General features: G+C 59.8%; 3 protein-coding genes across 3 annotated transcripts in view; all 3 read left to right on the plus strand.

The window, feature by feature from the left end:
* The first annotated feature begins 6,368 nt into the window (after positions 1-6,368).
* Positions 6,369-21,389, plus strand: LOC103298677 (1-acylglycerol-3-phosphate O-acyltransferase PNPLA3). Its single transcript, XM_028130971.2, has 10 exons — positions 6,369-6,555; positions 8,758-8,990; positions 9,628-9,693; positions 10,507-10,716; positions 13,168-13,228; positions 14,737-14,952; positions 15,760-15,892; positions 16,737-16,841; positions 17,045-17,114; positions 21,342-21,389. Exons 1-10 carry the CDS (start codon positions 6,369-6,371, stop codon positions 21,387-21,389), a joined length of 1,329 nt encoding a protein of 442 aa, XP_027986772.2.
* Positions 21,390-24,091: 2,702 nt separating this feature from the next.
* SAMM50 (SAMM50 sorting and assembly machinery component) lies at positions 24,092-45,628 on the plus strand. The gene is made up of 15 exons (XM_008155402.3): positions 24,092-24,277; positions 28,302-28,412; positions 29,529-29,630; positions 32,033-32,120; positions 34,426-34,532; positions 34,973-35,103; positions 35,294-35,381; positions 35,521-35,649; positions 36,139-36,210; positions 37,049-37,135; positions 37,292-37,362; positions 38,767-38,834; positions 42,702-42,848; positions 43,504-43,645; positions 45,479-45,628. The coding sequence occupies exons 1-15, from the start codon at positions 24,257-24,259 to the stop codon at positions 45,522-45,524; spliced, it is 1,410 nt and encodes a 469-aa protein (XP_008153624.1). The 5' UTR covers positions 24,092-24,256; the 3' UTR covers positions 45,525-45,628.
* A 20,347-nt stretch (positions 45,629-65,975) lies between these two features.
* PARVB (parvin beta) overlaps positions 65,976-68,341 on the plus strand; it is a 68,665-nt gene continuing 66,299 nt past the window's right edge. Inside the window, exon 1 of the mRNA XM_054719621.1 lies at positions 65,976-66,152. Coding sequence (XP_054575596.1) covers positions 66,038-66,152 — 115 coding nt within the window. The 5' untranslated portion in view covers positions 65,976-66,037. The remainder of the gene's footprint in view (positions 66,153-68,341) is intronic.

Below are 68,341 nucleotides of genomic sequence, written 5' to 3' on the forward strand. Positions count from 1 at the left end.
CTCTCCAGCCAACGAACGGAGCCACACAGGCCAGGGCCGAACGGTTTACTTCGGAATAATTTCAGGTGTGATGACAAGTTGCAAAGGTAGTTTTCATAGACCCTGCACCCAGCTGCCCTGATGTTCATGTCTTACAGAACCCCGTTCCTGCATCCCGACTGGGGATGGAACCTACAACCCTCTGGGGTCCAGGAGCAATGCTGAGCCACCAGGCCAGGCCTCCCCAGCAACACCTTTACTGACCAATCAGAGTGGCTCCATTCTGACCAATCCGGACAGTTCCCTTTGGATCAATCAGACTGCGAGGATTTGTATGAGGACGGACCAATCAGGTACTGAAGGCAGGGGCACCTGCCAATCAGCTGCCTCTGGCTCTGGAAGCGCATTTCCCCTTTCCTCCCAGCTTGCATCTCCCCAGCTTGCATCTCCCCAGCTGGAGCAGAACACTGAAGCTGTCTCCCTGGCACAGAACAGAGCCGAGGAAGCAGCTGGCGCAGGGCAAAGCCACCAGCACAGAGCGGAGCGGAGCGGAGCAGCAGGGCGCAGAGGGGAGCCCACAGCCTTGGGGGGACCTGCCCCAGACGGCCTGCCCCAGGGCTGCCCCACAGCAGGGCTGTATCACCGCTGAGCTGTTTTCAAGGAATCAAGTTGCCATCTTCACCCTAAATTGGAGATTCCTGTTGGCCTTGAATTGGCACCAACGATCATTGGTTGACCTGGGTCTGTCCCTAGAGGCGGAGACCAGACAGAAATCCCATCCCAGCGGCCTCATTACCCTCTCTCCTTACAGGAGGGCCGCGATCTCTGTCCTGGGGTCTGGATGACCGAGCCCCTCCCAGCTGCGCCCTGCCGCCTGGGCAGTCTTCTGCGTCCAGGGCAGCCTTTTCTTTCAGGAGTCAGGCGGGGTCCTCGCAGTGAGCCCCCAGGAAGCTGCCCCGGCTGCTGAGGGCCTCCCCGCTCGGAGGTGCCCTCGGTCCCGGCCCTGGGAGCAGGGCTAGGAGTTGCTCTTTGGCAGCTGGCAGGGTCCTTGAGTTGGGCCTGTGTTCTTAACGCTGGTTGCCCCCTCCTTACTCTCTCTTCAAGGAGAACCTGCTTCCTTGATTACAAGGGCCTCCAGGCCACTTTAAATAGATACAAGAATTTTTTTTAAAGTAAAATTATGTGTATCTATGTCCTGACTCACAATTTTGAGACACAAATCCCAGTCCTTTCAGTACACCTTAAACTATTCCTTCAGAGAGAAAAGGAGAGGAAGAGAGAGAGAAACATCAATGCTGAGAGACAATTACTGACCGGCTGCCTCCTGTATACCCCCTACTGGGGATTGAGCCTGCAACCCAGGCATGTGCCGTGACCAGGAATGGAACTGGGACCTTCTGGTTCATAGGTTGGTGCTCAACCACTGAGCCACACTGGCCGGGCCTAAACTGTTCCAATATTTTAAATTGGATTTCCAGGTGGGGGCATTAGAAGCACTGGGGGTGCCTTCCCCAAACTACGTGGCTGCCTGGTGGGCCCCTCTGCTCCAGGGCTTCCCCAGACTCAGCACTGACCTCCCTACCCCATGGAGCCATCCCTTCCATGTGCCTGACCCCTGTCCTCCCTCCTCCTGTGCCCCCAAGCTCGCCCACTCGTGGGGCCCCCCTATGCCCAGTGGCCCTCCCTGCCCAAGGACATCTGTCTCCTCAAGCTCCTGCACCAGGCTCAGCCTGCTCCACGCTAAGAAATGTGTGTGTCTGTGGCTGTGGTTGAAGTTGAAGGAACTGCCTTGTTAGCCAGAGCTGGGGAGAGGGCGCCACTCTAGCATTCACTCACTCATTCACTCACTCACTCATTCACTCACTCCTTCACGCACTCATTCACTCACTCACTCACTCATTCACTCATTCACTCACTCATTCAATAAACACCGTTAGGGCCCCACTGCGGGGATGCAGTCCGGGCAGGAGAGAGAGCCCACCATGTCGGGCAGGCGAGACAATGGTCACTAGGAACATGGCCTCTGCATGTGGCCAGGAATGTCCGTCTGACTCCTCCATGGCTTGTCCATCTGACCTTCAAAGTTACACAAGTGCACGCTCTCCCAGCACGGCCAATGGGAGCAATGCTGTTTCCCAGGACGGCCGCAGGGAGCGTACCCTGACAGAGGACTTCCGGGTCCTGTTGGGGGACAGGACAAGCCTGGGAGGGGCCTCATCTCTGAGGGCCAGTGCCCACAGGTGGGTTCCGGGGACCCGGATGGAGCAGGAGAGGTGTTTATCTGGAGAGGCAGGAGGGAGTCACGTGAGTGGATGGACATGTGGGATGTACTGAAGGCGAGGAGAACGGTCTCTTCCCTGTACTCTCTTTGTTGTTGCTGATCCTCAGCTGAGGGTAATTTTTCTGTTGATTTTCAGAGAGTGTAGAAGGGAGGGAAGGCTGGGGAGAGAGAGACAGAGAGAGAGAGAGAAACATCTATGTGAGAGCGACACATCAACTGGTTGCCTCCTGGAGGTACCCCCTGGGGCAGGGAGAGAACCTGCAACCTAGGTACGTGCCCTTCACCAGGAATCGAACCCGTGACCCTTTGGTGCATGGGATTACACTCTAACCAGAGCACACCGCCAGGGCCCCTCTATGCCTTTATTTTTTATTTTTACTTTTTAAATCTTTATTGTTGAAAGTATTACATGTCTCCCTTTTCCCCCATTGACCCCTCTAGTCCTCCTTCATCCTCCATCCCTCTACTTTTTAAAATTCTTGACTAATTGACCCCTTGAAGTTCTTGACCCCTGAAGCAAAAGACAGATTTCTTTTTTTAAAAATATATATTTTATTGATTTTTTACAGAGAGAAGGGAGAGGAATAGAGAGTTAGAAACATCGATCAGCTGCCTCCTGCACACCCCCCAATGGGGATGTGCCTGCAACCAAGGTACATGCCCTTGACCGGAATCGAACCTGGAACCCTTCAGTCCACAGGCCGACGCTCTATCCACTGAGCCAAACCAGTTAGGGCAAGACAGATTTCTGAAAAAAAGCATAGAAATTATCTATAATAATAAAAGCATAATATGCTCATTAGACCTTCCGGACGAAGCCGGGGCTACAAAGGAAGCCTGGGTCCCTGTAGAGGGCCCCCTGAGAAGGCACATGGGCATTTCTTTAATTATTGTCAGCTGCACTCAGGGTGACAGGCAGAGCCACGCCCTGGGAACATGCTTCCCCAAAAAGGCGGAGGAGTGTGACTTTGATATGTAAATCCAGTCAAGCACCAGGAATGCTCGGGCCTACTCAAGAATGCAAATAAGCTCCTTTGATCCTAAGTTTTGGTGATACTTCCTGGTATTTGGGGATATAAAATAAACACACTGTGTGGGCTCTGGATCCCTGTCCCTCCATCAGAAGAGAGCAGCGTCCCACCCGGCTCCCAGCTTTGCTTCTATGTCTGTGTCTTCTTTCTTTGTTTCCTTTATTTCTCAATCCCTAGCTGCCTCCACTCAGAACCGGTTCATCTCTCTTTCCGTGCTGGACTCGGGAAAGGGAGATCCCCGCCATATCTGGCCCCCGCCATAGGTCCCGGGTGTCTGCCGGCAGTTGGAGGGAAGCCCGGGTCCCGGGTGCCGGAGGGAACCTGGTGCCGGCAGCCGGGGAAGGAAGGCCTACTCTTGCACGAATTTCATGCATCGGGCCTCTAGTTTGGTATAAGCCTGACCTGACGCAGGAGCCTGCATAAGGAAATGACTCAGTGGGTGCTCTTATGCTGGTTGGGTGAAGGGTGGAAAGTTCTAGAAAGGTGTGACGGGACAGTGGCAATGAGGTCAGTGTGGGGACCTGGAGGAAGCATGACAAAACCTGTCCACTCTGATGCCTCTCTGTGGCTCTGCGTCTGGAGGCAAGTATGGCCTCGGGCCTGCAGAGGGCAGCACCTCTCGCATCAGGGCCCATGACCTGCCCAGCGACTTGGCAGAGAGTCCTGCCCACCCTGCCCTTTCTCAAGTCCTTCAGCTTCAAATACCCAAATGCCACGGGGCCGTCTTTGGGGTGGTGTGTCCTGAACCCCGTCAATACATGCAGTGGACTGAGAGGCAGCTGAACCAGGAAGGAGAGTCCCACACAGGCTACCACCTGGTGACCCTTGAGGACATTATGCTCAGTGACATCAGCCAGTCCCAGGAGGACACATCCCGTGGGGTTCCACTTCTCTGCGGCCCCTGCAGGCGAGGAATTCAGAGACAGAAAGTAAATGCTGGGCAGGCGGGAGGGGACTTAGTGATTCATGGGGCAGAGTTTCTGTTCTGCAAGATGAAACAAATTCGCAATGGTGATGTGTGCACAACCTTGTGAATGCACTTATGCCCCAGTACTGTGCCTTTAAAAGAGGCTACCATGGCACACTTTGTGTGAGTTACAGCCAGGGCAGGAAGCTGGGCTGGGGAGGGGGCTGCAGGGGTGAGGTGAGGCTGGCACAGGGCTGCCTCTGGGGCGGGAAGGCTGGGCAAGGAGTGTGGCTGTGGAAGGGCCAGCAGCCGGCCTGGGGCACTGAGGGGGGACAGTGACTGAACAAGACACCCGGCAGGGGGACAGAGAAGCCGAGGCCTCCCACAGGTGTGGGGTTTGGTTACTGGGTGGAGGTGCCTGCCCTCATTTTGCGGGACTGCAGGGAGGAAGTGGGTGGGTCCCCTGGAGCCCGTGGGCCCCGCTGAGCCAGCACAGCCTGAGCGGGCGCCTGTCTGCATGCACCGTCCCATCCAGGGACCCGAGCCCGGTCCGCGCTCCCGCCTGCTGCCCTCTGTTAACGAAAAAAACCTGTAAAGAATTTAGTGAGTTTATTTGAGCCAAAATGTCGACATATGCCGGGAAGCAGAACCTCAATGAATTGAGATAATGCTCCGAAGAAATGGTGGGTTCCATCTGTATTTATACATTGCCATCAGAGGGACATAAGTGGGCTACATGAAATTCATTGGTGACGGATTAAGGAGGTGGGATAAAGTCAAACGGTGGGAAACCCCTGGGATTGGATAAAAAGTAAAATGATGGACACATACTTAGGTGGGTGCAGGAACAATTAACATGATAATGAAGGAATTTGAAGTATCTGTCCTGGCGTCCACCACATTTGGTTGTGCCCCAGGGGCTCCAGCAAAAGAAGGAAGTTACAAGTTACCCAGACATCTCACAGACATCTCACAGATATGTTATCTTAGAGGCAATAAGGCAAATGGGCTCAGTAAAGATCTAAGTTGACCTTTGTCAGGGAAGATATCGGCCTAGGACATGACTGCCCACTATAACCTGTTTGTAGTTAAATATTTAATTTTCAAACCATCCTTTGTGGTTATTTCAGGTCTCTGAGTTTGCAAGACGGCCACGCAGGCCTCCCCTGAGCTTGTCAGGTTAGCATGTGGCTCCTTTCCTTCACACCTCTGAGAAGGCCCGGAGTCACCGGTTGTTCTATAAAGTCATCGCTCCCGCTTCATTATGGTTGTGAGTGGGCGCCCCTTGGGGAAACCCAGGTCCTGCAGGCATCGGGATGCCACAGTTCGGTCAACCCGTCCCTGCATAAACTTAAAAGCGAAACTTTGAAATGGAAACTTCGCTCCCTGTCCTTACATGAGACTCTCCACCACTTGCCATGCGTTGAGACATCACACACAACTGCAGGAAACCAGAGCAAAGCCATTGCACAGGCCACGCAGACGCCGGGCCAGCTGAAGGCCTGGGAAAAGGGGAATGACCACGTGCCGTGCCGGGAAGATACTCAAGACCTCGGTGGGCAACTGCTGCTTCCTCCCTGGCCTCGGCGTGAAGAGGAACTGCAGGGGGCGCTGTCACTTTCCAGGTCACCCCTGTCATTTGGAGTAGGGAAAACGCCCCACCTCCCTCAGGCGCAGGTCGGCCCCGCCCAGGCCCCGCCCCACAGCCCATCTGTCCCTCCCAGGCCCCGCCCCTCAGCCCGTCTCCCCCTCCTAGGCTCCGCCCCTCAGCCCGGCTGCTCCTTCTAGGCCCCGCCCCACAGCCCATCTGCCCCTCCTAGGCTCCGCCCCCCAGCCCATCTGCCCCTCCTAGGCCCCGCCCCCCAGCCCGTCTGCCCCTCCTAGGCCCCGCCCCCAGCCCGTCTGCCCCTCCTAGGCCCCGCCCCTAAGTCCCTCCCCAAATCCTACCAGCCCAGGGGGTGCATTGACTGACGGGTAGGATCACCTGTCTGCCCGCTGGCTCCTTCACTTAGCCCGAGGGGGCGGGGCCAGGCGCGCTGACGTCACGCAGGGAACACCCGGGAGGCGGCTGGAAGGCCGCGCGCGGAGCGAGTTGGTGTAGTTAAAGACTGAGTGAATGGCGGACCGTGGACCTCAGACCCCGCTCCCCGGGCCCCGCCCCGCCGCCGCTATGTGCGATTCCGAGCGCGGCTGGAGCCTGTCCTTCGCGGGCTGCGGCTTCCTGGGCTTCTACCACCTCGGGGCGACCCGCTGCCTGAGCGAGCGCGCCCCGCACCTCCTCCGCGACGCGCGCATGTTCTTCGGGAGCTCAGCGGGGGCGCTGCACGGCGTCACCTTACTCGCCCGCATTCCCATTGGTACGTCCGGGGCTGCACGGGCTCCTTGCCAGGAGGGGGCGCCCCCAGGCCTGGGCTGCGGGCGACTCCTAAGGTTGCGGGGTGCCGGGTGGATCCGAGTTTGGACAGGGACACTGCAGGTACATCCGGGCGCCTCCGCAGACAGATGCCCCCTCCACTGCGTCCTCTCGCCTCGCGGGTGGGCCCTGTCGCCAAGTCTGGGAGGGGGGCGCGCGTTGGGAGCGGCTCTTCTGAGCGTGGGAATCCCGAGCGCCTCCCCTCCTCACCCCTTCATGAGCCGGGCTTGAAGGAAGCCCTGTTCCCCAGGCCTGAGCTGGGTCTTCCGGGGAATGCGACCCAGGAGGCAGAGGTGGAGCTGGTCCCAGTGGCCCCGCCGTCTCTGTTGGGTCTCGCTGAGCTGAGTGCCCACGGGTTGCTCTCGGTCTTACCAACCACATGTGGGCTGTGGCCTGTGCCCCATGGTGGGCACCTGCTTTTGTTTGGGAACTGAAGGGACTGGAGACACCACCACCAACCATCTCTTCTCCCTCCTGCGCCTTTGTGCGCCCGCCCTGGAGAGTGGGGGGCGTTGGATGGTCTCAGGCAGCCAGCAACTCTTTGGAGTCCTGGAGACGGCTGGTTTGGCGTTGAGGAGGTTGAGGTGGGGGGAGGGGGGTGTGAAGGAGGGTTTGAAAGTTATCTCCTCTCCTTTCCAGTGATTCAGGCCCTCCCTGGGGGCTGGCGTGGGCCCTGGACCTCCCCACACCATGCTCACCCTCCGCACCCCACTCAGTGCCCTTTGAGTTTTGTCTGAATTAACGTCTGTGCATGTGGAAGCCCGTGGGGGTGGGGGTGGGGATGTGGGCTTGTGCCTAAAGGACTGGGGTGCAGCCTCCTCAGCTTGGGGTTCCCAGTCAGGGGGAAGAGCTGGGAGCAAGGGGTAGTGTGGAGCTGCTGGCACCCAAAGGTCCCCAGAAGGAAGATCATGCGCCTTCTCAGCCCGTTCACCTGGGTTCCTTAGGGACTCACTCTTGGCTGCAACCAGGGGCTGCTGGGTGGGACCCAGCCCGCAGGGCTGCCTTTGCTCTGGGGACCGGGAAGCCCTGCCCGGAGGCAGCCCTGCCCCTGGAGGGACCTGGGCTGAGTGGAGGCGGGTTAGGAGCCGCCCTGGCTGCCTTCTCCTTGCAGGGGGAGAGGAGCAAAGGGCAGGGTGTGACCTCCAGGATGGCCAGCCTCCCCCCCAGGCTATAGCCGTGCTAAAGCCAGTCCTTGTACCCCAAGGTGACCTGTAGCCAGCCACGTGGTTGAACGTTGAACTGGGGCAGTGACCCCAGGACCCGGATGAAGCACAGAGCAGTGCCAGGGTTCGGGAGAGGCAGGACAGGCCGAGCCTGGGGCTGTGCCCGCAGCCCGGGGGAGGCAGGGACCCCCACGTCCCTGGAACGTGGGCTGGAGGTTTGGCAGGAGCTGTACCCCAGGTTCTTGCTTTGACCTCCTGCCTCGTGGGCAGAGCTTCTGAGAGCGCATCCTACCCAGGCCGACCCGGCAGGGGAGCCTGGCCACCCTGCCCGCTGGGTGCACATGGGCCCCTTCCGCCTGGGCTCAGGGGGCCACGCAGGTAGGGAGACACTGCCCCGCACTGAAAACGCACAGTCTCAGACTGAGAGGCAGTGAGGTGACTTCCCGAGGCTGCTGAGACTTGGAGGCAGGTGAGAGGTGGAGGCAGGTGGGAAGTGGAGGCAGGTGAGAGCTGGAGGCAGGTGGGAAGTGGAGGCAAGTGGGAGGTGGAGGCAGGGGAGAGGTGGAGGCAGGGGGGAGGTGGAGGCAGGTGGGAAGTAGAGGCAGATGGGAGGGGGAGGCTGGTGAGAGGTGGAGGCAGGTGGGAGGTGGAGGCTGGTGGGAGGTAGAGGCTGGTGGGAGGTGGAGGCAGGGGGAGGTGGAGGCAGGTGAGAGGTGGAAGCAGGGGGAGGTGGAGGCAGGCTTCCTGGCCTGGTGCCGGCCTGGTGTTCTCTGCCCCCTGGAGCGTCAGGCCTCCCTGGCTCTGGCTCTCTTTTTCATTAAGTCTGAGATCCCCTAAATACATCTCAATCTGACGACCCCATTTTAAGGGCTCTGCAGCCACGCGAGAACACAGCTCCCTCCGCCCGGTTCCTGGTCTTGCCACAAACCGGTCCCTCTCCACGGTGGCACCTCCACCCCTTTGTGCGCTTGTCTGCCCCACAGACCGGTCTCTGCAGGTGCTCACAGACCTTGTCCAGTCCGCCAGGAGCCGGACCCTGGGCGTCCTCCACCCGTCCTTCAGCATCGCCAGGTTCTTCCACGAGGCCCTCCACAGACACCTCCCGGCCAACGTCCACCAGCTCATCTCGGGCAGAATGTGCATCTCGCTCACCCGAGTGTCCGACTGGCAAAACGTCCTGGTGTCCGACTTCCAGTCCAAAGACGAAGTTGTGGACGTAAGCAGGGCCCGTCTGGGTGCTGGCGAGTGAGGGGCTGTTTCATTTTGGGCGTCACGCGGAGGGGCTGGCCCATAGAGCCAGCAGCATCTTAGCAGCCAGAACCATCTTTGAACCTTGTTTCTGGAAGTTTCTTCTAGACAGCCAGCACCTGTCCCCTCTGTAAGGTGTTCCTCTGTAAGTCAGTGTTGGGTGCTGCTTAATGCTCTCCAGCGGGTGCTACGCCATTGTGGTCCCTGGACCCGCGTGGGCATCACCTGGGAGCCCGTGAGAACTGCAGTCTGAGGCCCCTCCTCCAAGCTGCTGCCTCAGAATCCCGGGCTGGGGTCCAGGGCCAGCGCGTCAACCAGCTTGAGTCTGATCTAGTCCTTCCCAGTCAGTCATCGCATCCACAGCTCCGGGTCTGGTTTGCAATGGCCCTTGAGACTCTCGAGGCAGCAGGGACATGTACTTGAGGCTGAAATACACTTGTGTAGGTTGGGTCATTGTTCATTCAACCCATTAAATAAAGTGCCTACTGTGTGCAAAGAGCGCTTTCAGACTAGCTCTTCTCACACAGAGAGAAGGCTCAGGGAGGCTGAGGGGAAGGAGGAGCTGACTGCTTTGCCTGTGGTTTCACTCCCTTTTATTTTCACAGGCCTTGATCTGCTCCTCCTTCATCCCTTTCTTCTGTGGCTTAATCCCTCCGACCTTCAGAGGCGTGGTAAGTCTGCTTTTAAACTGTGTTTGCATAGCTTCTGCCTGCACAATGCTGCACTCAGGCATCCAAACACAGGGCCTTCTGTCTCTCAGCTTTGAGACAGTGATTCCATAGCTGCCGCGTCTCCACCCTGCCCACCCCCAGCCCAACTAAGCTCACCAAGAATCCATTTTCTGGCTTTTGGGAAAGTGAGCTGGTTCGTGTCATCTTCACCAGAGCACCGAGGACAGGTGCCCTGTGGCCTAGTTAAAGAATAGGATAGTTAAGACTCAGCAACTCCCCTAAGTACAGCTTCATTCTCAGGGTGGAGAGTCTCTGTCCTCTCTGGGACTGACTGTCCTTTGAGCCCGGGGCTTGGGGCAGAGCTGTGACCGAGCTGTGGTTGAGTTCCATAACAGACCCTCTCTGCAGACACAGACGGCTCCTGGTGAACCCTGCGCGGGCGGAGTCCGGGTGGAGTGTGTGCTCTGCAGGCCCTGGGCTGCGCGCTGGGCTGGGCGGCGGCGGCAGGGCAGCTCCCTTTAGGGCAGCCGTTCCCCACGGAGATGATGGTCCCCACCCAGGACAGCTGTCCTGTCTGCGGACAGTTGAGGATGTCACGTCGGGGTAGGGCTCCTGGCATTGGTTTGACCCGTGCAGACTGTCCAGCTTGTACCAAATCTGCCTGCCCAGCCCAAAGTGTTGAAAGAGGCTCCCCAAACCCGGTCCTCCCCTGGGTCAGCTGTGGTTCTGAGAAGCCTCTGCCCATAATCTGAGTACCAGGGAAACTCCTGCCCAGAGCCTCTGACAGGACGTGTTTCCTCTCTCCCTTACAAGCGGTACGTGGATGGAGGGTTTACTGACAGTGTACCCTGCTTTGATGACAAAGCGACCATCACCGTGTCCCCGTTCCTTGGGGAGCATGACATCTGTCCTAAGGTCAAGTCCACGAACTTCCTGTATGTGGACGTGTCCAAGCTCAGCCTCCGCTTCTGCTTAGAGAACGTCCACCTGATAAGCCAAGTAGTGTTCCCCCCGGATGTCAAGGTGAGTGGGGCTGTCTGTTCAGCTCTGTGCTCCGTTTTGCCTGGGGACCCACTAGTGTGGCTCACTACACAGACAAACCAAAGCAGACCCCTCTGTGGATAGGTGCCCGACTCTGATTGTGGGAATCATCTGGCGACATTTTAAGTGTGCTGCCCGAGGTGCAGCAGATCTACCTAATACGTAGTCACAAACCCAAACGGGCACCCAAAATGGAGAGAGAAAAAAACAACCCCCAATGAAAGAACAAGAGGATTCTCCAATAGCAGAGATAAATGAAATGGAGATAAGAAACTCATTTGATATAGAGTTCAGAATAATGATGGTAAAGATGCTCAACAGCATGAGAAAAGATATAGTAAGTATGAAAAAAGAACAGTCAGAAATAAAGATTGACATAGCACTAATAAAGGACACATTGGAAGGAATACACAGCAGGTTAGGGGAAGCTGAGGATGAGATCAGTGAATTAGAAGACAGGGTAGAAAAAAAAATCACTCAATCAGAGAACCAAAAAGAAAAAAACAATTAAAAAATAAGAGGACAGTTTAAGGGAGCTGTGTGACAACATGAAACATAACAATGTTCGCATAATAGTTGTACCAGAAGGGGAAGAAAGTGAGAAAGGGATATAAAATGTGTTTGAAGAAATAATGGCAGAAAACTTCCCTATCCTGGGTGAAGGAAAAAGTCCCACAAGTTCAGGAGGCACAGAGAGACCCAAGCAAGAACCCAAAAAGGCCCTGGCCTGGACACATCATAATTAAAATGCCAAAAATTAGAGAGAAAGAATCTTAAAGGCAGCAAGAGTAAAGCAATTTGTTACCCACAAAGTAGCTCCCATAAGGCTGTCAACTGATTCCTCATCAGAAACTCTACAGGCCAGAAGGGAATGGCAGAAGTACTCAAGGTAAAGAAAAGCAAGTATCTGAAACCAAGATTACTATATCTAGCAAGGCTATCATTCAAAGTAGATGGTGAAATAAACAGCTTCCCAGACAAAAAAAAAAAAAGCCTAAAACAGTTTATCACTACCAAGCCAGCATTGCAAAAAATGCTCAAGGGACTGTGGTAATGAGAAGAAATAGAGAAACCTAGGCATACAGGATTAAAGTGTCAATAAATAAGTACTTGTCAATAATAACCTTAAATGTAAATGGATTAAATGCTCCAATCAAAAGGTGTAGGGTAGCTGAATAGATACAAAAGATGACCCAACTGTATGCTGTCTATAAGAGACCCACCTGAGAACAAAAGACTCACATAAGATGAGAGTGAAGGTTTTGGAAAAATTTCCCATGCAAATAGAAAAAAAAAAAAAAAAAAAAAGCAAGAAAGAAAGAAAAAAGAAAAGAAAAAGCTGGGGTGGCAATACTCCTATCTGACAAAATAGACTTCAAAATGTAAGCCATCATAAGAGACAACAAAGGTCACGACATAATACTAAGAGATATAACCCTGGTAAATATGTATGTCCCCAATATAGGAGCACCTAAGTATATAAAAAAGCTTCTAAAGGACTTTAAGGGAGAGATCGACAACAATGCAGTTACAGTAGAGGACTTTAACACCTTGCTGATTTCACTGGATAGATCATCCAGACAAAAAATTAAGAAGGAACCAGTGACTCCAAAGGACACACTGGATCAGATGGATTTAATTGACATTTATAGAACACTAGAGGCCCAGTGCAAGAATTCATGCACCAGTGGGGTCCCTCGTCCTGGCCTGCGGGATCAGGCTGAAACCAGTTTTCCGACATCCCCCAAAGGGTCCAGATTGCAAGAGAGTGCAGACCAGGCCATGGGACCCCACCGGGGCATGATCGGGGCTGAGGAGGGACGCGGGAGGTTGGCCAGCTAAGGAGGGACTGCGGGAGGGCTCCAGGGCATGTGTTGCTCAGGACTAATTGGCCAGACCCCAGCAGCAAGCTAATCTACCGGTCAGAGCGTCTGCCCCCTGGTGGTCAGTGCACGTCATAGCTACTGGTCTGTGGGTCGACTGTCTACCCCATGATGGTCAGTGCACGTCATAGCGAGTGGTTGAGTGGCCTTAGCCTATCCTTAGCACATTATGCTTTGATTGGTTGAACAGCCAACCAGACGACTGGACACTTAGCATATTAGGCTTTTATTCTATGGGATTTCACCCCAAAGCTGCAGTATATACATTCTTCTCAAGTGCACATGGGTCATTCTCAAAGATAGACCACATGTTAGGACACAAAACAAGTCTCTACATGTTCAAGAAGATTGAAATCATATCAAGCATCTTCTCAGATCACCGTGTTAGGAAAGTAGAAACCAACTACTGTAAAAACAGCCCCAAACATTCAAACACAGAGAGGCCGTGGCTGGCCCGTGGAGGCAGCTCAGGGTTTGAAGGGGTCTTCGGTTTGAGTGAGTGAGGCTTGGTGACACGGCCCCGGAGCTCACTCCCTTGCTTTGCTTACAGGAGCTTGGAGAGTTATTCCTACGAGGGTATTTAGACGCCGTCAGGTTCTTGGAGGAAAACGGTATGTACGGGCTGGTGGCAGAGGAGCGCTTTTTAAAAAATACGGTTTTATTGATTTCAGGGAGAGGGAGAGAGAGATAGAAACATCAGTGATGAGAGAGAATCGTTGATCCGCTGCCTCCTGTATGCCTCCTGCTGGGCATTGAGCCCGCAATTTGGGCATGTGTCCTGACAGGGAACAGAACCGTGCTCTCCTGGTTCATGGGATGACGCTTACCACTGAGCCACACTGGCCAGGCCAGATGTGCCCTTTTCATCAGCTGTTTGTTAGCAGCCTTGGTGAGCCCCAGATGATGTGACATCACGTGGTGCTCCCCACCTTCACCATCTGTCGGGCTCAGCCCTCCAATTAGCTCCGCTCCATCGGAAACCTCTGCCCCGTTTGACAGATGGGGAAATGGAGGCTTGGAGAGGTGAGCCAGGGACCACACTGCACTCCCTGCGGGGCGGAGCTGGGATCTGAACCCGCGCTGTCCCTGCTCCAGGCGCTCTCCGTGCGCAGTGTCACCTGTTAGTTTCACAAGGGCTCTCCCTGGCTTCTGGGTCTGGGCCCAGGGAGAGCAATGAGAAGGCTTTGGGGAGGCCACCTCCCTCCCTGGCCTGTTTCCACACTGTATTGGGGGGAGTTGGGGTTCAGGTGTGTCCAGGTGATTCTTGGTCATTGTGAAGCGGGCTTGTGGCCCAGCGTTTGCACGCTCGGGGCTGGGTTTGGGTTCAGATATGTCAGCAGGTCCTCAGGCAGCTGGTCCCTGGGGTCATGCAGAGGACTCGTGGCGGGAGGGGGTGGGGGGCAGGTGATGTCCTCTGGGAACACATCTGTACCTAGGGCTAGTGATGTCCCAGAGGGCGAGCAGCGTGTCTAAGGGAGGCCCCGGGAAAGATGTGGAGAAGCATAAATGGGAGGGGTAACCTGGGAGCACCGAGGGGCGCCCAGGGGCAGCCCCTGGTCTTTGTAACCTGAGGATGGAGGCAACCGGTGAGCCAGGGCAGCCGGGGCCTCTGAAGCTACTGCTTTCAGGGTCGTGTGGTGGAAGAGGGCCATGACTGATGTCAGGCCTGGGTTCAAATCCCGCTCTGCCACAGACGGGCTGTGTGGCTGTGGATGCGTCTCTTAACCTCTCTGTGCTTCCCATTCCTCAGCTGAAAAGGGAAGACGCTATAAAAGTAGCAGTTGAATGGCTGCTGCAGGGCCTGGCTGGGAAGCTCCTAGTCAGGGCCGGGGACGCAGGCTTAACGGGCAGTGCCGCACCGTTAGTACCAATGAGTCGTCTTTCCCTCCCCCCCACAGGGGCTGTGCAGCCCACACAGCGAGTGAGCGGCGGAGCCAGGAGCTCGGCTCCCTCCGCTGTGGCTTCAGAGCCCATGCCACCTCCTCCCTGTGAAGCGCGTTGCCCTCGTCCATCTCGCCGCTATGATCCCAGGCGGGCTGTGTCCGGTGGCTGCTGGCCTCCCTGTCATGGGTGGGTGGGTGGGTGTGTGAGTAATGACCCGTCTCCGTGCCCTGCGTAGGCATCTGTGACAGGCCCCATCCGAGCCCGAGTGTGCCCTCCGGAGCCCCCGAGTTCCTTCCGTTCTCCTGGGAAACCACGCGCCCCGAGGCTCTCCCCGGGGGGACTGCCTGGCAGAGGAGGCCTGAGGTGGCCGAGCTGCTGGACCACCTGCGTGTCCACCTCCTGCCCTGGGACGAGAGCATCCTGCAGACTCTGTCGCCCACGCTCATCGCAGGTGACGCCTCTGGGCGGGCGGGGGCGCTGCTTTCTGCTGCTGAGACGGAAAGGGCTTCTCTCCGGGTGGGGGGCGGGGAGGGTGATGCTGCCACGGGGCAGGGGGTGGGGCCCCCTCCCGGCACCATCCCCCCACCCAGGCGCCTTGCTCAGCCTCCTTCCCACGTGTGCGTGGCCAGGAAACACCACACTCCGCTGAGCCTGGGGTTAAGCGGGCATGCTGCCAGTGCCTGGGGTCCGGGCACACCGGACTGGGGGGCCCGAGGGTGGGCCCCGTCTTTCAGAACACCGTTCTCTGCCTGTGCACCCGTCTCCAAGCCTTCTTTCTGGAGGGGCCTGTCTGCCTCCCCCCACAAACCCACAGCTTTGAACTTGTCACTGAACGACGGTCGTGCATTCGGTCATGTGGTCAGACACCAGGGACCCAGGAGTGCACAAACCAGACCCATTCGGGCGTTGGGAGATTCCAAGATAAACAAGACGCTGTTGCCCAGGTGGCTACGATTTGAGGCGTCCCGAGGCCTTGACGAAGGGGAATCAGAAGCCAGGGCTCCCGGCAGAAGAGGGAATGCTGGGAAAGCCGTGAGGCGGGCGGGGTTGCGGTCCGTGTCTCCTCCAGGGAGAGCCGCGCGTGGAACAGAGCTGTCCCGGGGCCTGGCTGTCCCGGGCTGTTCTGGCCGCGCTCCCTGCTCGCTGGCAGGCGCCACGCTCCTGCTTCCCTGGCAGCAGGGAGTGCGTTTCACATCCCAGGCAGCCTCTGGGGGAGGTCACTCTGGTGGGAACACCCTCCCCCCATGGTATCTTTCAGGACTGAGTGAGGCACTTAAACCCCGACGTGGCTGCCTGAGCAAGATTTGCAGCTTCCTGCCGGTGAAGGTCATGTCTTACGTGATGCTGCCGTGTACGCTGCCCGTGGAGTCCGTGGTCGCGGTGGTGCAGAGGTGAGCGCTGTGGGCGGCGTGTGTTTACTCAGCCTTCTCAGATGGACTTGAGTGTCTCCTTTCCTCTTAGTGAGTTAAGCCAGCATGTCCTTCTGTCCGTCTTTTAGAGTCCAGCCCGTCCTTCAACATCCAGCTCTGCTGTCCCACCCGGGGTGGACCTATCCTGGTCCCTCCCACCCCAACGTAGTGGCCTCCTGTTCCCACCCCGCCTTGCCCTGCGTGGAGGTCCAGGCCTTTACCAGAGCCCCGGCGTGGGGTCCTTTTAGTGTCCAGGGGCAGCGAGTCTGTGGAGGCCGTGGCCAAGCGCAGTCGGGCTAGAGGAGGGGATGGTGTCTCCACTCCTGGCTTCAGGCACCCTGCATCTGGGAAAACCAGGCTTCACCTCTAATTCCCATGTTAACCCCTCGAGCTTTCCTGAATTCAGAGTGGCCTCACTTTGGTCCCTGGCCACTTGGCTCAGTGGTTAGAGCGAAGGGCCCAGGGTTCAAGTCCAGTTAAGGGCACATACCTCGGTTGCGGGATCCCCGGTGCATTGATATTTCTCAGTGTTTTAGTCTCTCCCCTCCCTTCCACACCCTGAAAATCAGTGGAAGGATGAACACACACACACTGGCCTAAATCCACCGCGTGGGGATTTGTCCGATTGGAAGTAGAAGTTAGCCCGGCCGGCAGTCAGTGGGACAAGGAGGATTGAAAGCTCGCTGCCTTTTGTCCAGCTTTTGTTTGGTTCTCTTAACTTTAACTTGTCTTCCTGCTGACACGGGGCATGTGCGTGCGTGTGCGTTTGTGGGTACATGCGTGTGCGTGTGCATGCGCGTGTCTGTGTCTGCTTTTACCCCTGCAGACTGGTGCTGTGGCTTCCCGACATTCCCGATGACGTCCAGTGGCTGCAGTCCGTAACTTCCCAGGTTTGTTCTCGCCTGGTGACGCAGCTGCTCCCCGCGCTCAGGTAAATGATGGGTGTGGTCCGATGGGCCCCCTTTCAGCCCACCAGGCCTCGTGGGCCATTCTAGAACCACGGTGGAGCACCCAGTAGGTGGCGAGGAGCGTGTCTTTCAGTGCGGGGGGTTCAGTCTGGTGTGAGGCAGCCAGGAAGCCAGCAGTCCGGGTGCCGGTCCGAACGCTCGCCACGCCCACCGGCACGGGCTGCAGGGCCCAGGGCGGCGGCGGGCAGGCCTCCGAACTGGACCCCGACGTGATGGAGAGCTGGGCCGGGCAGAGGGTCAGGAGCATTGCTTTGCCTCTAGGTGCCTCAGCACGGGGTGGGGCGGGGCATGCAGGGGGTGCCGGGCAGGGCTTCTGGGGGCCTGGTGGGGTGTCATGTTAATGCGATTCCTTTCTGACCTCAGACTTGCGGAATCCTAAGCTGGTGGTGGAACCCCGAAGTCCAAACGGAAACATGGCCTGGTGACGGGCTGCTCTCTGACATCTGTACCCTGATGCGCAGCAAGGGGGGCCTTGTTCTGGTTACGAGGGTTGGACCTTACCCTGACAATCGTGGCTCTTGGCTTTCTCATCTGCTCAACGGTGTCCTCATACCTCCTCTTGGGGTTTCTGTGAGGCTTTGGGACCCTGGCACAGTCCTGGACAGGGGGTGGGCACTCAGGAGGCGGCGCCTCCGTTGTTCCTGTTACTGGCAGACATGAGGGGTGTAAAGTGGGGGGTGGCAGGACCCAGTTTGCACTGGGAATGAACACGGTGACCTTGAGGAGGAGGCTGGTCTTGGGCCCGAGTGGCGGCAGGCTCGCCAGCGAGAGGGCAGCCAGCCTGGCCCAGGCACGGACTGGGGCCTGGTCTCAGTACAACGTGGGGTTGAGAGGGGTCCAGAGGCTCCAGGGCCCAAAGGAGGTGCCAGCTGCAGCCCTGGAGCCGCCGCAGCCTGAGGGAGGGGCCGCCGGTCAGGAGGTGGCGGGGGCTGCGGGGCTCCCTGCCCTACCCTGCGGGAGCTGCTTGTGGGGAGGAAGTCGATGGGCTCCGTCCTGCTGTGGAGGCAGTGGGAGGTGTCCCGGTGGCTGGGAGGGCCACAGGCTGGCGGGCCGGGTCAGGGACACTGGCCCAGCTCCGGGGTGGCAGGGCTGTGTCCCCGGAAGGGCACCGAGGTCAGGGCCTGTAGAAGACGGTAGTGACTTACTGACCTTTAGAATACCTTGACGCTCACGTCACAGAGTTTTGTGAGACCTAAGGGAAGCTTACTGTCTGTTGAGCCGTATCAAGGGGATCAGGGAGCTGTTTATAGCAAAGCCTTTTTAAAAGTCCCGAACACAAGACAGTCAGTGCCCTGGTCCCCAGGCAGGAGCCAGACTCCGCAGCTTGACCTCCTGTCCGCTGGCGCCTTCAATTTGTCTTCACACACACACACACACACACCCCGCCTCTGGCTTGCTTTCCTTTCTTCTCCGCCCCCCCCCCCACACCCTCACCCCTGACCTCAATGAGAAGCGGGCAGACAGCTCCCTCCTCCCAGGGGAACTAGCTGGCAGGCGTATGGCGCTACCCTCCGGGGAAACGGGTGTCTGTGGCCCTTACACATGCAAGTATGACAAAGGGAACCGATGCCGAGGTCAGCCCAGGCGTTGGGACGGAGGCACCTCTCCCCGACTTTGTACGTGTCCCGAGTGAGCGGAGATCCGGCCAGTCCAGACGGGCACGTCCCGCAGGCGCTCCAGGGGTGATGCTGGGTGCGCCCCGTTCTCTCCAGCTGTGATGAGCCGTGAACTGGGAGCAGGGTGACTTGTGATGACACAGGGTCATTGCCCAGCACAGGGACCCGCCCCCCCCAATCCCCAGGACTCCCCGCTGGCTCCTGTGTCTCCAGGCGAGGGAGCGCCCCTTAGGGAGGCAGGGGCTGGTGAGTGGTGGGCTCTCCCCCTCGCCCGCCACCCGCCACCCGGGCTGCAGAACAAAGCAGCGCCCCCCCCCCCCCCCCCCGTGCTAAGCTGGCGGGAGGCGGGAGGCCACGCCTACCACCCACCTGGACTCCTGTAACCCACCTCACACCTCCCCGACTCGTTTCCCAGCCGGCTAGAACACTCTAACAGTATTTTACGGTAACCACGTGTTTTCTTATAGACAGGTACGTGCATGGGTTTTGTGATCGTCATCAGGAACTAAGTATGTTCAATGGCTGATAAAATCACACAAAACCTATTTTCTTTACACTTTTTTAAATCACTCGACCCTCTTACAATGAGCATGTTTTACCCGTTTTTTAGAATGAGCTCTAAGACAAGGAAGTGCAGTGCCCCTTAGAAATGGCCAAGGATCCCCGGCCTGGCCTTCGCAGCTCCCCTCCCCCAGCCCAGCCCCCAGCCCTGCCAGGGTCTCACCTGCGGGTGAAAACACCCTCCAGTCCCTCCTGCCTGGTCAGATCGGACTCCCCCCCTTCCTGGGGCACATGCAGGCTTGGAGTTCTCCTCAGGCTTTATCCACGCGGAGTCCCGTTCAGTGGTCGCCAACCGGTGGTCCGTGAGGTCCGAAAGGTCGGCGCCCGCTGGTCTAGTTGACGCCTGGGAACAACAGCCTTACGTGGTGCACAGATGGCAGAGCCTGGGCCCAGTGTCGTTAAGGACAGTGTGTGTGTGTGATACACCCCATACTGTCCGTGGCTGTCCTTACGCCATTGTCTACAACTCTTGGGCTTACACGTGTTTTCCACATTTCTATGCGAACATGTATTTCTTTGGTCAGAAGAGAGCTCGTCATAAATGTGGCATTTCAAGTGTTCTCCCTCTTCTGTCTTTCCCAGACGCTGCGGCCGCTCTTCCTCACAGCGAGCTCCTCTGAAACGCCCCGTCTCCCCCCGCCCCCCCCCAAGGCGGCCCTGCGAGGCCAGGTGGCCTCCACGGCTCCTTCCTGGACGCTGGACCCCTCTCGGGGTCCCTCTCCTTCCTCAGGGACCCCATACTCTGAAGGGGCTCCTTCTCCATACCGGGTGCTGGACTGTCCCCAAAGCTGATCCTGGGGGTGCAGGGGGAGGGGGAGAGTTTGGAGTGAGCAGGCCTTGTCTCCCGAGTCCTTGGCGCAGGTGAGGGTGGAGCTTCCTGGCCACTCCTTGGCCCCACCCAACATACCCCACAGGACAGAGCTCAGCTCCCTGCTCAGCCGCCCTGCTCTCAACTTCCAAGTCTTGAGCCAGGAGCTCCGCCCCCCTCGTGGCCTCGGAGACTTTTCTCCGGGACCAGTGCAGCCACTACACTGCGTTCCCAACCCCCGATGCTGCGGGGCCCGATCGGCATTTCACACACGAGTTCTGGGATGCTGGCAGATGGCACTGGGGACGTGATCGGTTAGGACAGGCTGGGGTACGCTACATTCAACAAGAGCCCCCAAGGGCCACTTCTCGCTCCCCTCAGTCTTGACCATCCAGCCTGAAGCTGTCCCACCCTGCGGAGGGTCACTTCCGGCCATGGTGGGCAGGGAGGGATGATTTGGTGCTGTTAACGCAAAAACCACTGAGACCCGTAAAGAATTGTTGTGTTTACTTGAGCCAAACTGTCGACATATGCCAGGAAGCAGAACCTCAATGAACTGAGATGATGCTCCGGAGAATGGCAGGTTACATCTGTATTTATCCATTGCCATCAAAGGAGGGACGGAGGTGGGTTACATGAAATCCATTGGTAATAAGACTAGAGAGGCAGGAGAAAGCAGAGCGGGGAAACCCCTGGGATTGGATAGAGTAAAATGATGGACACATACTTAGGTGGTGCAGGAACAATTAACATGATAATGAAGGAATTTGAGGCATCTGTCCCAGGCCCAGCACATTAGGTTGTGCCCCAGGGGCTCCAGAAAAAGGGAAGTTACAGGTTACCCAGACATTTCAAGGGTGTGTTATCATAGATGCAAAAAGACAGGTAGGCTCAGCTAAGGTAAAGGTTGACCTTGTCAGTGAAGATACAGGCCTAGGAGGTGACTACCCACCATCACTGCTTTTGGTTAAAGTTTAATTTCAGACCATCCTTTGTGGTGACTTTAGGTCTCTCAGTTTGCAAGACCGAATGCAGGCCTCCCTGAGCTGTCAGGTCAGCATGAGGCGCCTTCCGTCCACAGTGCTTACAGGTTTCCCTCCAGCTCACAGCGTATGGACCAAGCAAGTCATGTGGGTGGGGCAGGGGGGGGCAGGAAAACACAAGTCTGCCGTTGCCCCAAAGAGGAGGACTGGGAAAAGCTGGTGAAGCACTGAAGGCCACATCCAGCCGCAAACCCCAAAAGGTCTCTGTGATGCAATCTATTAGGGAAATCCCGGGTTAAAGAAAGTGAGACAGGTACACGCACTGCGGGACGTCTCAGAGCCTTTTAACGATGACTGTACAATGCAACTGTCAGAGTCGAGGTTTGAGGGGGAAGCTGTGACTTTGTCTTCCTGATGTGTCCCCCGTCCCCAGGCCCAGTGCCTCGTATACAATAGGTTCTCAAATATTTGGCTCATGACCCCTGCCATCTGCAGGCCAACTCCTGGCTGACCTTCGAGAAGAGGCTGACCCGAGAACCATGAGGGAGGAAACGCAGGCAGATCTGTATCGTTCCCGGATCACGGTGTGCGGGCCCCACGCTGTGACCCACTAAACCCCCTACACTAGGCCTTGGGAACTGCGCTCACGCTCACTTTACAGACGGGGAGACGGAAGGTGCGGGAGCCGCAGAATCAATTTCAAGGCAGCGTCCAGTCTGGGTGGCCTGTGCTGACGGTTTGCGCCGTCTCCTAGGTTATTTACCGTTGGTGACCTCTGCCTTTTAAGTCTGAGCTGGGGGCCAGAGAGACCTCCAAAGCTTTACTTGGGGGGCCAGCGCCGGTTTCCTGGGTCCCAGGAGCTGCGCATGTGGGTGCTGAGCCCAGGGCACTGTCTCTTCACGGGGCCCCCTGGTGGCTGCAGCCTGGTTGGTAGGCTCCACCCCCTCCTTTTACAATTACGGGGAAGCTTCTGAGCATCATCCTGGTTAGCCCTGGCCCCTGCCCAGGCCCCGGCTGGTGTGGGCACTGCTCAGAGGAGGCTAAGAATGTGAGCCCACAGCAGACTCCTGTGTTTGGCTCTCACCTGGATTTAGGGTGTCAGTTTCTCCGAGCCCCAGTTTCCTCTCCTATACAAGGCCACGACCCCACTGGGAGGGTTCAATATGACCCTTTGAGAAAAGCACGTAGCACCACGCGTGGCTCACGGCTGGAGACAGCCAGCGCTTGGTGGTGCCTTCTCTGGGCTGGGCACACACACTTTACATCTACTCACTGGCTGGACCTCCAAGCAGGGCTCCGGGCGCATAGTTACCATCCCCTGTCCAAAAGGGGAAGCTGACCCAGAGAGGCACTGCCTCGAAGGCCCACAGCTCAGGGAGACACATGACTGAGCTGCAGTGGCGTCATGAAGCTGCTCTTGTAACCAAATGGGGGCCAATCCGGCGTCTCTGATCTCCTGGCAAGTGGCTGTCCAAAACGGGCTGAAAAGCAGGGGATGCCCGGCCATTACTTCCCAGCGTGAAATATTTTTCGTAGAACCGGGAGAGTCCTTAGCAACCCCACCCCATTATTGTACAGGGGAGGAAACGGGCATGGGAGAGTCCTGAGCAACCCCACCCCACTTTTTACAGCGGAGAAAACGGGCACGTAGAGAGGCTGTGACCTGCCTGAGGTCACGCAGCTAATTATAGCCGTCCTCCCTCCAGCTCCAGCCCATGCCTTCCTCTGCCTCTTGAGTCTGTGCCCAGGCCCAGAAGCTCCCCACCAGGCCTAGCGGGCGCCCCCCACCCAGCACTGTCCTTTCTTGGGAGGCTGTCCTGCCTGCCTGTATGCACCCCTAAACCTGTCCCACATCTCCTACTGCCACCCTGCCTCCTCTCCCCTCCCCCTGCTGCCCTGCTCCTCCTCCCCCTGCCACTCTGCTCTTCCTCCCCTCCCCTCTCCCCTTGCTCCTCCTCCCCGCCCCCTGCTGCCCTGCTCCTCCTCCCCGCCCCCTGCTGCCCTGCTCCTCCTCCCCCCCCCCCGCTCCTCCTCCCCCCCCCCCCCCCCCCGCTCCTCCTCCCTTCCCCCTGCTGCCCTGCTCCTCCTCCCCCCCCCCTGCTCCTCCTCCCTTCCCCCTGCTGCCCTGCTCCTCTAGGATTGCTGACCAGGTTCCGCATAAGCAGCTGAGCAGACACAAGTTTGCAAAGACCTTTGAAACTAGTGAGAAACACGTGGGAACAAAGGCTGTTTCCATGAGGGGTTCTTACACCCAGTGGGCAAAGACTTACCTGGCTCTCCTTTAAAGTAGGGTTCCCAGCACCTTTAACAGCCCTCCCAGAACGTCTCTGGCCTGGTCTCCAGGACCGAGAGGGACACCGCTGGGGAGGGAACCCTCTGACTGTGCGGTTGGGACCGACTCCCCTGGGCAGCGTGGCCGGGTGTGGGCTGGGCCTTGAGGGCTCCGTGGGCACCAAGGTGTATGCTGGGCCAGCTGCCTGAGCACCAGGAATGCGCGGTGGACAGGACAGGAGGGACTAGGGGGCATCGCTCACTCCCTGCCCTTAACACGATGTGTGGCTCTTATTTACCACAACATTTTTAGGGGGTGGCTGTTTCCACCGCAGAATGAGGCCCAAGGCTCTCTTGCTCTTCACTGTGCACGGCCGCACGCGCACCCCTGGGTGACCCTCTAACATTTACCGGCTGCAGCTGAACGAACGGTGGCCGCTTACCCTCGGCTCAGCGCGCCCTGCGCAGGGCAGGGCCGTCCATTCCCTCTCCCCTGCAGGAGCCCTGCTAACGCCCCGCTGTGAGGCAGGTGTGACCATCACCTTCCTCTCACCAACGGGGACACCGAGCCTCAGGGGTTCAGGGACTTTCAAAGGTCCGTGCGGCCAGCAGCAGGGCGCAGGGCGACACTCCGGCCGCCGCTACCGGCCCAGCGAGGGGAGCCTGGGCGCTTCGCGTGCGCGGGGGGCACCACCCCCTGGGCCGGGGTGCAGGAGGCCGAGGAAGACCTGGGTGAAGCCCTGGCGCACCCACCAGCAGGTGCGGTCGCTCCGAGAGGCAACTCCGGGCACCTGCCATCAGCGGAGCCGCACGCAGACCCCCTGCATTCGAAGCACCTGCAGCTTCGCGGGCGGCCACAGACGCTCTGCGCCTGCGCATTCTCCAGGCCTCAGGGCTTCCCGGCGTCCACGTGCACATCCGGGTTACAGGCTCTTAAAGGACCAATGAGCAAAAGCATCGCGAGCCATGGGGCGGGGCTAAGGCGGGGCAATATGGCCGCCCCCAGCGCGCGGCGTCCCAGGGCTTGTGGGTGGTGCGCGGCCCAGTAGCTCCGCCGCCGCGGACGCGCCCTCTGCCGTCACCCGTGAGCCTGGGCTGGACCCTGGCAGCTCTGCGAGGCGGCGGTCGGAGAGGGAGCCATGGGGACGGTGCACGCCCGGGTAAGAGGCCCAGCGGGCTGCGTGACCTCTGGGCGGGCGCCGCGGGGACACGCTCTCGCGGCTGCGCTCGGGGAGCGGTCCCCTGGCGAGGGGGCTCCGAGGGTAGCGCGCCCCGAGGCCGCCGTGGAACGGGCCGGGCTCTCCGCTTGCAGCGCCCCGAGGCCTTGTGCGGGAGGCCGCCGCGATGCCGCCCGTGGGTCCCGCAGACCTCGGAGCAGGAGGCCGATGCGCGGAGGGGCGTGGGGCGTGACTTGCCCAAGGTCACTCAGCGGGGCAGCGGCGCAGAAAGGAGCAGCCAGGTTCCCGCGATGTCCCGGCGCAGACCCAGAAGCTTCTCTCCGTGGCTTCTCTCCCTTCGGCCGCTTCCGGCGTCTCCTCCCCGGTCACTTTCCAGCCTCCCGATCAGTAGCCTCCGGGGGCACCAATGCCCTCTGTTCCCAGCCCAGACTCACCGGAAGTCCCCCTTTTTGCTTTTCACCGTCAGAGACGGAACCTCTCAATGCATCAGCCCCTCCGTTTAAAGAGGGGGCAGTGATTGTGCGTGTTCCCCAGGCTGTCGCGAGAATTGGGGGACACATGCATATTCAGGGCTCACTTGGGCGCGTGACACGCACTGACTGCTTGCCAAGCTGCTCTCCTTTACCCTCTTCACCGAGGGCCCGAGGATACATGCTTTGTCCAAGGTCACACCGTTAGAGCCTCAGAATGTTCCAAAACTCAGCTCTCGTGGGTCCCAGCCCTGAATACACCTTTCCTAGGACAACGTGGGTGGGTTCTCTTACAGCTCAGTTCTCATTTCCCGGTGTCTTCCCAAAGAAGGGAGCGCAGACGCCCAGCCTGGGGTCCTGGCCTCCGGACTGGGACTTCACAGACCTTTCTTGCTCTTCTGACTCACTCGGACACTATTGCCCTCAGCTTCCTCTTCCTTCCGTCGCCCACCCCGCAGCCATCATCAGCTGTCAGGACGTTTCCATCTTTCAGAGCTCAGTTCAGGTCACTTCCTGCACAGACCTTCTCCTTAGCTCCCCTCACCTGGATGCGCTACTCACTTCCTTGCCATTTCCCCTCTGGTGCCCTGTTTAGCTGTTTGCATTTTTCTGTCTTATCCTTTTAGAGTGTAAGTTTCTAGATGTTGCAGGAGGAACGGCATCTTACTTGGCTTGCATCCCTTGTAGCCTCTTAAACAAAGTAAGCATTCATTCATTCAAGTGAGATTGGCCAATGGGCTGCTGTGTGCCCGGTGCAGCTGTAGGTGCTAGGGGTACAGAATGAAAGTCTGTTTTTATTGAGCTCTGTTGGTGTTAGAATTGCTGCTGCTTTGATTAATGTGTTGATAAAAAGTCTAAATTGAATTTGGCCTTTATTTCACTAGCCAGTGTTATATGAACTTGTTGGTCAAAACTCACAATAAGAAAACTATGTTTTCTGTCTAGTATCCTCAAGCATGTGTGAAACAAAGGTTATGTGAAACACTATTTATTATTAATATCTGTTCATTTTTTAATGTTTTATACGCTTTTATTGATTTCAGAGAGAGGACGGGAAAGGGAGAGAGATAGAAAAATCAATGATGAGGTAGAGTCACTGATCGGCTGCTTCCTGCACGCCCCCTACTGGGGATCGAGCCCACAATTCAGGCACATGCCCTGACCGGCAATGGAACTGACCTCCTGGTTCATAGGTCGACGCTCAACCACTGAGCCACACCAGCTGAGCATTTAAAAAATATTTTCTATTCGATTCTAGTCTCTATCACTTTAAAGATGTTTTTCATAACTCATGGGATTTATTCTATGCCCGATCCCTTCAGTTAGCGCTACAGTGCCTGGCACAATAAAATTTGACTGGCTGGCAGGCTGATCTGCTTAACGATTAGAAGCTAGATCCAGACATTTATTTTACTCCATTTCACCAGTTACCTAGCACCATGCCTACTCTTTCAGACACTGGAATATAAATTCTGAGGGTGAGGATCTCATAAGTGCTTGCCACATAGTAGGTTCTTAATATTTGGTGAATGAGTAAATGTCTTGGTAGGTAAGACAGAGTTAATTTAGGACATCATTCTTTGACGTAACTAAGATCATGAAGACATCACCTCTGAAAGCCTGCGTTTCAGATTAAAGAATAGAAACGGGTCTGGCCGGCCTTCAGTGCAGCTCGTTTCATGTTGTGAGATGTTAGGGAATACAGTAGGGTTTTTAAAGACATAATGGAATATAAACGTTGTGCCTGGAAGGAGCATATTTTGCTTAGCAGTCAGGTTAAGTGGGATGAGTCGTGCATATATTCATAACCACAGTATTCACTCTGCATACATGATTTGCACTGTGTAAACTGAAATAAAGATAACATGTTTATGAAGTGGCACAGGAAAAAGTTACTAATTTATTAATATACTTGAGAAATAAAGTAATGATTCTGTTCTAAAATGTTACACCACAAAAGTGAAAGGATAGTGATAGGAAATAAACGACATATTCTTTGCTAGCATCCTCTTTCCGTTTTTACTTGCATATTCCCCGTCCAGTACTACCAGGCAGGGACCCGGGCTGTCTGGCTCACTGCGGCATTCCCTGCTGTTGGCCCGGGGCTCAGCATACAGTCGGCACTCAGCAAATGTTTGTTAAGTGAACCAAAGAAAAGCCACTCACTCTCCCACTTCACAAACACTTGAGTTCTTCCGATGGACCAGGCAGATAAACACAAGAAAAAGAGGGCGTCCTTGCAAAGGTCATAAACTTCTGATATGGAGCGTCCCTGTGAGGGGGCACGGGTTCTACCCGAGGGAGCCGGGGCGGCTCACAGAGGACATGCCATTGAGGGAGCTTTTAAGCTTCTTAGGGGGCACTTAGTCGTGGCAGAGAGCAAGGTGTGCAGGAACGTGAGGTGAGGGCCGGCGCAGAGTGGGCCTCGGGTGGAGTGTGCCCTGCGGAGGGATCTAGTTGGGTTCTGACCGTAGGCGCTTTGGAGGACCGTGAAGCCGGGCTGGGATGGGACAGAGGACTTGGTATGTCAGGCCATCACCTTCCCAGAGAACAGTGACGTCACCGAGGACGCACCGGCGAGAGGCTGCGGGGTGCTCCAGGGAGAAGGTGGCCCAGGGTCCCCACGGCGCTGCAGCTGCAGGTCAGGCCTCCTGCCACTGAGAGTGCTTACTTGTAGAGAATTAGTGGAGTAGGAAGCAGCCAGATGACTGGTCAGCATGGTTTCCCCGAACTCGCCTGTTGTACCGTTACCTGGCGCCACGCTAGACCCGCTGAATCCGTTCCGGGGGTGTCTGGGGATCCCTGTGGTTGAGCAAGCTCACACTATGTAATACGCATGTTACTATACACACGGTTATTATGTCTCCCGGAAGTGTGACCAGCACACCTGTGGGGTCCTCATTCACAGGGCCTTTGATGCTCTCAAGGTAATGTCCGTTCGCGTTGAAGAAAGGGGTCTCTCCGGCCCAGTGTGTGAGCATGTGCAGTTTTCTCCGTGTGTGAGTGAGACTCGCTGGACCCAAACAGATCTCCCAGGTCCAGAAAAATATGTTCTAGTCGCTTGGGTTGTCAGTGTCATTAGTTGTCATAGAATAGCCAATTTTGATTTTAAAAATTAGGATAATTTCTCTAACAACAGGAAAGCAAATTTTTTTCTTTTCCCTGATATATGTCTTTGTGGCATCTGGTTTTTAAACCATTTTTGTCTTCCAAAGGCCTCAGAGGTGCAGAGCTACCTAGCTGTAATCCTCGGTTCGTGCCCAGTCATCACTGGTTCACGTCTGACCCTTTCAGTTAATTAAAAGTTCACGTTTGCTTTATTTATTGATAACACACTGGACACTGAGGCTCTCGAGACCAGTAAGAGGTTTGCACAGCAGCTGCAGCCTGTACCCTGTGCCCCCATCCTGCTCCAGCCCCCCTTACCCCGGGAGCCGCAGTCCCGAGTTTCCTGGAGCATCATCTACAGACAAAACTAAGATGTTGGTTTTTTAAAGTTAAAGTTCGTTTATCTGTGGTTCCTTCCGCCCTTGCAGAGTCTGGAGCCTCTCCCAGCCGGTGGGCCTGATTTTGGAGGTTTAGGAGAAGAAGCTCAGTTTGTTGAAGTCGAACCTGAAGCTAAACAGGAAGTGCTTGAAAACAAAGACGTGAGTATCTGTTGAAGGGCTGGGTGCAGATGCTGGGAGAGACAGCCACTCGCTAAGCCTCTCGGGAAAGGGGAAGGACTTGACCTGTCGCCGTGACGTCATCGAAGAAGCGTTGTGGCCGCCTACATCTCAGAGAGACGGGTGGCTTAGAAAAACAGCTTCTGGCTTTAGAAAAATGGTTCTTCCTTGATGATTTATGTGGAAAGTTTAAACAGACTTTTATTTTTGTACTTATGTCATTAAAACACATCATTTCAAAGACTAACTCAAATTCTGCTTAAGTTTATACTCTGTTCCCTGCTCCCAGAAAAAAGACCTTGGTTCTTGAAAGCAACTTTTCCTTAACTTTGTTGCTTTTGAAGTTAAATACAACTGAAGAAATGGAAGCACATTTTCATTAATTCTTAAATTAATATCTTCTCTGGGCGGTATTTCAATCACCTATAAATTATCAATTTCCCCAGTATATCCTGTTATCTTCCTGTTACTTAGCACCATCTGCTATACTATACACATTGCCTTTTTCTCCCCTAAAATATAAGCTCCACTGAGGTGGGAATTGATGTTTTGCTCACTGCTGTATCCTGTGCTTAAAACAACTCCTTGTTCTCGAACAAGTTAAATAAGCATCTGCATATTCGTGTGTAAAGTGCTTCTATGAGAACAGGTGAGCGAGAAGCAGTTCCTACTCGAAGGGCTTCCTGTCCAGGAGGAGACGGGTGAGAGGCCTCTGAGTCAGCACTCGTCATGGAGATCACACGAGATCTCTAGCAAAATGCACACAGTGGGAGCTCAGGTCATAGTCGGCGCCACCCAGGGGCCGGCGCTGGGCCCGTTGGGAAGGAACACGGGACCTCTGGGCCTGCTGGTTTAGGACCCGCGTGGTCCCTGGTCATCTGGGTGCAGGTGACCTTGTTCCCAGGAAGTATAGATGTGGCTCGAGTCACCAGTTATTGGGAAGCTGTGAAGAATAAATAGGATGAAGTCTGGGATTAAGAAATGTGGGTCATTAAAGTTGAAAAAAAGATCCTTGGAATTAGTTTCAGACGTTGGTCCTTCGCCTGGAAGCCTGAGCTCGTGCCGTCGCGCTCAGCCGTCTGTCCTCCCGTCACGCAGGTGGTGGTGCAGCACGTGCACTTCGACGGGCTCGGGAGGACGAAGGATGACATCATCATGTATGAGATCGGAGACGTGTTTAAGGCGAAAAACCTCATCGAGGCAAGTGTTCTCTGCGGCCATCTCCCTTCCCTCTGGAGATCCCGCGGCGCCCGGTGGCCTCACCGCCGCGTGCCCCGCCCCAGCCTCTGGCCCTTGACCTGGCCTCCTTCCCTGCAGGGAGCATGGGCGCCCCGGGTTCAACCCCTCAGTTCCTCGGCGCCTCCCACAAACTGACACGTTCCCCTTCCCCCTGATCCCCGAGCAGGGTGCTGTCTCTTCCCAGGCCGCCCACCCTGTGTTCTCACAGGGCCCACCGCGGCCGCCTCGCCGCACCCTGCTTAGCGCTCCCCCACTCGCCTGTGGGGCCCTCGGGGTTCCCTCCCTGCGGTCCCCTTGGCCCTGCTCCCTTTGCCAGTCTCCCGGGTTGCGTCATCTCCTTCTGTCCCCTGTGTTTCCTCTGTCCTTCCGACCTCGGAACCACGTTTATGTGCCGGGCAGGGTCCCCGCAGCTCCTGTGGCAGGGCCCGTGCTCCTGGCAGCCCCATTCTCCCTGCCCTCAGCAGGGTTTGGCCACGCCCACTTTTAAAAATTAGTATGTTTTTTAAAAAAGATTAAAGTAATATGTAAGTATAATTCAAAAAACAGTATAAAACAACCTAATGGTATAGCGGGCATTGAAATGAAGTGTGGGCTGTTCCCTCACTGCCGCGCCGAGGCCCGCCCAGCCTCCAGAGGAAGCCAGGCCGAGGGCTCCGAGCGTCCTGCGGGAATGGCGCTCCGGGGCAGAACACGCCGAGCCTGCACCCAGCAGCCCCGTGCCCCACGTCTCTCCTGCCCGTTCACGCTCGGCATTCTTACTTCCCAAGGGCATCGTCCACATCAGCACGTCCCAGCTGCCCGGTGTCCCGTCACTCACTGTGGCGTTTCCTGTGGCTGAGCATTAGGGTCGCAGGGAACAAGGCTGCAGCACGCATGTCTGCGTGTCCTTGGTGGTGTACCTGCAGGACACTTGCCTGCGAGCGGGGCTCTGGCCAAAGGCGGCGTGCTCCAGCTTTCACGCGGGCCACTTGCCCTCCCCAGAGACGGGTGCAGGCCGCGCCCTCCGCCAGTGTTGGGGAGGCCGGGTTCGCAACGCTGGTGTCACCACACTTTAAGACTCCGTGCCCACCTGTGAGGCGAAAAGGACTTCTCGTTTCCGTTTGCACTTTTAGTTCTGAATGAGATTGCGCACGCCTCCCCGTCTGTTGGCCATTCACAGTTCTCCCCCGTGGCTCACCTGCTGGCGTCTGTTTCCCATTGGACTGCGGGGCCGGGGTTAAGCTGCTTGTGTTGGAAATGATGATGTCACCTCGCACATGTTTCTCTGGCTTTGCCGTCTTTGGAATGTGTTTGTCCTCCTCTCTCGGCGTCTCCTTCCTCTCGGCTCCCACGAATCCCTGCTCTCCTGGGCTGCGTCCCTCCTCCCGTCACTCATTGTAGGCCGGTGGCAGCTTCTTGCCCTGTGACCTCCCTCAAGTGCTGGTTGCCCACGAGGGTCAGTCTCCTGGGTGCTGTCACCCTCCGGGGCTCTCATCCACAGCCTCGTGCTGAGGGTCCCCACCCTCCCTTCTGGCCATTTCCCCTCCTGAGCGTTAGCCCTCAGCATTTCCTCACGGAGTTGCCACAGAGTTCGCCAACCCTAGTGGCTGAGCACGACTCCTGGCCTCCTCCCCCCAGCCCTGCCATCCCCTCCTGACCTCGCCAACGGCCCCGAGAAGCCGGAGCCCAGAGCTGATGTTTTCGTAGCCTCCCCTCTCCGCTCAGCGGCTCCATCCAGTCAGAGGCCGTCCTCGGCTCCTGCCGGCGAAATGTGGGCTCTGGCCTCCCTCTGACAGGGACCGGCTCGGCCAGCCACCGTCACAGCTGCCGGCCTGCGGTGGGGTCCCTCCTGCCCCCTCTGCGTCCACTTTTCCGTCCTGTCTCCCCTGCTGACCGCCCTAAAGTAACCCCTTCGCTGCAGGTCGGAACCAAACTCTGCTGTCCACAGGGTCCTTCCCGCTGCTCCAGGCCCTCCCCGGCCCTCCCCAGGAGGACTCCTGCACCCGAGAGGATGCTCTTGGCATTGAAGAGGAGGAAGAGCGGAGTAGCGTTAGAGAGCTCAACCTAAAATGCACGTGTGCACACGGAATGGCCCTTTCTCCAGACAGTGACGCATGCCGAGGCGGCTCCTTGCAGGAGAACCCAGGGCGGTGCGCCTTTCAGTCCGGGTTTTTGTTTCCACAGAAGGGATTTATTACGCGCTCTGCTTTCTGCTCTCTGAAGGACTTTCGTTGCCCCTTCGTGTTCCATCCCTTCTTTTGTGTCTGGTCGCAGTGGCTATCTTTTCAGTGGCCAGCAAGCCCCCCAGGGTAGCCCCCAGCCTGGACACGGGGCTAGCGTCCATGCCTGCCCCTTAGAGAAATGCATCTTTGTTTCTCTCGTAGGTAATGCGGAAGTCTCATGAAGCCCGTGAGAAACTGCTCCGTCTGGGAATATTCAGACAAGTGGACGTCTTGATCGATACGTGTCAAGGTACATGCTGTGGGTGGCGTCCCCTCCCACCCGTCCTCCAGGATCACAGGGCTTATCAAGCACGGGGCTGGGTAGCTGGCAGACTCAGGAGTCACGACTGTGTGTCAGGCTCAGGGCGGGTGGGCGGGTTTTGAAGATGTCCTCTGAGCCTGCCCGGCACCAGGGCCTGGGGGGTCCCGGAGGAGGGGGCCCGGCCTGCCCGGCACCAGGGCCTAGGGGGGTCCCGGAGGGGGGGCCCGGCCTGCACGGCACCAGGGCCTAGGGGGGTCCCGGAGGAGGGGGCCCGGCCTGCACGGCACCAGGGCCTAGGGGGGTCCCGGAGGAGGGGGCCCGGCCTGCCCGGCACCAGGGCCTGGGGGGGTCCCGGAGGAGGGGGCCCGGCCTGCCCGGCACCAGGGCCTAGGGGGGTCCCGGAGGAGGGGGCCCGGCCCGCCCGGCACCAGGGCCTGGGGGGGTCCCGGAGGAGGCCCGGCCGCAGCTGTCGATGGGCTCCTGCAGACTCCATGGCAGTGTGCTTGGAGAAGAGGAGGCACTGGAATGGGAGCTCAGCCTCAGGCGTGCTCACTGCTTGTTGCTCTGCAGGCGTCTGGGCTGGTGTCACAGCTCTGCTCCTGGAGGTCCCCTGGGGCTGGTTGGCTTTCCCGGGGTGTTTGTCACCTCATCATCTCCAAGATCACAGAAGCTGTTTGTGTCCCCGGTCCCTGTGATGGCTGAGCTCATTCCCGAGTTCCCATCTCATTCCAGCGTCGGGAAGGCGGGAAGGATGGAAGGGCACCCCTCCCTTAGGCCCCGCCCTGTGTTGTGCACGGCGCTCCCCCCCCATCCCCGGCGGGACTCACTCAGTGGCCACACCTGGGGCAGGGGCTGCGCAGTGCGGTCTGAGTGGCCACGTACGCAGCAGGAGTTGGGCTCCACCTGCGGCTAGGACAGTGGCTCTCGGTGTGGTCCCGGCCAGCAGCCTGCTCTCCCGGGGCGTGGCAGAAACGCACATTCGATCAAAGTAGGAGCGTAGGGTGCAGCCAGCGACCGGCACACTGAGCCCGGTGACTGACGCAGGGAGGGTGCAGACCCCTGGCTCGCCAGGAGAGAGATGCGGGAGACGGCCAGCTACCTGCATCCTCAGAGTGACGGTCATGCCGTGCCCAGCTCTGCGCAGGCGTCCGAGCCCAGTGAATCCTCACAGCCGGGCAAGTGTCACTGTTACTCCCTTAGAAAAAGGAGAGGTTCAATAACGGGCCCAGGTCAACACGTGAGTGACGGAGGTGGCCCCGGCCGCCATGCTGGGTGCCGCTCAGGCTGGCAAGTCTCGGTGGCTTTAGCGTTAGCACCCCTGCCTGTTGTCAGTGTGATGCGCGCGTGGTCATGGCCCACCTCTGCCAGCATCCCCCTGGCCGCACACCGGAATTCCCTGGGAACTTTGATCAGGAATCATTCTGGATGATTCTGTAATGGTGGGTGAACCCTAATGAAACCGCACCTTAGTTAGCGGCATGTCCCACCGTCGGCTCGGTGGTAGTAACGTACCTCACTAATGCAGGGTGTTAATGACAGGGTGTGGGGAGGCAGGGAGGAGGAGTGTGGAAACTGCACTTGGTATTCAGTTTTTCAGTGAACCTAAAACCACTTGAAACAGTAAAACCTACTCATTAAAGAAAAAAAAGGCTCCGATCTCCACCAAGGACGGACTCGGCAGTGGAGCCCGTGGGAGCCCGTGGGCGGGCGTCGGAGAGTGACAGCTGCAGGTCCCCTGCTGTCCAGCCAGGGTCAGGCCAGCCCCTTCCCTCCCGAGAGGCCCGGCCCCTGCGGAGCTTGGCCTGGTCCCCGCACCCAGGCCCTTGGTGTGCACTGAGGCAGCCGCGCTGGAGTCAGACACTCCTCACCCCCGGCCCCGCCCCAGCCTGAGGAAGGCCCCAAACCCACCTGTGCATCTGTGTGCGTCCCATGCTCCTCTTTCACGGTCACTGCAGGCCCTCTGGGCACCTGGTTCCACGTTTTAATGTCAGCTGATTGAGCCCCACAGCTCCTCCAGGCCCTTCCTGACGTGAGCGCAGAGGCAGAGAGCGTGTGCCTACCCAAGGTGCTGCCCTGTCCGCCTCGCAGCCGCGCCTGCTTCCCGGGACCTCCCCGCAGGGGTGGGCGCAGGCGTCCGGGAGGTGTGGGGTCTGCGCAGCGCCCCGAGCCCCGCGGCAGAGGGTGTGCTTTCCGGGCAGCCTGCGGACAGCGCCTGCCGAGTGCTGCGGAGCAGTGGCCCCGGAGTGGAGCTCCGTGTCTGAGTGTCAGTGCTGAGTGCCTTTTACTCTCCCAGGTGACGACGCACTGCCCAACGGCTTAGACGTTACCTTCGAGGTGACCGAGCTGAGGCGGCTGACGGGCAGCTACAACACCATGGTCGGGAACAACGAAGGCAGCATGGTACGAGGCCTCCGCGAATGTGCCCGTTCTGAGCCCGGGGGCGTTCCCGCTCTTTCACCTCGATCGTCATTTGTCGGTGACCGTGCTCTCCCCGCGTCTCCCCGGAGGGATCACAGCGTGTTCCGATCGGCTGAAGACAGTGTGGACATCAGTAGTGGACCACGAATGACGTGGGGAGCGTTCTTACTCCGTTTCTTGCTCCAATTCCCCTGCACTCCACGCCCCGGGTTGGTTCCCGGGCCTCCGTGCAGTCAGCAGGCTTCGTGGCCCCGGGCACTGGGCAAAGACGGGGTTTACAGGGCGAGAGCGACGACAGGTGCTGCCGGTTCCGGATCTGCAGCCGCGTTTCTGTCCTGTGGGTGGAGGCCCCGCAGCTAGCCTGGTCCTTCCTAAGAAGTGATATCCCTTCGGCGTAACCCACGGCCTTCCTTTCCCTCCAGGTGCTTGGCCTCAAGCTCCCCAACCTGCTGGGCCGCGCAGAGAAGGTGACCTTCCAGTTCTCCTACGGCACAAAGGAGACTTCCTACGGCCTGTCCTTCTTCCGGCCGCAGCCCGGACACTTCGAAAGAAAGTAGGGTCCCCGCAGGGGCCTGGTTGGGGTTAACGTTCGGGAGCTGGCTCGCTGCGGGGAGGGCGTGCGGAGTGAGCGCCTCCTGCAGAGCCACAGCGCCTGGGCCCGGAGGCGTATTTCTGAGTCTGTTGTCACGTGTGAGGGCTGTAGTCACTGCCCGCGGTTAAAGCTCTGTCCCCTTGTCCCTTAGCTTCTCCGTGAACTTGTATAAAGTGACGGGACAGTTCCCGTGGAGCTCCCTCCGGGAGACCGACAGAGGCGTGTCCGCCGAGTACAGTGTGAGTGGCGCTCCCGGCATCCCCTCCCGCACCCGAGTGGGGACGGCGCCTGTTTCCCTGGCTCCCGGGATCTGACGTGTTTCGTTAGTAACGTAAGGGGGCCTCGTGCTGAGGCCTGTGGGCGCCCCTGTGCTTGCAGTTCCCCATCTGGAAGACCAGCCACACCGTCAAGTGGGAGGGCGTGTGGCGCGAGCTGGGCTGCCTCGCCAGGACCGCGTCGTTCGCCGTCCGCCAGGAAAGCGGCCACTCCCTGAAGTCCTCTCTCTCGGTGAGGGCTTCTCTGCGACTGCGCGCTGCTGCAGCCCGTGGTACCTTGGGAAGTGGCCGTCGCCGACGCGGGGCGGTTGGCAGGTGTCGCAGGTTGGGTGGAAAGGTGCTGCGCCCGGTCCCTGGGTCTGTGGGCGCTCCCGCGTCGTGTTGGAGGTGGCATCGGTGGTAACGGGAAGAGGGGTGCGCAGAGCCGACGGGGTTTCATTGAAAGCTGCTGAGCGGACCTCGGTCAGGGTGCCCAGCTCCCTGAGAGAACGGCCCCCGGGCGGATCGTCACCGGCCCCACGAGCGAGAGTTGCTTGTTTCGCTCTCAGGTCCCTCCTGTGTAACACGGGGTGACGGTCCCTCCGTCCTCACGGTCTCCATAGAGACGAGTGACGTAAGGGCAGTGCCGTGCTCAGCACTTGCCCAGCATACAGCTGGTGCTTCATAAGTGCATGACCCTGTGGTCCTGTTTGAGCTGAGAACTCCGGACGGTGTCTTGCAGCATGCCATGGTCATCGACTCCCGGAACTCCTCCATCTTGCCCAGGAGAGGGGCTCTGCTGAAAGTGAACCAGGTGGGTCCCTGCTCCTGCGCTCCCGCACGCGGGCCCCTGGGGGTGGGGGTCCCGTTCTCAGTATTGACCGTTTTCCTTTCACTGTAAAGGCCGTAGGATGGGAGCGCGCGTCACTCTGGCCTCTTTGGCGTCACTTAACGGGCCAGAGGACAGCTGTGCTCTGGTGTGAGTGCTTTCCCATGGAAGAACTCCAGGCGCGGCCAGGCTGCGGCACTGCGGCTCTGGGTCCTGATCTCGGTCGGAGCAGCTGGCGGTCAGCTTCTGTGGTGAAAGTGCAAGACCGCGGATGGTGTTTGCTTTTCAATCCTCACCCGCGGGCATTTTCCCCAGTGATTTTTAGAGAAAGTGGAAGCGGGAGGGAGGAGAGGAGAGAGAAACATCGATGTGAGAGGGACACATCGATTAATTGCCTCCTGCACGTGCCCCAGCCAGGGCTGGGGATCGAACCTGTAACTGAGGTACATGCTCTTGAGCGGGAATCAAACCCAAGACCCTTTGGTGTGCAGGCTGACCCGCTAACCACTGGGCTAAATCGGCCAGTGCCCGGCTGATGTTTTTCAAACACCGATTTGGCCAAACAAGCAGCATCATCCATTGCAGGCTCTGGGATATGATGGTCACGTGCCAGCGTGCTCCTCATGTGGGATTGGCAGCTCCAGCTGCCCCGGAGGTGTGGTGACCTGTCAGGCCCGGTACCACTGCAGCCAGCTGACGGCTTCTGGAGACAGAGTGACGTCTCTTTTTTAAAGACAGAGCAGCACAGTACACGTCGCTGCAGTGAGGGTTAGCGGCCTGTGGGGACGTCTGCTCCTCTTTGACCTGTGGCTTCGCCCCCCAGGAGCTGGCCGGCTACACCGGAGGGGACGTGAACTTCATCAAAGAAGATTTTGAGCTTCAGTTGAATAAGCAACTTGTGTTTGACTCCGTGAGTATCCGGGCAGAATGTTGTCGCACATTCTTATCCCTCGTGCCCGGCCCCGCAGCTCGTCTTCCCACGTCCCAGCGCTGAGGTTCTCGGGCACGTGGAACTGTTCTCCTGACGGGGGACTGCAGGGAAACGGGTGTGTTTGTGTCTCACTAGGTCGTCTCAGCGTCGCTCTGGGGCGGGATGCTGGTCCCCATTGGAGATAAACCGTCGAGCATCGCCGACAGGTGAGTGGGTGAGGGACCCTGGGCGTGGCCGGTGCTTTCCTGCCGCTCTTCTGGGTTGGTTTCTGTAGGCATTTCAGAGACGTAAGGAGAGCCGATGTTTCCAGTTTTACTTCAGTTTTCACGTTTCAGTGAATTTCAAAATACCCAGCATATCTCCATTTCATATTTCGTCTTTTGGGGGGAGGGAGTTAATAACTTTGTTACATTAAAGAACTTGTATTCTGTTTTGAGTAGGGAAGGAAATAGTTGCTACACGTTGCTGGAATATAAAAATAGAGAGACGTTGAAGGGGGTAAAAATACAGTCCTGCTCAGTGGAGTTTACATTGGGGATGACTTACTTTTTTTCTGTTTTTTGTGGACGTGAGTTTATCCATGTTAATTTATATACTCATCTGTTCAGTTGTTGACATACATTATATGTTGTGTATAGATTTGTGTTCTCCCTGCTTTTGTAAAAGTTTGTATGTTTTTTTTTTAATTCTCACATGAGGATTTTCCCCATTGATCTTTTTTGGAGAGTGGAAGGTGGGGCGGGGGAGAGGAAGAGAGAGAATTGTCAACCTGAGAGACACATCAGTGGTTGCCTCCAGTTCCCATCCCAGCCCGGGCCGGGGATCGAACCTGCAGCCCTTCGGTCTGTGGGCCGACGCTCTAACCACTGACCAAACCGGCCAGCACTAAAGTTTGAAAGGCCTTGCCGAGTGTGTGCCATTCCCCAAGTCAGAGAGACTTTCCCTAAGCAGCATTGCAGTGCTTCTTTGCTGGCACAGGAACGACACTGTGAAGAGAGGGATTTTGTAAATACCTTTGTTCACGTGGTTTTCTGAGAAGAGATTCCTCAATGTGGAAATACGTCTCCCAGGGTCTCCCAGGCCTGGGAACGGTTCAGGCTGATGGAGAGGCAGAGCCGGCCTGTAGAAGCTGGGGATAGCAGGCTGCGCTGCGGCCAGCAGGGGGTGCCGTTGTCCTGCTGCTGGGAAAGGCTCCCCCTGTTCTGCAGGCCAGGAACTCCTTCAGCCTTACATGAGCTTAACCTAGCCTTTTGGCTGGCTGTTTGGAAGCATAAAGGTTTTTCATTTCTAAACTCTGGGACCTAACGTTTCACCTCCACGGATATAGTGCACAGAAATATACCTAGAAGTGTTCGAAGATGCATGTGCTAGGGTGCCCATGTGGCCTTGTTGGGGATAGCCAGAGTTCTAGAACTGCCAGGAGGGGACAGTTAATTCCAGCACAGCCATGGTGGAGAAGACGTGCAGTGTGAACAGGAACGGGATTACATGTTTATGAAACCCACTCGCCTGTGCACCTGCCCGGGCTGGAGTCTTCTCCCCGCGCCCGTGCCACACCCCGCTAGCTCACTGTGCCCTCTGCTTCCTCTGATGGCTGCGTTCCCTTCCAGGTTTTACCTCGGGGGACCCACGAGCGTGCGCGGCTTCAGCATGCACAGCGTCGGGCCGCAGAGTGAAGGTCTGTCTTCCCCAAGCCCCACCCTCGGCTGTGAGAGGCCGTGTCTGTTTAACCCCCACAATAGTAGGTGTCACCACCCACACAGCTCCTACCACCCAGCAGGCCTGGGAAGACACCTGTTAAGGGAATTGTAGGAAAATATACCCAAGCGAAAATACAGGCAGGGAGTGGCCTGTCATCCCATTTCCCGGAGATGACGTGTGTGAGCGTGTTGCTGTAGAGATGTGTTATTTTGTGTACATACTGTTGTGTACCCTGTTTCTCCCACCAGTAACAGTAATGAAGATTTTTATAAGAATATGTACTTTATCATTTTAAATAACTTTTTTATCATCTTATTTCATCTTATTGACATACTATAATTTTTTTAAAAATATGTTTTTATTGATTTTAGAGAGAGGAAGGGAGTGGGAGAGAGAGATAGAAACATCAATGATGAGAGAGAATCATTGATCGGCTGCCTCTTGCATGCCCCCTACTGGGGATCGAGCCCACAACCTGGGCATGTCCCCTTGACCAGAATTGAACCCGGGACCCTTCAGTCCGCAGGTCGACGCTCTATCCACTGAGCCGAACTGGCTAGGGCAGACATACTATAATTTTTAAAAATATATTTTTTAATTTATATCAGAGAGGGAGGGAGTGGGAGAGAGATAGAAACATCAATGATGAGAGAGAATCATTGATTGGCTGCCTCCTGCATGCCCCCTACTGGGGAATCGAGCCTGAAACCTAGGCATGTGTCCTGGTGGGGAATCGAACCGTGACCTCCTGGTTCATAGGTCGACGCTCAACCACTGAGCCACACCGGCCAGGTGACCTACTGTCATTTTTAAAATTAATAGACGTTATTTCTGAGAGCAGTTTTAGGTTTATAGAAAAACCGAGCAGCAAGTACAGAGTTCCCGGTGGCCTGCCATGCGCCCTCCGTTGCTAACCGCGCGCTGTGTGCTGCACTGTTTCACTCTGAGCCGGTGCCGACGCGTTATTACCCCTACGCCCCGTGGTGCCATGCCTTCACAGGTGCACCTTCACCGCCCACACGTCCACCGTGCTCCCTGCTCATCCCTCCGCCTCCCCAGCCCTGGCCCCCGCTGACCTTTCCACTGTCTCCGTCGTTGAGCCTTTTCCAGGAAGTCACGTGGTTGGAATCAGTGGGAAGCCTCTGGGTTCTGCCTCTGGCTCAGCGGCACTTACTGCTCCTCTGGTCTTTTCCAGCTTGGTTGCTCAGATGTTTTATCCCCAAATAAGGCTCCACATGGTAATGTTACAGACAGTGTCCAGTGCTCCGGTTTGTTTACCACTCGCCTGTGGGAGGCCTCCTGGCGGGTGTGAGGGCCTGCAGTGTTTGGAGTGAGCAGCAGAGCTGATAAATGGTCCCGCGGCTCTGTTAGTTTCAGGCACTTGGGTAACTGCCGAGGAGCACAGCTGCCGAGTCACGGGAAGAGTCGGCGACTGTCTGCGCAGGGACCACCACGTTGCTCCCCCGCGGGGACAGAGAGAACGGGTCGCTGTGTGGTGTCTGTCAGACGCAGGGCACGGCCTGGTGGGGAGACAGTCCGGACTTTATGACGTGACCCCGTGGTTCCAGTGCCCACCTGGCACCATCCTGGTGACTACCATGCCGGGTCATGGCTGCTTTCTTCACTGAGTGCCACCCTCCATCTTGTTAAAACGGCTCCCAGTGGTAGACATGGGCACGGTTCTTCCCCAGGTGATCGTACCAGTGACTCGGTGAGAAGGGACAGTCCGTGTGCTCCTCTGTAACGCACGTCCTCTCACGTGGGAGTGGAGCTGCTGGTGGCAGGACTGCGTGTGTGGAGGCGTGTTGCCTGCGTGTTGCTCTGAGACGTGAGTGAGAGTGTTGGTGCCCGAGCCTCTGGCCCTTGACATTGTGTCAGGTCTCTCCACACGTCACGATAAACTTCGAAAACACCCCTCAGTGGGTGCACTTACTCCGTTTTAAAATATTCTACCCGGTTTTTGTTTTTGATTATCTTCGTTGCTTCAGTTTTACATTTTTCTAAATAACGAGGGCCCGTGCACAGGCTTTTGTAGAAACACGGGTTATCCCTTCCACCTGTTTTTGGAGCTTGCTCCGCGTCGTTTCCTGGAAAAGTAACATAGTTCCGGGTGGTTTTGTATTTTTCACTAGAAGTAAGCACTGAGTGCTCCCAGGAGGGTGTAGGCGTCGTACACCTGCCTGAAAAGTGCACATGAGATTCCGCTCACTTAGCCGTCAGGGCGCCCACTGGGAAATCTGGTCAAGAACGTAAATTGTCCTAACTTCATGAAAGCAATTTGACAATATTTATCAAGAGCCCGAAGTCTACATGTGCAGGGACTTTTAATAACCCCCCGCCCCCAACTGGAAACCGGAAACCCAGGTGCCCGTCCACAGAACGAGACGGTGAAGGGGGGTATCGCCCCACGGGGCTGTTCCTCAGCCGTGAGGGCAGGGCGAGCCTCAGAGCGGCACCACCAGGGCCTGGCCCAGAGCACGCCATGGAGCCCCGCATGTGAGGGGCGTCAGGCTGCCCGGCCTGCGCTCGCCTCGGCGTGCCTGGCGGGTGGGACTGAGAACGGCCCGCGAGGGGCTGCCCGCGCCTGGTGCTCCGTCCAGGTGCTCCGTCCGTGGTGTGCTGGTGTGTGGAAACGAGGGCTGCACGCTCAGGATGGATGTACTTGTCTACGTGTACATGTGTGTGTGCAAGGGAACGCATCACAGGTTACTGTGCACTCTCCAGAGGCAGACACCAGTGTGACGTAGGTGAGGAATGGCCGAGTGTATGTGGCACCGCAGGTGGTTACTCCGGACCAGCCTCATGGTCAGGGTGTGAGGGTTGGAGGAAGCGCTCATACATCCTGTGATCTGAGGAAGGAGGCGGCACTGAGAGCGCTCTCTGTGTGTGTGGGAATGCTCACCTTTATTTTCTGTTTGTGGTTATTCACCGCCCACTGGGTGGAAGACACCAGGGTGTGGTGGTTTCTCGGACCAGTAGAAGTGAGAGTTCCTCATTGCCCCGCTCCCTGGTTATCAGGCTCCGCCGGGCCTGTCACTTTGTGATTAGATGGAAGAGGCGCCGTTGCTGGGAAACGGAGCACGCACTCTGGGCCTCGTGCTCTTTGTCCGGCTGTTTCCTTAGGGCCTCGGGGAGAAAGGGACGGAGTGTCCCCGTCATTCAGCAGTTCATTCCGAGGCTGGTCTCGGAGACAGGCCTCCTGTTTATTACAGCTTTGTCGCTTCGGATCAAAGGTCCGAAGACCACTTAGAAAGGTTTTTGCAGCAACATGTGAACAGTCACGGGGTTGTTTTCCTGTCACTTGAACGCGATGGCTGTTGTGGTTAAAATGGAGCAGGAGCAGGCGTTTCAGAACCCGAGGGCAGTCACCCGGGGCCATGACCCCTCACCGGAGCCCTCCTCCCGGTGGCGCTGGCTGCTGCTTCTCGCTGAGTGGCGGGCGCTGTGCTGGGGGTCCGGAGCGCGGGCAGCCGTGGGCAGAGAGCAGGGGCGCGCTCTCATCTGTCTCCATGGGGAGTTTTTGTAAAATGCCGCCTTTCCCGGGCCGGATGCCGGTGATGGCACTCGGCGCGTAGGGGACGGTGAGTCCCAGGAGGCCCCGCGTTGTTTCGTGCCGGATGGAGGTGCTGGCGCCCCGTTGAGCCCGCTTTGTTCCCGGCCCCTCACAGGGAGCTGTGTGTGACGTCACTGCTGTCTCTGGTGCAGAGGCAGCGGGGAAGCTCACCCTCAGAGCCGGCGCCTCGGCGGCGGGAGCAGCCGGGCCTGAGCTGTGTCCTGCTCACGAGAGCTGTGGCCCCGGCCGCTCACACTGTGTGACCTCGTCTCGCTGTGACCCTCCTGGCAGGAGACTACCTGGGCGGAGAGGCGTACTGGGCCGGCGGCCTGCACCTGTACACCCCCTTACCTTTCCGGCCCGGCCAGGGCGGCTTCGGCGAGCTCTTCAGGACCCACTTCTTCCTCAACGCAGGCAACCTCTGCAACCTCAACTACGGTAAACGGCTCCTCAGACCCTGCTGTGGGACCGTGGCCTTGAGGTTTGAGAGCACAGTGAGGCCAGCGAGGTCTGTCTGTCCATCACACAGGCTTTGAATGTAAGGCTGTGCCTTACGTAAAGCCACACGACCCCCGGCACTGCGCAGAGTAAGGTTCTGGTGGGGCGATCGGGTCGCACATGGGGATCCTCCTCGAACGCTGTCTTGCAGACAGAGCTGTGCATTTGCCCAGCAGACATGGCGCCCCTTCCCCGTGCCGGTCAGTGAGGCCATGGCTGGGTCCCGTTCTCATGGAGCTCAGGGCGAGGGGAGACCCTGGGGGGCGCATCCAGCCGGGGGTCGTGAGGTGTCCAACGGTGCACACGGCACAGGCCCCCAGCCTGGTGTTTGGAGGGGGCGTCCCCAGGTGCTCAGGGGAGGGGGCGGGCCATTCTGGAAAAGGGACGGAATGTGCCGGGCCCAGAGGATTGAGAAGCTTGGCTCCGGGACAGGGAGGAGTGTGCCCCACGCCCTGTCTCCATCCCGTCCTGTCCGCTTCTGGCCATCCAGGCCTGGCTTTGAACATGGCCAGAGGGCACGGAGCGAGCGAGGCTGGCCCCCGACGGGGTGGAAGGACAGGGCCGCACCGTGGGTCACCCCTCCTTCTCGTTTCAGGGGAGGGCCCCAACGCTCACATTCGCAAGCTGGCCGAGTGCATCCGCTGGTCCTACGGCGCGGGCATCGTCCTGCGGCTGGGCAACATCGCCCGGCTGGAGCTCAACTACTGCGTCCCCATGGGCGTGCAGACGGGCGACAGGTGGGTGCTCGGGTTCTCAGTCCTGCCCCTCGCAGTTCCCTCTGTCTTGGACGTGTACGTCATCTCTTTGGCGGCCTTGGAGATTCAAGATTTTAGGAGAAATGGAAGAGGTAGCCGGAGATTGAAAGAATAAGTGTTTTCCTCCATTGTTTTTTTTTTTCTCTGTCTTGTTTGAGGGGAAATATGTGACGTGTCCCCACCTCACACGCTCGCACTTGCTGCTGCCACGTGGTGGCGCTCCTCAGGTCGGCCACGGGCTGGCGAGGTGATCCTGATCCGCTGGCTGACCCAGTGCAGTGGCCAGCCGGGACCGGGGACCGCAGGCCGGGGACTCGGGCTGGAGGGCGGAGCTTGGCTCCCGGCCACCGGAGGAGCCGCCACCCTGCCCTTTCTCCTCCAGTCATCCTACCGAGCGAGGGGTGCTGAGCACCACATGCGTGAATGTAGCGTGGGCCGTGGGCGGTCAGACATCCTGTCTCTGTGCTGTTTGGTGCGTGACCCATAAGCCCCTGTCACTGTAGGATGTGCTCGCGGCTCGGCTGCTGTAACGAACACGGGCTCGGGCGGGAGCAGCTGTTGCTTCCTCGCTGTCCTGGAGGCTGGAGGCCCGCACCCCCTGCTCCTCCGAGACCGAGTGCGAGCCCCGCCGCTCTGTCCCACGTGGACTGTCCCGCCCGGGCGGAGCCATGGAGACAGGTCACCTGTCCTTGCTGGAGTTTTGTCCCAACTAATTCTGCACTAATCCCCCTCAGAAAACACACAGGCTGTCCCGTGCCGAGCAGCTGGCGTGTGTGAGCTGTGTTCACTGTTAGTCCAGACCACACGGGGAAATACGTGATGAATGTTCTGTTGCAAAGAAAACCCAAGTGCATGTGGGTTTAGCTGTAGCTTTATGTTGTTCACCGGCCTGAGGATCCGCCTCCTGGACGGGCTGCCGCCTCCCGGCTGGCTGGCGAGGGCAGCGGACCGCAGGCGTGGCCGCCAGCCCTGCCCGCACTCCCTGGCCGTGTGACCTGCCCTGGGCTTCCTGTCCTTCAGGCAGTGGGGTGCAGCTCCCCCCCTCCCCCGGGCTGCGGCCACGGAGGCTGCATTGTTGTTGAGGTCACTGTGTCCGAGAGGCAGCCGCTGCTGTGGGAGCCCGTGGAGTGGGCCGTCCTCAGTGTCTGCACAGAGAATGGCCGCCGCCCCGTCAGCCTGGCTCCCTGCCTGCAGGCTGAACGGGAGTCTGCCTTAGAGATGGTGCCAGCGCGGGTCCTTCGGGAGGGAGGACGCTGCTGTGTGCGTGGTGCTGAAGGCCCGGAACGGGGCCGCTCCTGCGCGGCTGCACGGCGCTGTCTGCGCTCCAGGCGCTGCGGCCGGTGCTGCTGGGCACAGGCCCTGGCCGGGCGGTGCCTCGAGGGCGCCGTCACTGTGCCGGGCACGTGGGAGCCGGGAGCCGTTGGAGGGAAGTCGGCAGAACCCCTTCGGCGCTTCTGGAACTCGGCCACAGCAGGCTGGGAACTGGATGTGTGCAGCCATAGGTTCCCCCAGTTCGTGCCGGCAGCTCTCATTAGGGCTTCAGACCGTCACGGAAATGGAGACGGTTCTGCAATGGGCGCCAACTTTAATGCTGGAGGTGGTCGCGCCCCGTTGTCTCTGAGATGCAGCAGCGATGTCGCAGTGTGTGGTGATGAGTGAGGCGGCGGCTGGGGGAGCTGCGCCAGGGAGTGACGGGGAGAGGCGAGGAAGGGTCCTCTCTGCCCGAGGACGAGCGCCTGAGACCAGGAGGACGAGCGCCTCTGAGCGGCGGGCGAGCAGGGCCGCCGCAGCACTGACTTCCCGCCCTTCTCCTAGGATCTGTGACGGCGTCCAGTTTGGAGCGGGGATACGGTTCCTGTAGCTGCCACGAGCGCCCTCCATCCCTCCCGGAAACGCGTTCGAGCGATTCTCTGGCCGCAGCCCTCGTGGGGATCCCTGTCAATAAATTTTCAAGACAAACGCTCAGAGGCACTGTGGCTGCGGTTCGCGTTTCTGGACCAGCATCGCACGCGGGCTCCTCCTGGGACCAGGGGCCGGGGCCGGGGACAGCCAGGTGGCTGTCAAGTCCCGTCAGACAGCCCCCAGTTCCTTCCCTCCCCAGACGCGAGGTGTCTGTGACGGGTCCCCTGTGTCAGCGCCAGCAGGCCCCAGGGAAGCCAGCGCTCCTGCCGCCTGTTTGAGTCACTGAATGTGATGGGGGGAAGGAAGAAGCGTGTGTAACGGGGACACGGAAGCAGGGAGGGGCCCTGTCCCTGGAGAGCAATAGCCGCATTGGTTAGACTGGTTAGTGTCCGGGTTCCTGCAGCCGCTCAGCAAACCACCGCAAACCCGGTGCTCAGAGCACACACAGCAGCGCCGTGCCGTCTGCGGCCCGAAGTCCGGGGTGGGTCTCCCGGGGCCTGGTTCCTTCTGGGGGAGACTTTCCTGGCCTCGTCCAGTTCCCGTGGCCCCATCCTGTGTTTTCAAAGCCGGCACGTGGCGTCTCCCAGTCCCCGCAGGCTCGGCCTCTGCCCTCTGATGGCTCCTGGTGACAGCCGGCCACCCGGTCATGCAGGCCCCCTCCTTAGTCTGGGGCCCTCTGACGGGCCCCGCGGTTCTGCCTGCAGCCCACACCCCTCGCCGTGTTGTGACACCTTCACACAGTCCCGCAGTGGGAGCGTGGACAGGTTCATGGTGGGTGGGGGGGTACTATTGTGCCTAACCCGCCTGGATCTCAAAGGATATATTTGGATATATTTACTAGTCACATGCGGGAAACTTTTTTTTTTTAACTTCCTTTGGATTCTTAGGAAAAAATGCTGCCGCGTGAAGATGTCCAGGGGAGGGGTGCCGCCCGCCTCGGCCAGGACAGGCCCCTGCAGGGTTTCCCTCTCCAAGCCGGGCTGCGGCCCTTCACGATGTCCTCCCCGACCTTTGTTCAACTTTGTTCGTGTCTTTGCCGCGTGAGCTTAGGTCATCGGGGTCAAGCTCACAGGCCCCGAGGGCTCTCTCACCCTCTGCCTGTATAACTGGGAACGTGGGAAACTAGACTCCTCCCCGCCCCCCAATAGTTTCATTGTTTGGTTTACACTCCTGCCTTTGGGGAATGAGAAACCCCTGTTCTAACCCTGGCATGGTCAGACTGTAAATTAGAGCCGAGGTCTAGCCTCAGACACCGTGCGGTTTACCTGCTACTTCACCGGGGAACCGTTCTTCCAAAGGAGCCTTTGTGAAAAGCTGCACGTTTCATCGAGCGAGGCCGGGCCCCTGGGTCGCTGCTGGGCCTGCGGAGGAGGGCGTGTCGCCTGCAGGCGGAGTGGGAGTCAGAACCCGGTCATGCTCAGGCGGGCGGAAGTGGGCAGACAAGCTTCCCACGGCTCCGGGAAAGGCAGGAGCCGCGAGCGCTGCGACGGGAGGCCTCGCTGCTGCTGGGGCACCAGATGTGACAGGGAGAGAAGCAAGTCCCCCCGAAGTGCCGCCCTGCCTCAGCGAGTGCATCTGAGTTTTACTCCATTTTCTCTCCGCACCTGAGCACGCGGGCCTGGAGCCGTTCGATATTAGCGTAGTTAACCTTTTGCTCCACTCGGCAACGAAGGGGCCACGGGCCAGCGTCTGTCTCCACGGAGGACGCCACGTGGACGCCCACGGTCCCGTGCGGGTGTCGCCTTCCCTTTGCAGCAGGAGCTCACTTAGGCGAGCCTGATCCGCACGGTGCTCGTGGGAGAGAAGCCCACCTGACGCAGCGTGTCCTCCGTCCCGTGGACGCGTGGTCTCTAATGGCGCCGCGTGGCCTTACGCGTGGCTTCGTGGGCAGTGTGCTCATCGGCGATGCCTCCGCCCGGTGTGCCGGCTGCGTCTGCAGTCACAGAGCGAAGGACAGTCGAGGCCACGAGGAGGACGGGCCACCGACGCCCCCGCTCCCTGCAGCTGCCCAGGTGGAGGGATTTTTAATTTGCTTTTTTAAGGACCAGATGAATCATCCCCAGGACAGTGCGCTGTGCTCACGCGCACCGTGTGCTTCGAGGGGCACAAGGAGGAGAGGGGTCCTCAGCAGAAACTAGAGAATGGAGTTTAAGTAAAATAAAGTTTAAAATCAGGAGACTGTCCTCAAAATTCAAGTTTCTAGCTTCCCTTAAACAACTGGATCTGAAGACGGAGTCTGCATTTCTGCCCACGACCAGGGGCTGGGGGGGGGGGGGGGGGAGGTGTTCCTCAGCCGTCTCCGTGGTCCCGCCTGGGGCCCATTGGAAGCAGCACATTTTGGGGGGGTAACTCAGAAGGTGGAGGGACAGGGCGGGGTGGGCGGGGTGGGGGGGGCAGGCAGGTGCAGTCTTGGCCTGGGGTGGTCTGGGCCTTAGATCGGAAATGCGGTCCAGGAGGTGTTAGCGGGGGAATCTGAGCCTCCCCTGCGTCGGGTCTCCTGGCAGCGCTGTAGAGAGGAGACGGGGAATGCGGGGTGAAATGCCAGCCTGCGTGACAAGCACACGGAGTGTGGGGGGACTGGGCGGCTGCTCAGCGCTGGGCTGGGTCGGACCGGCCGTCTCAGTTCTGAGAACCACCCATGATTCCCGGAGGGCTCGTCCCCACGCCCCGCTGTGATCCTTCATGGCGCCCCGTCCCCACGCCCCGCTGTGATCCTTCATGGTATCTGGTCCCCACGCCCCGCTGTGATCCTTCACGGCGCCCCGTCCCCACGCCCCGCTGTGATCCTTCATGGTATCTGGTCCCCACGCCCCGCTGTGATCCTTCACGGCGCCCCGTCCCCACGCCCCGCTGTGATCCTTCACGGCGTCCCGTCCCCACGCCCCGCTGTGATCCTTCACGGCGCCCCGTCCCCACGCCCCGCTGTGATCCTTCATGGTATCTGGTCCCCACGCCCCGCTGTGATCCTTCACGGCGCCCCGTCCCCACGCCCCGCTGTGATCCTTCATGGTATCTGGTCCCCACGCCCCGCTGTGATCCTTCACGGCGCCCCGTCCCCACGCCCCGCTGTGATCCTTCATGGCGCCCCGTCCCCACGCCCCGCTGTGATCCTTCACGGCGCCCCGTCCCCACGCCCCGCTGTGATCCTTCATGGCGCCCCGTCCCCACGCCCCGCTGTGATCCTTCACGGCGCCCCGTCCCCACGCCCCGCTGTGATCCTTCATGGTATCTGGTCCCCACGCCCCGCTGTGATCCTTCACGGCGCCCCGTCCCCACGCCCCGCTGTGATCCTTCATGGCGCCCCGTCCCCACGCCCCGCTGTGATCCTTCATGGCGCCCCGTCCCCACGCCCCGCTGTGATCCTTCACGGCGCCCCGTCCCCACGCCCCGCTGTGATCCTTCATGGTATCTGGTCCCCACGCCCCGCTGTGATCCTTCACGGCGCCCCGTCCCCACGCCCCGCTGTGATCCTTCACGGCGTCCCGTCCCCACGCCCCGCTGTGATCCTTCATGGCGCCCCGTCCCCACGCCCCGCTGTGATCCTTCACGGCGCCCCGTCCCCACGCCCCGCTGTGATCCTTCATGGCGCCCCGTCCCCACGCCCCGCTGTGATCCTTCACGGCGCCCCGTCCCCACGCCCCGCTGTGATCCTTCATGGCGCCCCGTCCCCACGCCCCGCTGTGATCCTTCACGGCGCCCCGTCCCCACGCCCCGCTGTGATCCTTCATGGCGCCCCGTCCCCACGCCCCGCTGTGATCCTTCACGGCGCCCCGTCCCCACGCCCCGCTGTGATCCTTCATGGCGCCCCGTCCCCACGCCCCGCTGTGATCCTTCACGGCGCCCCGTCCCCACGCCCCGCTGTGATCCTTCACGGCGCCCCGTCCCCACGCCCCGCTGTGATCCTTCACGGCGCCCCGTCCCCACGCCCCGCTGTGATCCTTCATGGCGCCCCGTCCCCACGCCCCGCTGTGATCCTTCACGGCGTCCCGGAGGAAAGAATTACTGGGCTCCTTTGCCGAATTGTTGGACGACTTTTAAGAACAAAGCGCGCTTGTGCAGAGGGATTCGGCATGGTCTTTTTTTGAAAAGAAAGCACATTCGATGGATTTGGACCAGCTGGAAATCACAGCCTCTCCTCCCCAGTTTTCCCCTTTGCCAGCAACCAGTGTCCCGGGCGGCGCTTTCCCGCTTTCATCCCGCGGGGGGTGTGCGGCCGGGAACTACCCGGCCTCCCGCGGCCCCGGCACCGCAGCGGAAGGTGACCCCACACTGAGTCAGAACCCAGACGCGGTCCGAGCGTCTCCCCGGAAATGGCTGCTCATCTCTCTGATTTCCCTGAAATGCCGAGTGGGCAGAGCTCCCGCTGGGAAATTAGGACGTGACGGACGGTGGTACAGCCCTGACAGTGGACGGAGGGATGGACCCTGACATCTGTCCTCCTGGTCAGACAGCATTCACCCCACCTCGGTCCAGAGAGCACGGGGCACCTCCACGCACCGGGCGCGCAGCCACGGGGCGCTGCCTGGACCCCCACTTCCCGCCCCGCCTCAGCCCGCCAGGGCCGGGCCTTCCCGTCCCTGTGAACACGGCCTCCCCCGTCTCCTCCGGGCTCGGGGACAGGAAGCTCCCCGAGGAGGAAGGGCACGCGCCCCGGCCTCTCACCTCGTTCAGCGCTCACCACTCCCGTGCGAGGCGCTGGGCTGGGGGCTCCCGCCCAGCCCTGCTGATTCCAGAGTGGACCGGCCTCCTGTCGCCCCAGGCCTCAGAGGAGTCTGCTCAGTCCGTACTGGATCCCCGTCCGCCCTGGGTGCCCCTTCCTGGCGGTCATTCCCAAGCACCCGCTGCCAGCCACAGGCATGCCCCCTCCCTCGTCGGAGCTCCCGGAGCCTCGGTTGGCTCTCAGGGGCCTCCGAGACCCAGCTGGCACTGGGGGTCCGTTGGTCCTCGTCTGGCTGTCAGACAAGGCTTTTCTCAAGAAGGGACTCTCAGGCTGAGACCTGAGGTTCAGTAGGAGGAAGCCAGCGGTGAGCAGGTGCAGGGAACAGCATTCTAGGCAGAGGGAACAGCAGGTGCAAAGGCCTCTGGGGGAGGAGCTGGAGGCAGGGCCCGGGAAGACAGGGTCAGCAGGAGGCACGTGTCTGTGAAAGGAGAGTGTAGGGAAGTGCTGGTTGAGGAGGTGGCACTCCTACAGGCCGGAGACCAGGAGCCGCTGGTGGAATTCATTCTGAGTCCAAAGGCCTGAGAACCAGGGGAGCCGGCCTAAGTCCAAACTGGGGGCAGGGAGCCGAGGGGAGGTGTCCCGCTCAAGCAGTGAGGCGGGGAAACGTGGGGTCCCTCCGTCCTCTGCCCTTGGCTCTCTTTAGGCCCTCGGTGGGCTGGACGAGGCTGGCCCACACTGCCCTGCGTCTGCCCCTGCCCCTGCCCCTGCGTCTGCCCCTGCCCCTGTGTCTGCATCTGCATCTGCTCCTGTGTCTGCCCCTGCGTCTGCGTCTGCTCCTGCCCCTGCCCCTGCCCCTGCGGGAAGCGGCTACATCTCTCTCCTGTAGGTCTGCTTCTCTGGAACCCCCCCTCACACAGCCCTCCGGTCCCCATCTGAGACCAGCGGCTAAGGAAGGCTTGTCCTGCATTTCATTCCCTCGTCAGAGAAAGGAAGTCAGCCAGCCCCACCTTTTCGGGCTCCAGTAATGAAAACAATCACCAGGGGCCGCGCCAGAGGCCCAGGAACAGACAGGAACCTGGTGCTTGGCTGACCCGCGGCCCGGCCGGGAGGAAGGGGCAGGGGCAGGTCGGCCGCAGGTGGCCTGGGGAGCAGTGCGTGCACACCTAACCCCCCCATCCCCCGACAAGGGACCAGGGTGCCCTCCGTTCCCCCTGATGGAGCGTCCCCCGCCCCCGTCTGACCAGGACAGCACAGGCAGAGGGGGAAACAGCTGAAATACATTTTAAGGAAAACGGACAAAGGATTCTGAACGTACTGACTGATTTGATAAGGGTCTTGCAGATTTATAACTGACTTCCTCGTGCGCTTTGAACAGCCTGAAAATCTTTATTTGGCAATAAAGGCGGAAAAAATACAACAGTTCTTTACAAATCAATGATGATGTTATTTTTAAAATTACACTTCCATCTCCTAGCCGTAGATTTACAGAGGAATCCAGACAGCAGTGCGGCGCGCGGCGCTCCCCGCACCCGCCCGCGTGCCCTTATCAACAGCTGGAGCCCGGCTGCTGGTTACGATGAGCGAGCCGAGTGGACGCGGCGTTACTGAGTGAGTCCCTCCTGCACTCCGATTCCCTTAGGTTCCCCGCTGCCCCTTCCGGCCCGGGGCCCACAGACACCGTGGCCAGGCCTCCTCCGCCCCACCTGCTGTGCGGCTTCTCAGACGTCCCTGTGTCGGTGACCTGGGCCGTGCGAGGAGGGCGGGCGGGGATTCGGGGGGAGGCCGCTCCGCTGGGCTGGGCCGGTGTTCCTCCCGTGGAAACAGGAGGTCTGTGGAGCGGGTCAGGGTTTGAGGCCACGGGTGGAGTGTCGTCCGGGGACGTCCCGCCCACACGACTGACTGCGCGGGGTGCCTGAGCGCCTGGCGGAGGCTCGCGTGGCCCGGGGTCCATAGAAACTGGCTCTGAAGGGCAGACCCGGTGACGGGACTGGAGTGGCCCCGGCGCTCCCGCCCAGCTGCCCTCCTCACGCGTGGGACGGGGTGGAAGGTAACGGAACAGGCGGGGCCGTGAGCTGCCGGCAGGGCTGAGGGGGCTGGAACATTTGGGAACCTTTGTCCCAGACCTGACAGCTCCCACCGGGCTGCTGGGGGGAGGGTCTCGGGAGGGCCTGGGGGACTCCGGGGGGCCAGGGGCCTGGGGGCTCGGGGGAGCCTGGGGGGCTCTGCTGGGAGCCGCAGTGAGCGACTCTTGCAGGTTCCCCACTGCCTCGTGGGGACGTGGAAATGTGTTTCTGAAATGAAGACGGTCTGAGCAGACACACAGGCAGAGGCTTCTGGGTAAGAACGTCCCAGGCTCTGCGTGGGGCCAGGTTAAGCTCCCGCACGGATGGAAACCCGTGGCCAGGCGCCCTGCAGGCTGCTGTGGACGAGCTTCTGCCACACGCAGCCCTCACACACTCAGGGTGCGGCCCTCACACACTCTGGGTGCGGCCCTCACACACTCTGGGTGCGGCCCTCACACACTCAGGGTGCGGCCCTCACACACTCAGGGTGCGGCCCTCACACACTCAGGGTGCGGCCCTCACACACTCTGGGTGCGGCCCTCACACACTCTGGGTGCGGCCCTCACACACTCGGGGTGCGGCCCTCACACACTCGGGGTGCGGCCCTCACACACTCTGGGTGCGGCCCTCACACACTCAGGGTGCACCTGCAAGCAGTCGGTAGCCGAATTCAAGCGAGACCACGCCTTGAACAATGTTTCTACTTCTTCAAGGAAAATGACTGTTCTTTTTAAAATAAACTTTATTGCTGAAATGTTACATATGTGCCTTCCCTCCCCCCTACCCCCCCCCCAAGCCCTCGTACCCCCGTCTGTGTCTGGGTTATGCACGCACGAGAGGCTCAGGTGAGAGCCAGACCCCCGGGGACACAGCGGCCCACAGGCCTCGGGCCCACAGGCTCCTGGTCATGCTGGAGGGGGAGCCGGTCCAAGAGCCACTCGCCCCGCCCAGCCTGGGCCCCAGCCCGGGGAGGTGAGGCCGGTGTCGCCCATCTTCCAGATGAGCCTCACCTCCTCGCCCAGGAAGTGGCTCTGCAGGAAGTCCCAGGGCTGAGGGCCCGCGGGGAGAACCAGGCCTGCGGCGCCCCAGGGCCTGGCTCAGCTCCTCTCCCAGGCCGGGCGGCCTCCACGGCGCTCACCTGGGGAGCTCCCGCACGGCCTGGAAGAGAACGCGGCACCTCGCTGGTTTGGCAGCTTTCAGATGCTCAGCGCCCTCGGCTTCTTCTCCGCCACCTGGAGGAAGAGGTGGCCCAGCCCTGGAGAGAGAGCCACATGGTCCCCATCGAAACAGAAGCCCAGGGAGAGGGGGTGTGGGGGCCGCAGAGGCAGGGGCCAGGCGGTGACCGCAGCCTCCACCTCGGTGGGATAACGCTGACGCATTTGGGAGCTCATGGCTGTTGGGCAACGAGGATTAAGGCAGAAAAACCCCGGGGTGTCGGCTGGTCCCCGAGAAGGTTCTGCAGGCGGAGACTGGATACGACGCCGGAGGGTGGGCGGAGGCTGGGAGAGGGGGCGTCCCTGGGCCTGTTCCCTCCAGACGCTGTGGAGGCGGAGACAGACCCGCCGCCGAGGACACTGGACAATGACTGTTCTCACGTTAAATCTGCAACCGTGGCCAAGAATTTGTTTTTTAAAAAGCAGGAAGTTGCCAGGAAGCGCCATTCTTTTGTTGATTATATCTATCTTTTAGGACACAAAGTTCTCTTTAATTATGTTGGGGGAAGGGACGCCACACCGCTACTCAATTATGAGAAATGTTTTTATCAGCACAGAAGTCGTTACACTCGCCACGCCCTGGGCCGCAGGGAGGGCCCCTCGAAGGAGCCGGGCAGCTCTCGGGGCTGCTCCGGGCGCAGCGGGCAGGCGCGTCGGGGAACCCAGCCCCTTCCCCTGCGGCCCCTTCCTTTCTGACCAGCTTCCTTCACACTGGACGAAAGGGGCCGCATGCTGACCTGACAGGCTCAGGGGAGACCTGCGTGGCAGTCTTGCAAACTCAGAGACCTGGAATAACCACAAAAGATGGTTTGAAAATTAAATATTTAACTACAAACAGGTTATGGTGGGCAGTCATGTCCTAGGCCGATATTTTCCCCGACAAAGATCAACTTAGATCTTTCCTGAGCCCATTGCCTTTTTGCCTCTAAGATAACATATCTGTGAGATGTCTGGGTAACTTGTAACTTCCTTTTTACACCCAGGACCCCTCAGGGCACAACTAATGGCACCAGGACCTTCCCTCATTGTTATTTTTTTCAAGTTAATTGTAAACTGTTAATTACGTTAAAGCATCCTGTATCCATCTCTGTAAGAGAAGCACATGTCCATCATTTCACTTTTTACCCTATCCCAGAGGTTTCCCCCGCTTTGCTTTCTCCCACCTCCTTAATCAATCACCAATGGATTTCATGTAACCCACCTGGTCCCTCCTTTGATGGCAGTGTATAAATACAGATGTAACCCGCCATTCTCCGGAGCATCATCTCAGTTCATTGAGGTTCTGCTTCCCGGCATATGTCGACAGTTTGGCTCAAATAAACTCACTACAATTCTTTACAGGTTTCATGTTTTTTTTTTTTTCGTTAACAACACGTCCCAGGAAGCTCCCGGCTCCGGGTGCCTCACACGCTCAGTGCGTGCACGGACTCCCGTGGCCAGAACCTGCCCTCGCCTTGCGCGCTCACAATGCCCACGCACGCTGGGCCGCACGCAGCCTTCAGTGCGGCCGTGGAAACACGGGCCGGCCTTCCTCTCGGCACAGCCGTTCCCTGATGCCGCCACATCGCCTTTCGTGTAGCCTCGCGTGTACGTGGCCAGAGGAGCGACTCCGAGTTTCCGAAAAGGCCTCTCTCTTTCCCTTTGTGGGAGTCATTTTGGCGAATTCCCGGAAGATGGTGGTGGATCTTTTTTAGCCTTTTACAAATACAGAAGCCACCTTAGCCCTGGGCCCTGACAGAACAGGCGGGTGTGTGCTGTGGGCGTGGCCTGCTGAGCCCCGAGGCTGGTCCCGGAGCCGAGATGCGGCTGTGGGTCATCCACACCAGCTCAGGGTTTAAACCCACGCGCCTGCCAGCACGCCCCAGTGCAGGCGTCCTCAAACTACGGCCCGCGGGCCACGTGCGGGTGTTTTTGCCGTTTTGTTTTTTTTTTATTTCAAAATAAGATATGTGCAGTGTGCATAGGAATTTGTTCATAGTTTGTTTTAAACTATAGTCCGGCCCTCCAACGGTCTGAGGGACAGTGAACTGGCCCCCTGTTTAAAAAGTTTGAGGACCCCTGCCCTAGTGTGTGCGTGCGTGTGTGTGTGTGTGTGTGTGTGCGCGTGTGTGCGTGCGTGTTGTGTGTGGTCTCCTGACCCCAGAGTGCAAGGGGCACCACGCTGCTGTGGAGGCGGGAAGCCCCGAACCCAGGAGTCAGGAGGGGACCCTCTCCGAAGGCTCAGCCGCTCGCTCTTACCTCCGGGTCGCTTGTGGCCTCCATCCTCACCCGGGCCCTCCCAGGCATGTGGGACGATGAGGCGGGAGTTTTGGACGGGAACCCGCGGTGTTGCCCTGGGCAGGATGGTTCCCGGATTCTCTGTCCGTTGGCGGACGGAAGGGGGAAGGGGGGAAGGTGGAGGGGGGGAAGGGTCCCGCAGAACGGACCCCACGTGGGGAGGGGAAAGGCCCCCCTGAGTCCCTTTCCTGCGGCTTAGAAGGGCTGCAGAGCCTGGTGCCTTGACATCCCCTCTGACGGGTCACTGTTCCCTTAGACTGGTCCCTACAGTAACTCCTGGGTTCAAAGGTCGAACCTTCCCTTCTGTCTTCCTATCCCTTTGGGCCTTCTTCTGCCTCTGGACCAGGGGCTTCCTTCCGGTTGGTGAATGTGGACCCCTGCAGCTCCCAGCGCCCTCGTTCTGCGGGGATGTGCCCACGGCCGCTTTCCGCCCCCTGTTCTACGGGGATAGACCTGCTGCTCTGCAGCCCTGACCTGTTTCTATGGCCCCCTTAATCTCCACAATTTCCTAAACCTGCTCCCCAAAATTCCATTTCAACGAGGCCCGTCTGGTGACTCATCTTAACCAGTTCCATCTGCAAAATCCTGTTTCCAAATAAGGTCTCATCCCCGGGACGGGTTAGGGCTTCTACAGGGTTTTCTTGGGTGGAAGCCACTCAGGCCGGAACAGGTGGTCACCACGTAACGTGTGGCAGGAAGGACAGCCAGGGACGCGGGGCGGCCGGGGCGGCGGGGCGAGTGGCCACAGGGACAGGGGCAGCTGGGATGGGGGGGGGGGGCCAGAGAACAGAACGCTCTTTCAGGAAAGACGGGGGGGGGGGGGAGGGCGGGCTGGAGAGACCCTTGTCCTGTGAGCCTCGCTGGGGACAATGGTTCTTTCACTGGAGAAGCTGGATTGAAAGGGAGCCCCTCCCGTGGCCCCTGTCCCCCTCTCACACAGCCTGAGGCGCCTCCTCCCTGCAGGGGCTGTGCGCCCTCTGACCTCCCAGCAAGACGGGCGGAGAGAGGGGCCAGCGCAGGATTTTCATTTTATTTGTTTGTTTATTTATTTATTTTTAAAATATATTTTATTGATTTCAGAGAGGAAGGGAGAGGGAGGGAGAGATAGAAGCACCAATGATGAGAGAGAATCCTGGATCGGCTGCCTCCTGCACGCCCCACACTGGGGATCCAGCCCGAAACCCGGGCCTGTGCCCTGACCGGGAATCGAACCCTGACCTCCTGGTTCATAGGTTGATGCTCAACCACTGAGGCATGCCGGCCGGGCCAGCACACGATTTTTAAAAAGTAATTCTTTGAATCAAGCAATTGAATAATTAAAAAAATACGTTGGGAAGGCCGAAAGCTTCGGGGCGCTTGGGGTCCAATGGTGTTCTCCTGGTGGGATCGGCTCAGGTGGGGTCTCCTTAGCGCCACGAACTGCCGAGGGTGAGGAAACAGGTGGCTTCCTGGCTGGCACCGTCTTATCCCAGAGCCCATGGCGACGCCGCGACACAGGGCGGGTGGCTCCGCGACACAGGGCGGGTGACACCGCGACACAGGGTGGGGGGGCTCAGAGACACAGGGCGGGCGGGCTCAGAGACACAGGGCGGGGGCTCAGAGACACAGGGTGGGGGGCTCAGAGACACAGGGTGGGGGGTTCAGAGACACAGGGCGGGGGCTCAGACACAGGGCGGGGGCTCAGAGACACAGGGCGGGGGCTCAGAGACACAGGGCGGGTGGCTCAGAGACACAGGGCGGGGGGCTCAGAGACACAGGGCGGGGGCTCAGAGACACAGGGTGGGGGGCTCAGAGACACAGGGTGGGGGGCTCAGAGACACAGGGCGGGGGCTCAGACACAGGGCGGGGGCTCAGAGACACAGGGCGGGGGCTCAGAGACACAGGGCGGGTGGCTCAGAGACACAGGGCGGGGGCTCAGACACAGGGCGGGGGCTCAGAGACACAGGGCGGGGGCTCAGAGACACAGGGCGGGTGGCTCAGAGACACAGGGCGGGGGGGCTCAGAGACACAGGGCGGGGGCTCAGAGACACAGGGTGGGTGACACCACGACACAGGGCGGGTGGCTCAGAGACACAGGGCGGGGGCTCAGAGACACAGGGCGGGGGGCTCCGTGACACAGGGCGGGGGGCTCAGAGACACAGGGCGGGGGGCTCAGAGACACAGGGCGGGGGGCTCAGAGACACAGGGTGGGGGGCTCCACGACACAGGGTGGGGGGCTCAGAGACACAGGGCGGGGGCTCAGAGACACAGGGCGGGGGCTCAGAGACACAGGGCGGGGGGGCTCAGAGACACAGGGCGGGGGGCTCCGTGACACAGGGCGGGGGGCTCAGAGACACAGGGCGGGGGGCTCCGCGACACAGGGTGGGGGGCTCAGAGACACAGGGCGGGGGCTCAGAGACACAGGGGCGGGGGCTCAGAGACACAGGGCGGGGGGGGCTCAGAGACACAGGGCGGGGGCTCCGTGACACAGGGCGGGGGGCTCAGAGACACAGGGCGGGGGCTCAGAGACACAGGGCGGGGGGCTCTGTGACACAGGGCGGGGGGCTCAGAGACACAGGGCGGGGGGGGCTCAGAGACACAGGGCGGGGGGCTCCGTGACACAGGGCGGGGGCTCAGAGACACAGGGCGGGGGCTCAGAGACACAGGGCGGGGGGCTCAGAGACACAGGGCGGGGGGCGGGAGCGAGAGAGCCAGGCCACCAAGCTTTGCTTCGGAAGAGTCTCCCGTCGGGGGCCGCGCCTCCCCCATCGCTGCGCCCACCGCCCGCGGAGGGAGAGGGAGCCGTGCTCAGGAGCAGCAGCTGATGAAGGCTTCTCTGCGTGGGGGCGACGTCACGGTCACCCCCAGCGGCCTAGGAATCTCCTGCAGTGACCCCCACGGCCCTGGCCCCAGCCATGTGCCCTCAGCCCCCCACCGCGAGCACCGACGGCTTAGTGCTGGGAGGCCGTCTGGGGTGTGCAGGGTGCTGTCTGCCCGGAGCACAGACACCCCACCAGGGCGAAGGTGCTCCAGGCGGCTGGGGAGGGAAGGCCTGCTTCGCCCGAGGGAGGAGGGGACAGGGGAGCCCCCCCCTTTCCCCCGGCCCCCATCTTCTGCGAGGCAGTTTCTCCTGCTGGCGGCCTGGCTGGAGGCTCAGGAGGCTCTTGGGGCTCCGGAGGCGGAGTTAGGGGCTCCATCTCCCTCGCGCGGCTGCGCCCCCTCACCTCTGCCCCAGTGGCCGGTCCGCCCTCTCTGCCCCCAGTGACCCCTTCTTCTCGGTTCCATCTCCCTTTCCCGCGCTCACCCAGGCCGCGCTCTTCGGTTTATTCAATCGCCGGGAGCGGGCCTGGTTTAGGATGCGTCTGAGACACAAGCCGTGCATTTTTTTCTTTTTATAGTAAATCGTGGTACAGTTTTTCCCGTGCAGTCCAGACTCTTCACCTGTGAGACTCGACTCCGCCCCTCCCTGTCCCCCCTCCCTCCGCTTCCAGGGGTGGGACTCCCCTCTTTTCCCGGGGTGTGTGGCTATGTCAGCGCTCAGGTTCGCCCTGGGGAAGCACCGTCAGGCCCGGGATCTGTGCCGTGTGGCCGCGTTGCGCTTACCCTTCTCCGCCCGGGGCGTTCGGGTTCCCGCCCGCAGAGGGCGACTCCGCAGACACTTCCCGGGCACCTGGGGGCCGGGGGCCCAGCGCCCTGGGAAAGCCGCTTTGCGTTTCCGTCGGATTGCCAGGGACAGCGCTGTTAGGGCGCCTGAGACCGCCCGTCCCCCGAGGGCCAGGGCCCCCCACGGCTGCCACGGGGCTTCCAGAACCCTCAGCCCCGCTTCTGTGGTTCTCGGTAACGAATATCTCACAGCCCTGGGGACGAAGGTCTCCGCAGGCCTTGCGTCTCACTGATGTCCTCGCGGACATCCTGTGATGCTCCCCGCCGAGTGGAGGCCGCTCATGAACGACGCTCCTGATTCAAGAGCACACGGTGCCCGTGGCGCCCCCTCCTGTCCTGTCAGCCACGGGCGGGGCGGGGGCAGGAGGGACGGGAGGTGGGGGTGCACGGGGCACAGGCTCACCTTCGAGCTGTGGACGAGCCTCCTTTCTCTGTGGCTGTTCTCACCGTGACCGTGGGCCTGAGCACCCCTGCTCCCAGGGCTCTAAGTGGTTCTGAAATGAGGTGTTTGCTCTGCAGCAGGGGTGGGTCTGCCAAGGGCCATTTGGATATTTATTTATTTAAAAAAAAATATATTTTTATTGATTTTTCACAGAGAGGAAGGAAGAGGGATAGAGAGCTAGAAACATCAATGAGAGAGAGACATTGACCAGCTGCCTCCTGCACAACCCCCACCGGGGGATGTGCCCGCAACCAATGTACATGCCCTTGACCAGAATCGAACCTGGGACCCTCCAGTCCGCAGACTGACGCTCCATCCACTGAGCCAAACCGGCTTCGGCGGATATTTATTTTTTTAAAAAAATATATTTTTATGGATTTCAAAGAGGACGGGAGAGGGAGAGAGAGAAACATCCATGATGAGAGAGAATCGTGGATCAGCTGCCTCCTGCATGCCCCCCACTGGGGAGGAGCCTGCAACCTGGGCCTGTGCCCTGACCGGGAATTGAACCGTGAGCTCCTGGTTCATAGGTCGATGCTCAGCCACGGAGCCACGCCGCCGGGCACTGTTACCTTTTAAACATTGGTTTGTTTTAGGTGGTGCCATCATTGAGGCCACTGTTAGGGTTTTTGGGCAAAAATGAGCAGTAAGTGACATGCAGTTTCCACACAGTCTGCTTCCCAATCTGGGCCCGTGTCTGGGTTTGCACGGCCCATGAGCTAGGAACGCGTTTATATCTTACATGTTTTGAAAGAGTCAACAGAATATTCCACGACGTGCGAAAGTGACAGGAGGTGCGGCTGCCGGAGTGCATAGTACAGCCTGTGCGGCCGCCACGCCGGTCTGCTCTGTGGCTGCTTCCCCGCCACAGCCCCCGAGTGAGGAGCCGGGCCAGGCGGGACGGCCCCAAACTCAGAAATCCCCCGTCTGGGTCCTTACAGGTCCCTAAATTATATTGACTTCAGCGAGGAAGGGAGAGGGAGAGAGAGAAACGTTAGTGATGAGAGAATCATTGATTGGCTGCCTCCTGCACGCCCCTACTGGGGACTGAGCCCGCAACCCCCTGACTGGGGATCGATCTGTGACCTCCCGGTTCATAGGGTGACGCTCAGCCACTGAGCCATGCTGGCTGGGCAGTCTGGCTCCTTTCGGACCCCTGCCTAGACCCCTGGCCCCAGCAATGTTCTTATGACGTGCCGTGGTGGCCAAGTCTCCTGCTCCCCCAGCAGCCTGGACGAGCTCACTGTCCCACAGGCCCCCCCCCGCCCCCTTCATCGTGTGCCCCTCCACCCCAGGCACAGCTCTCATTCCCTTACTGCTCCCCAGCCCAGTGGGAGGAGGAAAGCAAAGCCTTCCATTTTTACAGGCAGGTGATACGCGTATGGCAAATGAATGGGGAAAGAAATTCAGACTAAAGTGTGAATGTCTGATAGGCCTGCCTTTGTTCTTTCACTGCATTAGATGCACCGACATCTCCCAAGGAATGTGCCCTCAGAACGTATGATCTTTGAGGGGCCTTTACCAAGTCTCCACAGAAGACTTGGCATCAGTAACCGGCGCCGACTCCTCAGTCATCCCTCATCTATAAACTATGCAGGGGACAGAGCGCGCCTGTGGCTCAATTTGCCTGCGATGCGAAAACAGAACTCCGAGGAGCTGCTAGTAAATGCAAATCCAACTTCCGTCGTCTCAGAAGGTGCTGATGTTTCCAGAATCACCGGAGTGGGAGGCAGCTGAGCGCGGCCGCCCGGCTGCACGCTCGGCCCGCGTGGGGGAGCGCTCGCACAGTGTTAGAATTCCAGGCAAGTGTGGTCCCCTTCTCATGCCCCCCCTCCCCCGCGCTCAGCGGGAGCCACAGCTCACTCTCCCGCCAGGGCAGCCACTTAGCAAACTGGTGACACAGCCCTGCTCGAAGGGCTGGTGACTCTGGCGGCCGCCTGTCTGCAGACGCGGCCCGGCGTGCAGGGAGGCCGGGGAGCGGCCCGGGGCTGGGTCTCCCTGTCCCTCCGCCCCGCTGTGCCCTCCTCAGGCTGCGGGAGGTTTGGGACAAGCAGCACAAGGAAGCGTTCCCCGTCGGTCACCCCTGGAACGGGTTCCCTGTCCCCTCCCGAAGAGCTCGCCCTCTTCCAGGTTCCCGCAGGAATCCCTGCTTTCTGGTCACGTGAACGGGACGCCAGGGAAGCCCTGCGGGGCAGCAGGCGGCTCTCACCTCTCTGAGCGCCTGCCCAGCCACCTGCGATTTTAACAGCCAAGTTGGTGAGGAATGAAACCCGAAGCAAGTATGGAGACCTCGTGTTGCCCTGAGGGGGTGGCGGCGTTATTCACTCTCCCCCAAGGCTTTTGGGAGGGGCACCACGCCCGCCCGGTGCCCCGGGCAAGGACGGAGACTCCTTCCCCTGCGCACCTGTCTCCGAGGCCGAGACCGAGACCACGCCTGGGCCGCGGGCGTCTCCAGAGGCGTCTCTCCTCGAGGGCGGCCATGTGCAACCGAGAAAAGGCGCCGCCTGCCCTTGACCTTCGAAGACGTGAGTCCACGCCACAGGGACTCTGGCGTCTGGCCGCTCCCGCTCACATGGTCTTGCTGCGCCGCATTGCACCGTGGGAGCAGGGGAGACAGTGAGAGAGAACATGGACCCGCCGCCTCCTCCCCGCCCCTCCATCCTGGGGACCGAGCCCACGACCCAGGTATGTGCGCTACTGGCAGTCGAACCCGAGACGGGACCACACTCCGCCAGCTGGGCCGCACCGGCCAGGCCCCCCTCGTCCCGAAGGCTGCTTGCTTGGTCTGCCGCCGCTGAAGAGTGCGGACATATTTCACCTGTGCACGGCCCAGCGCGTCCACTCCCGGGAAGACGCCCCCGCGCGACCGAGGGCACGCCGCGTGGGCCCCGCACGCGCTCACGGGATGCTTGTGCCTCGGCCCTAACTCGGCTTCAAAGGAAGCGGCCTCCGTTCAACTGCAAATCAGGTGGCTGTCTTTCCGAGCGGCCCTGCCTGCACCCTGATTCCCATAATCACTCTCCCAGCATGCCGAGGGGCGGAGGACCGAGTGGATGGGGGCTGAGATCACATTTCTGCTTCTTGTTAAATTCTCTTTTACTAAAAGCCAACGTTCCCGAACTCCATCCGGGCAATCACGTACGTGTACCGCTCTGTAAGGCAGCCTGGAGGGTCCTCCCGGATGACGAGCCCCCAGAGAGAACCCCCCAGAGAGGAGCCAGAGAACTCCCCAGGAGCCGGGAGGGAGGGAGGGAGGGAGGGAGGAGGGAGGGGAGGCGAGGGGGTCTGGATCAGATGTGGCTCCTTCCTGTAGCCTGAAAAAACGCAAACCAACCGCACCAGCCAGTCCATCGTTACTGTCCTCTGCGCACACAGGAGACGGAACAGCCCGCTACCCCAACACAGCCAACCACCTTCCCCCGCACCTCACAGCCGTCGCCCTCTCCGCCCACAGGCCAGGAGGTCCAGCAGGTGAAGGGCCGGCTCTCGGCCGGGGTGGGGAGCCACGTGAACTCGACTGCTGCTTCGTAGGGTTTCTTAAAAAAACTCTTTACTGTTGAAAGGATTACATGTCCCCCTTTTATTCCCACTGGCCCCTTCCAGCCCGCCCCGACGTATGGTTTCTTAGTAACAAGCACACGCTCGCGCTGACGTATGGTTATGCTTTTTATACGAACGACGCCTACACACCCCAGGACCTACCACCCCGGAGGCCCCGGCCACGTCCTCCTCCAGCCGAGTCTCCTTTGTGGGGCGGTCCTGGGGAGGCCGGCGGCCGCTGTCAGCGTGTGCGTGTGGTTGTCCACGAGAGGAATTCTTTCACGGCGCCACAACATTTTAATTTTTAAAAAAGTTTGGGTTAATCCTCACCGAGGATATTTTTCCCATTGCTTTTCAGAGAGGGTGAGAAGGAGGGAAGCAGGGAAGGAGGGAGGGAGAAACATCGACGTCAGATTGATGGGTGGCCTCTCGCACGCACCCCACCTGGGCTGGGGATCGACCTGCGATCCAGGTCCGTGCCCTTGACCGGAATCGAACCTGTGACCCTTCGGTGTGCGGGCTGATGCTCTGACCCCTGAGCGCGCCAGCTGGTGGCTGTCACGACATTTTAAACAGTAGAGTCTACCCGTCTCTGCAGGGTTCACGGGCAGTTAGCAAGTGACAGCTGTAAATCCCGTGCGTACTCTGGGAAGCCGGACCGCGGACGGGAGACTCAGACACGGTTTCCCAGGCGCGCTCCGCGTGCGCCCACGCCACCTGGCTCCCTGGGCCCGGGCCAGGCGTCCCCTTTCTCTCCCAGGCTGCCTTTCTGCTCACCCTCCCCTGGTCACAGCTCCCCACCCGGGGCCTGTGCGCGCAGGGCGGGGCGGCCGGTGTCTGCGGGCCCCCCGAAACCAAGCAGCATCTGGTTCGTGCGTTCCCAGAGTGGACCCCTGTCCTGTGGGCGGGGTGCTGAGGGTGGCCGACAGCACCCCCGGCACACAGCGCGCTGCCTGGCCCGGACTCTGCCAGCACCCCGGGCGTCTCAAAAGCCGAATTCACAATGTCTGGGTCCTCCCCGGCTTGGCGGGTGACGCCCCAATTCGGGCCATGGAGACCTCAGAGACCTCTGACCTCACTGTCCCGAACCCCAGCATCCCACTGTGGCCCACGTGTGTGGCTGGCGGCCCTGAAAGGCCACCCGCCTGTCCGTGCCCTGGCCCCCACCTCGGGGCTCCCCGGGCGGCTTGGGCCGGGCCCAGCCCGTTTGCACAGCTTCTGGATCGGGATTGGTCTCCGTGGGATGTGCTCAGTCCGTCTCTGCAGCCGTGGGCGTGTCAGGCCTCGGCTCGAGGGCTGGCAGGGGCTCAGGGACCCTCACAGGTCGCTGACCTCATTTCCTCTGCCCCTCACCTGTCCACCCAGGCATCCTGCCGTTCCCGCCCCGCCACATCCCCCAAGGGAGGCCCATGCGTCCTCTTCTCCCTTCCCTTCCGCTGCCGAGACTTCTCTTCCTTCACTGAAGGCAGACAAGAGCTTCTGCATCCCTGTCCCAGGTCAGGGGCCCCCCCTGACAAGCCTCCTGGCCCCCGAGTCCCCCCTCCGCACCCTCTCCTCCTCCTCCTCCTCCTCCTCCTCCTCCGCTCCCCTCGCCTTCCGGGCTCCTGACTGTGTGACTGGCATCCCCTGTCGCTGGGGCCTGTCTCCTGGGTTTCAGGCTGCCGGAAGGTAAGGCTGTCCTTGGGGTCCGTGCCCCCCGCCCCCAGGGCAGGCCTGGCATCCACCCGGCCACCCAGAGTCTGCTGAGCGGAACAGACCTAATAGATAGCCCGTCTGGGGGTGGCTGACCCCGCTGGTCCAGCCAGGCTCCTTCCTGGGAGGGTCTCCCGGAACCTGCGCACTTCCCTCCTGAGTCCCCCCAGTCTGGGAGCCTTCTCCCTGCCCCAGGCCCTGCTCCTCCACCCGCTGCGCATGCGTGAGTTAAGTTTGGGCCAGGATGGGGCCATGTCTCCTCAGGTCTTCAAACCCTTCCCGCTTCCAGCATGGGCTGCCCTGCCCTCTTCTCCCCCCCGCACCCGTCCCCTCCCCTCCCCAGGCTGTTCCCCCCGCTCCGCACCCCCACACCCCCACTCCCCTCTTCCCGGGGCCTGAACACCCCCTGGCGCGCAGCCAGCCTGTTTCCTGTGGCTCAGCGGCACCTCCTCAGGAAACCACCCTGCCCCCTAAGACCGGACAATTCACAGGGGTCCCTCCAGCCCCAGGCCTGGTTCTGGGGAGACGCTCAGCAGTGAAACGACCCGTTTGCGTGGTTATTTGATGCACGTGGGCCGCCCCGCTCCCCACTGGGTATCAGCAGAGCCCGTGGGGCTCGGGGCTCAGGGCTCAAGCCCGCAGAACAAAAGGGCGCAGCGTGGGCCGGGGGTGTCCCAGCTCTGGCCTAGGAGCAGCGCCGCCCTCCCCTTAGAGAGTGAGGGGCGCGCAGCGTGGGAACGGCTGCTGCCTCGTGGGCAGCCCGCGGGCTGGAAAGGGTGACCACAGACCTGGTCCAGACAGACCTCTGGCGGCGGGCGCTGCAGGGCCAGGGGCGGGGCGGGGGCCGGCGCTGGGGCCGCGCCCTCCGGCCACTCCCCAGGGCGAGCGGGCAGCGGCGGGGCAGCGACCAGGCGGCTCTCCAAAGCGCTGCGCCCGCGCCCCATGTCCTCCGTGTCCTTGCGCTCATCCCCGCTGCGGAGCCCCAAAATGAAGAAGGAGGAGACTTTCCTGGGCAAGCTGGGCGGCACGCTGGCGAGGAAGAAGAAGGCCAGGGAGGGTGAGTGTGCCCTCCGCGGGCCTGCAGCTGCGCCTGCGCCCGCGGACCACGCGTCCCTGAACTGCCACCCAGTTCCGCCGGGACCGCGGGTCCCTGCGCGCCCCCGCTCCCCGCCGGGTCCACGCGTCCCGCGCACGCGCCCCTGGTCCCCGCGCCCCTGATCCCCGTCGGGACCACGCGTCCCGCGCACGCGCCCCCCAAGTCCCGCCCTCCAGGCCGGTGGCGCGCAGCTGTGACCTTTGGTACCGGCCGTAACCCTGCTCCTCCCCCTCCGGGACCTTTAAACGCCGCCGAGCCAGGCCCCTCCGGCGGCGGCTCCCGGAGAGCGTAACCGCGGGCCCGCTCCCGCTGAGGGCGGGGCTTGGAGCGAAGTGGGGAGCCGGCGCCCAGCCCGCGTGAGCACGGGTCAAGGGCAGCAGCGCGGCGGAGGCTCCTGTGGCCCTGAGCTGTGCCCCCATTCCTGGGCATTCGCTGGGCTGGCCCTGGGGGGTGGGGGCCAGCCCGCGGGTGTTCTTGGGGGGCCCCTGCGGCCCCTGCCCTGGCGGTGTGGGGGCTGGGCCGTGGGGGCGGGGAGGCGAGGTCAGCGGAGGGAAAGGGCGCAGAGCGGGCAGCCCACGGGGAGGGAGCTGGCCAGCAAGGACCACAGAGGCGCCGGTTTCACTCCGTGCGCCCGTGGAGATCCTTCTCAGGACCACCCGCTCCTCGCGCACGTCTTTTCGGCTTCAGGGGTGTCACCTGGCGCCTGCGTGTGCCGTGAGCTTCACTGCTGTCCCCAGGGCTGCGCTCCTGAAACCCTTTGTTGGGGGGGCTTCTTCCCCTGGGCCTGACTCCGGGCTGCGGGAGGGCCCCAGCGAGTGGGGGAAGGCGGCTGTGAGAAGGAGGCGCCCCAGGGCCGGCCTCAGGCGGTTGTGGGGAAAGGAAGGACCTGGAGGCGGGGTGTGCAGAGGACCATCTCCTTCCCGGAAAGTCTGCGTGCACCTCGGCCGTGGGCATAGCCCGGGGCGCATGTCCCCCCCCCCCCCACATGTACAGGGACAGGGCACCCACATGAAGCCCCACTGTGATCCTTAGGCTGGGACCCGGTGCCCTCTGGGGATGTGTGTACCCCATGCTCCCTCCAAATAGGGGCGGGAGCACATTTCCTACAGGGGGCGCTTTCACCAGTGAGGGTACCAGTTCCCAGAGGCAGGGCCTGGTCACCGCCAGCAGCCCCTCTCCTGAGCCTGTCCCCGAGGGACCCAGAGGCTGGGGTTAAACTCGGGGAAGTCATGGCTCCTAAACCAGATGACAAACTCTGTCCCCGTTCCCGCTGCCCTCCAAGTGCGTCCCCATGTCTCTAGGGGAGCCCGAGCCAGTGGTATTAACCAGGCCAAGGGGACCATGATAACAGGTTCCAGGAAGGAGGACCCCCCTCCCCCGCAGTCAGAGTGCCTGGGGGAGGCCTGGGCACCCGTGAGCCAGGAAAGACACCGCTCACAGACTAGCAAGTAAGTGAAGTGTCCTGGACCGCTCTGCGTCTCAGGTGCCATTTACGCTCCCGGAATGCCAAGAGCACGTGCCTGACGCCGTGGACGGGCCCCCGGTTCCAAAGGGGAGGCCCCTGGCCCCAGCTTCATCGAACTTGTGTGAGCCGGAATGTTCGGGGCGAGGCTGCTTTCACGTAAATGCACCAGGCACCCCAAGTTCACCTCATTTAGGAGGCATTTAAATGCACCAGGTACCCCAAGTTCACCTCATTTAGGGGGCATTTAAATGCACCAGGTACCCCAAGTTCACCTCATTTAGGGGGCATTTATATGTACCAGGTACCCCAAGTTCACCTCATTTAGGGGGCATTTAAATGCACCAGGTACCCCAAGTTCACCTCATTTAGGGGCATTTATATGTACCAGGTACCCCAAGTTCATCTCATTTAGGGGGCATTTAAATGCATCAGGTACCCCAAGTTCATCTCATTTAGGAGCATTTAAATGCACCAGGTACCCCAAGTTCATCTCATTTAGGAGCATTTAAATGCACCAGGTACCCCAAGTTCATCTCATTTAGGAGGCATTTAAATGCACCAGGTACACCAATAGGCAAAGCACCCGGTGAGGAGCAGAGAAGACGTGGACACGGCCCAAGGAGCAGATGCTGTTGCTTTTGTGTGTCCGCTGGATCCCTTGCCTCGGTTCTCAAGGTTGGGGTGC

The sequence above is a fragment of the Eptesicus fuscus genome, chromosome 7 (genome assembly GCF_027574615.1).
Source record: "Eptesicus fuscus isolate TK198812 chromosome 7, DD_ASM_mEF_20220401, whole genome shotgun sequence".
In the NCBI taxonomy this organism is placed as follows: domain Eukaryota; kingdom Metazoa; phylum Chordata; class Mammalia; order Chiroptera; family Vespertilionidae; genus Eptesicus; species Eptesicus fuscus.

Coding starts and splice junctions, on each gene's coding strand:
- LOC103298677 (XM_028130971.2), top strand. CDS start 6,369: ATGTGCGATTCCGAGCGCGGCTGGAGCCTGTCCTTCGCGGGCTGCGGC. Junction 13,229..14,736: donor CAGGTTCTTGGAGGAAAACG/GTATGTACGGGC, acceptor TGCCCTGCGTAG/GCATCTGTGACAGGCCCCAT. Junction 15,893..16,736: donor GTGGTCGCGGTGGTGCAGAG/GTGAGCGCTGTG, acceptor TTACCCCTGCAG/ACTGGTGCTGTGGCTTCCCG.
- SAMM50 (XM_008155402.3), top strand. CDS start 24,257: ATGGGGACGGTGCACGCCCGG. Junction 24,278..28,301: donor TGGGGACGGTGCACGCCCGG/GTAAGAGGCCCA, acceptor CCGCCCTTGCAG/AGTCTGGAGCCTCTCCCAGC. Junction 28,413..29,528: donor AAGTGCTTGAAAACAAAGAC/GTGAGTATCTGT, acceptor CCCGTCACGCAG/GTGGTGGTGCAGCACGTGCA.